This window comes from Cervus elaphus, chromosome X, assembly GCF_910594005.1.
Source record: "Cervus elaphus chromosome X, mCerEla1.1, whole genome shotgun sequence".
NCBI lineage: Eukaryota > Metazoa > Chordata > Mammalia > Artiodactyla > Cervidae > Cervus > Cervus elaphus.
Window position 1 is genome coordinate 78,850,167 of NC_057848.1, and position 72,089 is coordinate 78,922,255.

Below are 72,089 nucleotides of genomic sequence, written 5' to 3' on the forward strand. Positions count from 1 at the left end.
GCTGATTTCTGCAAAGAGAATGCACCGGTCATAGCAAATACCCTTTTCAACAACGCAAGAGGTGACTTTACACATGGACATCACCAAATGGTCAATACCAAAGTCAAATTGATTACATTCCTTGTAGCTGAAGATGGAGGGAGAAGCAGTATACAGTCAGCAAAAACAAGACCTGGAGCTGACTGTGGCTCAGATCAACAGCTTCTCATAGCAAAATTCAGGCTTAAACTAAAGAAAATGGGGAAAACCACTAGATAAACCAGGTACAACTTAAATCAAAACCCCTATGAATATGCAGTGGAGATAATGAATAGATTCAAGGGATTAGATATAGTAAACTGTGCCTGAAGAACCATGGACAGAGGTCTGTAATATTGTACAGGAGGCAGCAAAGAAAGCCATCCCCCAAAAAAAGAAAAACAAGAAGGCAAAGTGGTTATCTGAGGAGGTTTTACTAAAGAAAGCTAAAGAAAGAAGAGAAGTGAAAAGCAAGGGAGAAAGCAAAATATCCAACTAAATGCAGAGTTCCAAAGAATAGCATGGAGAGACAAGAAGGCCTTCTTCATTGAACAGTGCATAAAACTAGATGAAAACAACAGAAGGGGAAAGACTAGAGATCTCTTCAGGAAAATTGAAAATATCAAGAGAATATTTTCCCCTAAGATGGGCACAATAAAGGACATAAATGGTAGAGACCCAGTAGACGTGAAGAGATCAAGAAAAGATGGAAAGAATACATGGAAGAACTGTACAAAAAAGATCCTAATGAACCAGATACTGTGAGGCAAGCAGAAGTAATGCCATGGCAGGCAGCTTAGATTAGGAGTAGGCCTTCCTACTTCTGGGTGGTAAGATTATCAGGCCACCTGGATACAACCAATCAGCTTAACACTGACCGCTGTTTGCCAATTAGGAACGGGGCAGAAACCCCTGGGAAAGTCCCATGTGTGCAAAAGTTTTGAGTGTGTTTGACCAATGAAATTGCTTTGCAAACTTGTAACCAATCCACTTAAACCAACTACCAACGGCATGTGCTCACCCTATAAATTTGTGTAACAGCTTGGGCTCAGGGCTCTCTGACCCCGCACCACTGCGTTGGATGCGGCAGGAGCCCTGACTCGAGTCAGCAATAAACTTCCCTTTTTGTGAGTTGCATTGTGTTGGAGGCCTTCTCTCTTCCCCCTCGGGGATTCGGACATCGGGCATAACAATACTATGATGGTGTGGTCAGCTACCCAGAGCCAGATATTCTGGAGAGCGAAGTCAAGTGGGCCTTAGGAAGCACTGCTGTTAATAAAGCTAGTGGATGTGATGGAATTCCTGTAGAACTATTCAAAACCCTAAAGGATGATGCCATCAAGGTGTTACATTCAATATGTCAGCAAAAAGACACATCAGAGGTCACAGGACTGGAAAAGGTCAGTCCTCAACCCGACTCCCAAGAGGGGCAGTACTAAAGAACGTGCTAAGCATTGGACAGTTGCACTCATCTCCCATGCTAGTAAGGTCATGCTTAAAATCTTGCATGCTAGGCTTCAGCATTAAGCAAACCAAGAACTTCCAGATGTCCAAGCTGGGTTTAGAAAAGGAAGAGGAACCAGAGATCAAATTGCCAACATTCACTGAATCATAGAGAAAGCTAGGGAATTCCAGAAAAACATTTACCTTTGTTTCATCAACTACTCTAAAGCCTTTGACTGTGTGGATCATAATAAGCTGTGGAAAGCTCTAAAAGAGATGGGACTGCAAGATCATCTTACCTGTCTCCTGAGAAACCTGTATACAGGTCAAGAAGCAACAATCAGAACCCTGTATGGAATAGCTGATTGGTCCAATATTAAGAAAGGAGTATGACAGGGCTGTCTGCTGTCATCCTGTTTAACCTATACACTGAGCACATCATGAGAAATGTCAGGCTGGATAAGTTACAAGCCAGAATCAAGATAGGTGGGAAAAACATCAACAACCTTAGATATGCGGATGATACCACTCTAATGGCAGAAAGCAAAGAGGAAATAAAGAGCCTCTTGATGAGGGTGAAGGAGGAGAGTGAAAGGGCTGGCTTAAAACTAAATATAAAAAAACCCCTAAGATCATGGCAATTACTTCGTGGCAAATAGAAGGGTAAAAGGTGGAAATAGTGACAGATTTCCTCTTCTTGGGCTCTAAGATCACTGCGGACAGTGACGGCAGCCATGAAATCAGAAGATGATTGCTTTTTGGCAGGAAAGCAATGACAAACCTAGACAGTGTGTTGAAAAGCAGGGACATTACTCTGCCAACAAAGGTGCATATAGTCAAGGCTATGGTCTTCCCTGTGGTCACGTATGGTTGTGAGAGTGGACCATAAAGAAGGTGAAGCGCTGAAGAATTGATGCCTTTGAACTGTGGTGCTGGAGAAGACTCCTCAGCAGCCCATGGAGATCAAACCAATCAATCTTAAGGGAAATCAACCCTGAATACTCATTGGAAGGATTGATGCTGAAGCTGAAGCTCCAATATTTTGATCATCTGACACAAACAGCTGACTTATTGGAAAAGTCCCTGATGGTGGGAAAGATTGAGGGCAGAAGGAGAAGGGGGTATCAGAGGATGAGATGTCTGGATGTTATCACCAATGCAATGGACATGAACTTGGGCAAACTTCTGGAGATGGTAAGGGACAGGGAGGCCTGGGATGCTGCAGCCCACAGGGTCACAAAGAGTCAGACGTGACTGAGAAACTAAACAACAAGCATGCTGTAGTATACACAGAAGTAGAAATATAAGGCTGTCCACATGAAACGTATGTAATGTTACATCAATGTTATCACAATAAAAATAAATTTTAAAAATACATACTTGGTTTCAAAGATGTAGTGTGAAAGAATATAAAATATCTCAATTATATTATATTATTACATATTGCAATGTTAATATTTTGATATGAATTTAAATATATGATTACAATTAAATTTATCTATATTTTTTAACTTTTAAATAATGGCTACTAGAGAATTTTAAATCACATATGTGGCTCATAGTGTATTTTCGTTGCACAAATCTGCTCCAGTGGCTGCATGCTACAGTGATGAGTTTTGCTTGAATTAGAGATTAAGCAGATGATTCACACTGTCAAGAAGCTTATACTTTGAGTAGGAAGGATAAAATAATCAAAAGATTTTCCTAAAAACATATTATAATTAAGTGCTATGAAAGAGAAATAAAACTTTCTAGTGTGCTATGTGGCAGGGAGAACATTTAAACCAGTCCTTAGAAAAATTAATAGTGAAGTTGAAGGACTTCCCTGGTTGTCCAGTGGTTAATAATCTGCCTGCCAATGCTCCAGGAAGATTCCACATGCCATGAGGCCACTAAGGCAGCATACCACAAGTACTGAAGCCCATTGGCCATAGGGCCCATGCTCCACAGCAAGAGAAGCTACCACAATGAAAAGCCCATGCACTGCAACTAGAGAGTATCCTCTGCTCACCACAACCAGAAAAAACCCACATGCAGCAATGAAGACCCAGCGCAGCCAAAAAAAAAAAAAAAAATTAGTGAAGGTGAGGATAAGAGAAAACATGAGTACATTTGGGAAAAGGCTAGGGGTCTTATATAGGACATATGGTACAGCAAGGAGAGTTGATGAGTCTGGATAAACAAGGATCAATTTCGAGCAGGACTTGAGTATCAAGCCAAGAACTCAGGGCTTTGCATTGTCCATTATCAGGAGCCACTGACAGGTTTCAAGCAAAGTTGTCATAAGATGACTTGGTTTTAGGAATGTTAGTTTTCTAGCTCTATTGAGGGTGGCAGTGAAGATGAGATTGGAGACAAAGAAACTGGTGGGAGGAAAGAGTTAGGAAGGTGTGCCAATAATTCAGGGGGAAGGAATAAGCCCTAAACCTGACTGTTGGCAGTGAGAATTAGGAGGGCTTCCCTGGTAGCTCAGTTGGTTAAGAGACTGCCTGTAATGCAGGAGACCTGGGTTTGATCCCTAAGTTGGGAAGATCATCCAGAGAAGGAAATGGCAACCTGCTCCACTTGCTTGGGAAATTTCATGGACAGAGGAGCCTGGCAGGCTACAGTCCACTGAGACACAAGAGTCGGACACGACTTAGTGACTAAACTACTACCAAGAATCAGGAAGGCATGGGTTGACTTGGAAAATATTGCTGAAGTAGAATCATTAGATTTGGCTGTAGGTTGATGCAAGTCCCAGAGACTGAGTCAAGGAGGATTTAGTAAATGCAAACAGTGGGGTTCCCCAGCTTGGGGGACTGACAAAGCAGGTCAAAAGGGTCAGGGGTTCCTGGCTTCTAGACATAAAATGACTTAAATGACTAACCTTAGAATCTAGGCTGGCTCAGAGGCAAGTGAAGGTTAACAGGAAGGAGGACAAGAGGGAAGAAGAAAGCAAAACTCAAATTGCTGGAATCTCAATTTTCCTGTCTGAAAAGGGGAGATTGAACCAGTGTTCTTCCAAGAGCAATATTCACTCTAAGACTTGTGTTGACAGTAGAAGATGTCGATGTTGTTGTTGTTTAGTCACTAAGTTGTGTCTGACTCTTGCTACCCCTTAGACTGCATGTAGCCCACCAAGCTGCTAAGTCCAAGGGATTTCCGAGACAAGAATACTGGAGTAGGTTGTCATTTCATTCTCCAGAAGTTGTCAATATGGTGTAATAAAAATTACCTTAGGAACTTCCCTGGTGGTCCAGTGGTTAAGAATCTGCCTACTAATGCAGGGGACATGGGTTCAATCCCTGATCTGGTAAGATCCCACATGACTCAGGGCAACTAAGCCCCTGTGCCTTAGAGCCTGTGCTCTGCAACAAGAGAAGCTACTGCAATGAAAAGCACAGGCACCACAATGAAGAGAAGCCCCCACTGGCCTCAACTAGAGAAAGCCTGTGCAGCAACGAAGATCCAACACAGCAAAAATAAAATAAATAAATAAAATAAAATGGGGACTTAAAAAGTTACTTTAGGCACCAGAAATATATTGTTCTTAGTATTTCTATTAGCTGCTTCTTCCTCCTCTACCCCTTCCTTGAACTTGTTATCAACTCTCTCCAAGGAAAGTTTTCTATCACGAAAATGTCTAGATGCTAAATATGATGACAGGGATGGGAAAGAAAGGAGAATTTGCAAAATATTTAAAGATCATTTTGGCGCTCAAGAGGCTACAATGACTGAGAGATGAAGGAAAGAAATATATAACTTAACTACAAGGAGTTACTGAACCAAAGTGATTAGCATCAGCTTAAAGCTTTGAGGCCTTCCCTTCTTATTGATTCTAAGCAGAATCAATCTGTAAATGGTAATAGTCCTCAATTTAAATTACTCACAGCAAGTGCTGCTTTTCAGGGCCTGTCAGACAACATGTTGTTCTTTCAACTGCGTTCTGCACATGCAAAACAAATTAATGTGGACAGGAAACAGATGTAATTTGGGTCAGCTTATCAGTGTTATCTTTTCACTGCATGGAATTATTTTTTACTTTAATGGTCTTAATTACACTTACAATGTGATCCATTGTTTTGTACATAGATAGCCCTGATGATAAAGAGAGATGATCCCAGAGGCTAATCTAAGGAGAGAAGGAATGAGAGGCCAAGAGGGCAGAGAAGCAGAAACAAATATGATTTCAGCAGGGTGGGGTCCCCAAAATGCTTCTCCCTCTGGGAATTTCACATATCTCAATACATAGATGGTCTTTATCAAACTGTCAAGTGGGCAGCCAGAGAACAGGGAGGAAGCCTAGAAGAGAGTGGGGTCTTGGGAGGCAGGGGTAGAGAAAATTTGAAGCGTATGTCTTTGTGGCTTAGGATGCTATAAACAGATAACCCTGAAGCTGGAATGTTTCAGTAGTGTCATATTCAATGACCTTATAGCAAAATTAGGTTGCTATATTTGTGATGTCTTTACTACAGTAGTATCCAATGGAGTCTAGGAGCGACCTGCATCAGTACCAGGAATTGAGAGAAGCTTTTAAAAACATAGATTCTCTGACTCTCAGGCTGTACTCCAGACCTACTGAATTAGATATTCTGGAGTTAGGGCCTAGAAATATGCACTTTAGTATTCCTAGACGATTCAGATGCATACCAAAGTTTGAGAACTATTGCTTCAGTACAGCCGAAATCCTCGAAGTGCGTATCCTATTATGTGTAGTGCTTGGCATGGTGATGCTTTGTGAATTACTGCAGAGCGCATGATTCTAATGGATGAATTGGGGCCCAAAGCCAAGTTTTCTTTTTCTCCTTTGTTAGTCCTTCAATATCTGTGAACAATAACAAACTGATAGAGTTAGAAAATCAGGCATAGGCAGAGAATAATGCCTCCTTCACAGAGAAAATTGAGACTATACCTTCAACTCCCTCAACTTCCTTGCCTTGTTTATGTCCTTAAGCAGAAAGCATTCAGTCTATTACCATTATGATGTTAATTGGGGATTTTTCATAGTTGTCTTTTACAGATTAAGGAAATTACCATCTATTCCTGGATTGCTAAGTATTTTTTTTTTTAATCAGGAGTGGAGGTTATATTTTGCCAAATGCTTTTTCTACATCTATTGAAATGGTTTTTCTTTTTCAGTTTGCTAATATGGTAATTAAACCGATTTTTGAATGCTTAAACTGTGTGTTTCAGCAGTTCGTGGAAGGTTCCAAAAATTTGCACTAAATATTTTTAACTGGAGATGGTAAGTAGCCTAGCTTTCTTCCTAACTTAGTTGCTGAGATCATTGCAAAAGTTAAGGGCTTTTTTTTTTTTGTTGTTGTTCCTGTTTTTTTTTTTTTTTTTTAAGAATAATGTTCCTTGTATTCATAGAAATTGAAAAGCTAACATGATTTGAGGTAGTATAAAAACGTGAATGTTTTGGGAATTGTTTGCTATATATCTTGTATATGTCTCTATTGTATTTCTATTTTGTTAACACTATCTAAAAAGTGATATTATCACACTCATTTTCTGTTAGACCCAGCTTTATTTGCCTGTGCTTACAGAAGGCAAGTGATTTTAAGACCAAAAGGAATGACTTCCCAGTAAATTACTGTTACCTCCAATACTGGATTCTCTAGTCAAAAGCCTTCAGTAACTCTCCATTATCAATAGAATGAAGACAAAACAGCTTGGGGTTCAAGGCCCCCCCAAAGCTGTACTGCACGATAGCAGCATTTCTCAAAGTCTGTTCCCACCCTCAGCTTTGCTCTCCTTTCCTCCCCAGTATGCTCTGAACTGCCTTGCCTCTGCTCTTTTGTGCAGTTTGCACCCACTGCCAGAAATTCTCTGACCATGTTCTCTGTCTGTTGAAATTCCATTTATCCTTCAGGGTTCAAGTAACTGTCGCCTCTTCTCTTCCTCCATTCAGAAGTAATCGCTTCTAGGACTTCCCCGGTGGTCCAGTGGTTAAAACTCTGGGCTTCCAATGCAGGCAGCACAGGGTCGATCCCTGGTTGGGGAACTAAGATCCTCATGCTACATGGCACAGCCACACACACACACACATACAGTGATCACTTCCTCCTCAATACCTCCAAATAACATTCTTTAGCAACCCTGGTGGCCCTTGCCTAATATCCTGCTGGCTACTGTCTGCTCCTGGAGGGCAGGGACCAGGTCTGCACTATGTCTATAGCCTCCATTGTGCCCAGCACAGTGTCCTGGACTCACTGGGCTCTTCAGTTTGGACCTGACAAGGCTTTACATCATCTGGCCCTTGCCTGCTACCTTAGCTCAGTTTCTAGCCACTCTCCTCCTTTCTGCAGCTACACTGGCTTTCTGTCAATTCTTCAAAAGTGCCAACTGCTCTCATACCTTGGGGCTCTCGTGTACACTGTCCTCACTCACTGCCTGAAATATTTTCCATCCATTCTACATCTGGTTAAGTCCTACTCATCCTTCTCATGTCAACTTAAACATTGCTTCTCAGAAAGCCTGCCCTGATCTCTTAAATCAACTGTATACTTATCATCCCACCAGACATCTCATAAGCTTGTAGTTACAGGAGAAGGAGTGAGGGAGGGAGAGTGGAGGTCTCAGAATAGATCCACCCTCTCCCTCATTGCCATGACTAGGAAACACACACTAAATGCCTACCCTGTGGGTTGTCAGTCAGGAATGAATACTTTGGGTTTCATGGACAACACAAGACCTGCTCCTCCACTAGGATACCTTGCCCTTACCAGTCCATTCTCTTGCCCCTTGGGGCACAGTGTTCCTTAAGACTCTCCCAAGTTACCTGCTTATCACGAAGAAGAGCAGCAAAATGTGTCAGAAAGAAGAGTCAGGTCAGGTGGGGCCTAAAGCTTCATGTGTTATCAGGAGGCCTCTTGTCTTGGAACTTCAAGATGTCTTGGTTCTCAGTGGTTAGGGATTTGAGATCAGAACTAGGTAAAAAGAGTAAAAGATAAAGTTAGACAAACTCATAGATAGGAACAGAGGATGCAGAACAAAGCATATATGGGAGCAGGGCTTGTATGAGGAAGATCAGGGCAGAACGATGGCATTCTAATTTTGTTGATTTGGAAGAGCTTTTTATCACTTTCTACTGCTTCCAAGTTTTGAACATTGCCTAAAGTTGGCCTTGTAGGTAGAGTTTACAAATGGCAATTGCAGGCTGAATCTGGTTCTCAGGTTTTAGTTGGCCAGCATAGCATCTATAAAACTTATTTGAATGAGTTATCAACACTTAAGGATTGGAAGATTTCATGTGAAACTTTTTATTTTTGGCTTCTCTCAAAAAATTTGGAAAATCTGGCAGCCCGGCCCCATCCAGTAATAGTCGGCTGGAGCTGAGGACCAACACTCCCTTTGGATGAGACATATTCTTTCCCAGTTTCCACAGTTTCCATCCAGTTTGCTTCCCTCATTTATGTTACCTGCCTGACTCTGTAGGCATGTGACTTTGCAACCCTTGATTTTTTTTCACGTTTTATTATGGAAAAAAGTCCAACATATACAGAGGTAGAATAATAAGATGAGCCCCCATGCACACACCATCCAGTTTTAATAACTGTCATTCAAGGCCAATCTTGATACATCAGTGCCCTCACCCATTCTCCAATACTGCTACCCTATCCCTGGATTTATTTTGAAACAAATCCAGACATAGAATCATCTTATCAGCAAATATTTCAATATGTGTCTCTAAAAACCCCTTTTAATAAATAGATCTACTGTATTACTATCACAGCCAAAACATGACCAATTCTTTACTATCATCAAACATCCACTCTAACTTTTTAATTCTCCAATGTTATCCATCTGATTTACTTTCTCTTTCTTTGAGGAGAAATAAGACTAAGAAGTGTTGGACTAGGAAAGGGGAATGGAGTAGAAATATGAATAGGATATTATGTTCTCTATAAAGTAATAGATGGAATGATTACTTATGTCTGCATAATATCTTTATCCCTTTATACTTTTCTGATTTTTTAAAAAAAAATATGTCTGATTTCACTTGCTCCCTAGAACAACTTTGTGTAGATGGGGCTGAGTTTTGCTCTCACAATTTGTATGAAACAACATAGACACAGTGGGTTATCTATAACATAGATAAGTGAATTCTTCAAATTACAGAGATAGTAATAGAGCTGTCACAAGAACCCAGACTACCTGTTGTGCCACATATGAAAGGTGGTGATATGAAAGGCATATATGATGATAGGAGACAGTATAGACTAATTTATTGTTGTTGTTTAGTTGCTAAGTCGTGTCTGACTCTTTGCAACCTTATGGTCTGTAGCCCACCAGGCTCCTCCATCCATGGACTTCTCCAGGCAAGAATACTGGAGTGGGTTGCCATCTCCTTCTCAGGGGTCTTCCCTACCCAGGGATTGAACCCGCGTCTCCTGCTTTGCATTGCAGGCAGATTCTTTACCACTGAGCCACCTGGGAAGTATAGTAGTGAGTCTTTCCTGAGCGCTTACTCTGTGGCTAAAGGCTATGCTAGGTACATAAATTATTTATTCCTCTTATCAGTTCTCTATTATTCCAACCTTAGAGAGAAGAATGCAGAAAACATAGAGGTTATGTAACTTTCCCAGAAACAAACAGGTGGAATAAACAACTGGCAGAGCTAGGATTGGAAGCCAGATTGCTCTAACATTAGCATCCAAGAGCTTCACCATTGTATTAATCTTGCCAGAACAAGGGCTTTAGAGTCAGACAGACTTCGTATCCTAACTTTTATTCATTTTGTGACTGTGGGCAACAACTGTCTCATCTTTATTTATTTATAGATTTATTTTCCTCATCTTTAAATGGAAGTAATAGTAACCAAGTCCTAGGATTAATGGGATGAGCAAATAAGATCATCCATTTAAATTATTTAGCATATTACTTGGTATAGAATAAAGACTCAATAAATAAAAGTCACCAAAAAGTGGATGGTTTCTAATATATTACATTTATCAATGTGCTTCAGCAAAAGGCTCTGTTCCATCTCACGCTACCCAGCAATATCTGGTTCATGACTGGTGTTTCTATACATCTTTACATGGGAAGTAAAATGAAAGTATACTTTTTACTTTGAGGTGAAAACATTTTTCCTTCTAATTCTAAACATTTAAATTGTCAGAGGCACAACAGGTTTGATGTGGAAATTTCAAATCCAGTTATCCATAAAGCTTCTTGACTTCTCATCCTAAGAACTAACTTCTCAGACACTTGAAAACTAGAGCTGGGTGATTCTGGGAAATCTTTTCTGAAGTTGAAAGTGAAGATGTATTTTTTGTGTGTCCTGGCTGCCTGGAGTTTATTGTTTACTTCGTGCAAGGCACAGGGTTATGGGTTGTAAGGAAGGCTCTCCTGTGGTTTGAAAAGTAGAGAGTGGGGTTCTCTCAACTTCCTTTTTGATGTTTTGCTGCTTTGATATTAAAAACTGAACTGCTTCCATTGGCTGCAACCTGCTTAGTCTTGGGGAGGGGAGAAGGAGGGGAGGGTTCTGATGAGCCTAGTGCCTTGGAAGGAAGCCTGGCAGTTGGTGGTGATCACTCAGGACAGGGGCCTGCAGTTGGTTTTGCCAGGCTGGCCACTGAGCTGCTGCTTCCCCATGGCTTCCCAAGCCAGGTCAGAGGCGATCATGCCGGTGGAAGCCTGGGCAGACTCTGAGTGCCCTGGGAACTCCAACACTGTGGTCATGAATGGGAGAGTGGACTTCCTGAAGAAACAGCTGGCCCACTAGTGTCCTGGGTCTGCTTTGGGGAGACCCGAGTGGTGGGGGGTGGCTTCCCCAGGGTATTTGGCACTTCCACAGGAGCTGTTACTGGAAGTGGAGCACAGGCAGTAGTCATGAGTGGCCATGAGTGAGCCGCCGGAGGGGATGGCTATCATATTTTTGCTTGCACCCTGGTGGAAACCTTGGCGGTGACCCCTCGCGGGCCTCTGCTTGGGATCACTGATGACGGGGACTGGGGTGTTAGGCCACAGAACCCATCTGCATAAGAGAAAGCAGGCGGTCGCTCCATGAACCAGACACGCAGGGCCAAGATGTATGTTTGAGAAAGTCATGGGATGGTGTAAACATTTTATATATTTGATCACTCACCAACTCCCTGCCCCTACCCTGGGGAGATGGTATAATGGGAGGGTACTTTCAAGCTCTCCTGTTCATTTTCCCCCACTTATTGGCACCTACAGATTCCCAAGTACCTTAGGGATGATGGGTGAAGAACAAAAGTGGTGGGCTAAACAAAGTAGTTATAGAATATACTAAACAGAAGCAACTAATTTTTGGAAAGATACTCCTATGTTCTGGGAGCCAGAAAGGTAGGGGCCAAGGACAGGCCTGCTAATTTTTACTGGCCTCAGGGGTGGTAGAAAGTTAAGGGCAGAGAGCACAAGGGTCTGTATAAGGACAATACTCGCACAGCTTTCACTTAGCTAATATACTAGTTTCCTAAAGTTGCTATAAATAATTATTACCAACTTAGTAGTTTACAGGGCTTCCCTGGTGGCTCAGTGGTAAAGAATCTGTCTGCTAAGCAAGAGACTCGGGTTTGATCCCTGAATTGGGAAGATCCTCTGCAGATGGAAATGGCAACCCACTTCAGTATTCTTGCCTGGGAAATCACATGGACAGAGGAGCCTGGTGGGCTACAGACCATGGGCTGGCAAAGACTTGGACATGACTTAGTGACTAACAGCAGCAGCAGCCCCCTCCTCCATTTTCAAAGCCAGCAAGGACATTCAGAGTTCTTTTCACATCTCTTCATTCTCACCTACCCTTCTGCTTTCCTCTTTCTAATTTAAGGGCCCTTGTGCTTACATTGGACCCACCGAGATAATCCAGATCATCCCCTTATTTTAAAATAAGCTGATTAACCTAACAGAAGCAGAAGATATTAAGAAGAGGTGACAAGAATACACAGAACTATATAAAGAAGATCTTCATGACCCAGATAACCACGATGGTGTGATCACTCACCTAGAGCCAGACATTCTGGAATGCGAAGCCAAGTGGGCCTTAGGAAACATCACTACAAACAAAGCTAGTGGAGGTGATGGAATTCCAGTTGAGCTATTTCAAATCCTAAAAGATGATGCTCTAAAAGTGCTGCACTCAATATGGCAGCAAACTTGGGAAACTCAGCAGTGGCCACAGGACTGGAAAAGGTCAGTTTTCATTCCAATCCCAAAGAAAGGCAATGCCAAAGAATGTTCAAACTACCACACAACTGCACTCATCTCATCTCACATGCTAGCAAAGCAATGCTCAAAATTCTCCAAGCCAGGCTTCAACAGTATGTGAACTCTGAACTTCCAGATGTTCAAGCTGGATTTAGAAAAGTCAGAGGAACCAGAGATCAAATTGCCAACATCCATTGGATCACTGAAAAAGCAAGAGAGTTCCAGAAAAATGTCTATTTCTGCTTTATTGACTATGCCAAAGCCTTTGACTGTGTGGATCACACCAAACTGGAAAATTCTTCAAGAGATGGGAATACCAGACCACCTGACCTGCCTCCTGAGAAATCTGTATGCAGGTCAAGAAGCAACAGTTAGAACTGGACATGAAACAACAGATTGGTTCCAAATCAGGAAGGGAGTATGTCAGGGCTGTATATTGTCACCCTGCTTATTTAACTTCTATGCAGAGTACATCATGCGAAATGCTGGGCTGCATAAAGCACAAGCTGGAATCAAGATTGCCAAGAGAAATATCAATAATGTCACATAAACAGATGACACCACCCATATGGCAGAAAGTAAAAAAGAACTAAAGACCTCTTGATGAAAGTGAAAGAAGAGAGTGAAAAAAGTTGACTTAAAACTCAACATTCAGAAGACTAAGATCATGGCATCTGGTCCCATCACTTCATGGCAAATAGATGGGGAAACAATGGAAACATTGGAACAGTGACAGACTTCATTTTTGGGGGCTCCAAAATCACTGCAGATGGTGACTGCAGCCATGAAATTAAAAGACACTTGCTCCTTGGAAGAAAAGCTATGACCAACCTAGACAGCATATTAAAAATCAGAGACATTACTTTGCCAACAAAGGTCCGTCTAGTCAAATCGTCCATCTAGTCAAACCTATGGTTTTTCCAGTAGTCATGTATGGATGTGAGAGTTGGACTATAAGGAAAGCTGAGCACCAAAAAAATTGATGCTTTTGAAATGTGGTGCTGGAGAAGATTCTTGAGAGTCCCTTGGACTGCAAGGAGATCCAACCAGTCTATCCTAAAGGAAATCAGTCCTGAATATTCATTGGAAGAATGGATGCTGAAGATGGAACTCCAATGATTTGGTCACCTGATTCAAAGAACTGAGTCACTGGAAAAGACCCTGATGCTGGGAAAGATTGAAGGCAGGAGAAGAAGGGGATCACCGAGGATGAGGTGGTTGGATGGCATCACTGACTTAATGGACATGAGTTTGAGTAAGCTCCGGGAGTTGGTGAAGGACAGGGAAGCCTGGTGTGCTGTGGTCCATGGGGTCGCAAAGAGTCAGACACGACTGAGTGACTGAACTGAACTGAACTGAACTGAACAACCTTAATTCTATCTTCTACCTCACTTCTCCTTTGGCATGTAACATAGCATACTCACAAGTTCCAGGGAATAGGACAAGTTCCAAGGATTATGGACATCTTTGGGAGGAGGTATTATTCTGCTTACAACAGCTGCTGAATGTTAAAAGAACTGGCTCCTCTTTCTAAAGAGAGACTAAATTAAGGAACAGTTGTGGAACTTCAGCAATACTTGTAGACTATTTAAGTTTCAGGTGTGATTTGTAAAATGGAAAATGGTCTGCTATACACCTGTTCTTGAATGGAAAAACAGCATAATTGGAAACATGACAATTTGTTCCCAATGATTTTCTAACTTTCTAACACAGTTTTTATTAAAAGAGGAAAATAAACATGAAAACAAAAAAATAGTCTTAACAGTAATAAATAAGATTCATCTCACCATGAATTAGAGCAGGCTACAAAGCAGTAATCTTTAAGACTGTGGTGCTGGCTTAAAGGTGAAATATTTACCAGTGGAGCAGAGGAGAGAGGTTGGAAATAGCTTTTAGCATATATAACATTAACAGATGTCAAATATGAACCCTAAAACAATGAGCAAAATATTTTTAGTAAGCAAGGACTTTGGAACAACTGGATAGCAATGCAGAAAAAAATAAACTTAGAACTACACATCTCCTGCTATAGGGCACAACTGATTTCAGCTGGGATTTTCAGTGAGTTAAAATCAGCTAAAATCAAATCTGAAGGCTAGAAGAGACAACTCTTTTTTTGGCCATGCCAGGCAGCATGCAGGATCCCTGATGGGATTGAACCTGCACCCCCTCTGCCAAAGGGGTGCAGTCTTAACCACTGGACTGCCAGGGAAGTCCCCTAGACAACTCTTCATTAGCACAATTATTTGATAATGTACAATTCCAACTGTGGGGAAGAGGATAGACAATTCGCAGAACAAAAAGTGCATAGCATAAATCAATACTTGAAAAAAAATAGTTAAACACTTGTGGCTCAGCTGGTAAAGGATCTGCCTGCAATGCTGGAGACCTGGGTTCAATCCTTGGGTTGGGAAGATCCCCTGGAGAAGGGAAAGGCTACCCACTCCAGTATTCTGGTCTGGAGAATTTCATGGACTGTATAGACCTTGGGGTCACAAAGTCAGACACGACTGAGTAACTTTCAGTTTCATGGGACAAGGAAGTAAAAATACAAAAAATATACCAATTTATACCTATTTAATTGTTCTGAAAGATAAAACTCAATATTCATAAGGCTGGGGGAAACACATAATGTTGGAAGTGGTGATCATAATAACCACAGTAGCCAACTCACCTTCCTCATAATATTTCTGTGCAGGGAGACTTTGTTTCTCTCATTTAATAATGGAGGAATCTGTGACTCAGAGAGGTAAGGTAACCAGTCAACCCTCAGATGGCCAGTATAGGCAGAAGCAGCTTAATCAAACTTTGTTGAAGTCCAAACCTTGTGTTTTTAACTAAAACTCCTTCTACAGCAATATGTAACTAGAGCAATGAAAAAATTCTTATTCTCTGATCAATATATTCCAAGCCCATAAATTAAGCCTGAGAAAATAATGTTGAAAAAAAAAACCTCTCTGTCTACATCTACCTATGCCCACAAGTCAGTCAGTCAGTTCAGTCGCTCAGTTGTGTCCGACTCTTTGTGATCCCCAAAAGATGTGTATTAATTCAACAAACACCTATTGATTTCTCATTATCTACCAAGGGGAAGAACTATAAGAAAATTCCAATACATGAATGAAAACATTAAAATGATCATGTGAAGAATATGATCAAACATGGAAAAATATTTATGAAATGATGTTAAAGGAAAAAAACAATTGACCACACTATTGGATATCCTCTATGCAGAAACAACAGGGTGAGATTCAAGAGCTAAGTTTAAACAGAAAAGTTTTGTGATGTGGGAGGGCAATTGTGGGAAATTTCTAATAAGAATGTTTTCAGTGGGGAAACTTGACAGTTGACCTTTATGAAACCAGTCTGTTTTCGTGTTGATTGCCTATAAAAGCCAACTTTGCAAAAATGGTTGGTCCATGTGCCGCAAGGTTGGTGGGTAAGAACTTTAGTCCAAGGAAAAACACCCCCTCTGAGTAGCCAGGTGCTTACCTGGTTTCCTGGAAGCAGACCGTGCTTCTTCAATGGGAAGAAGAAGTGCATAGGCAGGCAGGCACAGGTGACCAGTGGAGGCTTGCTTGCTAGGGTTTGGGAGTGGAGGGCGGGGGAGTGGGGATTGGCGAGGGAGTGGAATGGGTGTTCCAGTGGAAGCTCAGCTCAGCCCAGAGGATGGAATCATTTTTTTAACACAGTCACTACATAGATTCCTTTTTCGCTGAAGTTAAACCACTGTGTGTCGTGGGCTATGGGAGTGGGGCACTTGGCTTCCATTCATTACCCCCTTTGCAATTTGAGACTCTTCAGAGGCCATGGCTGGCACCCAGAGCCCCTAGGCAGAGGTCTGAGGGTGGAACTAAAGGAGTGGGACAGGGGTGGGAGTGGGTTGGGAATGGGATTGGGGAGTGGGGAAGGAGAAGGGTGGGGAGGGTGGGGTGAGGAGGGGGACCTTTGTCCATTTGAATATGTGGGTCCTTTCCAACTATGCCATTAATTGTTTAAGTGATTGCAAGACTAAAAAAGAGTTTTTAACCACTAATCTGTTTTGGGGGCTTCCTTGGTGGCTCAGCAGTAAAGAATCCACCTGCAAGGCAGGAGCTGCAGAAGCTGCAAGTTCAATCCCTGGGTCGGGAAGATCCCCTGGAGAAAGCATGGCAACCCACTCCAGTATTCTTGTCTGGAGAATTCCATGGAGGGAAGAGCCTGATGGGCTACAGACCACGGGGTCACAGAGGGCCAGACAGGACTAAGCGACTAAGCACACACTGCTCACACCAGTAGTTAGGACTCTGAGCTTTCACTGCTGAGGGCCTGGGTTCTATCCCTGGTCTGGTCCTTGAACTGAAATCCCATAAGCTGCGTGGTCAAAAAAAAAAAAAGAGAGAGAGAGAGGGAGACAGTTTAAAACAAAGAAAAGGGAATTGAAGTGACTTAGCATGCACACCACTTTTCACTGTTGTTGTTGTTAGATATAAAACAACATCGTTGGTGCAATGGAGGAATAAGAATATAGGGTACTCCATGGACAGAAATTTCAGGTGCTCTTTGTGTGGGCAAACCAAGTCCCTTCAGTTGTGTCTGACTCTTTGTGACCCCATGGACTGTAGCCCACCAGGCTTCTCTGTCCATGGGATTCTCCAGGCAAGAACACTTCCAGGCAAGAACTCCTCCAGGAGATCTTCCAGACCCAGGGATCGAACCCGCATTTAATACTCCTGCATTGCCAGGTGGGTTCTTTACCGCTAGCACCACCTGGGAACCTTACTGTGCAAATAAGGGATATAAGGGCTTCCCTGGTGGCTCAGATGGTAAAGAATCTGCCAGCAATGCAGGAAACTCAGATTCAATCCCTGGGTCAGGAAAATCCCCTGGAGATGGGAATGGCTACCCACTCCAGTATTCTTGCCTGGAGAATTCCATGGACAGAGGAACCTGGCGTACATGGGGTCACAAACAGGCGGACATGACTAAAGCAACTGAGCACGCACATGCTGACCCCTGAGACTTTCCCTAAATGATTATAAAAAGCAGAGCGCAATGAAACCCACAGGAAAAATAAAACAGGAAAATTAAAATTAAAAAAAAAACTTTTAAAGAGAAGAGGAAAAAAAGGCTTTCCTGGCAATTTGTTTTTTCCTGTAATAAATATAGAGTCCTGATAAACTGAAGTTCCCTGGAAATGGGATGTTATTCAGTTGAGAGAATGGAGTATAATAGGGCTTCCCTAGTAGCTCAGATGGTAAAGTATCTGCCTGCATCCCTGGAGACCTGGATTTGATCCCTGGGTGGGGAAGATCCCCTGGAGAAGGAAATGGCTACCCACTCCAGTATTCTTGCCTGAAGAATTCTATGGACAGAGGAGCCTAGCGGGCTATAGTCCATGGGGTCACAAAGAATTGGACATGACCGAGTGACTAACGCACACATGGTGTATAATATTATAAAGCTGTTATTTGGGAGAACATGCTATACTTGTGTACAGGTTCCTAAAATGTAGCAGGGGAGGTATTAACGGAGTTATTAAAAATATTGTTTGATTTTTGTTAGTAAATAGAAGTAAAAAATGGTTTCTTATGGTTCACAGGGGAGAAAATGATAAGGAAGAGTAGGATGGACTGTGGTTTCTGACCTTGACTTTGCTTGTTGCCGGGACAGCAACCTTATGACTTGTGAAGATGACTTCCTCATCTCTTCATGTCCCACATGTTTACTAAGATCACAGCTAGTAACCAGCTTCATTACTTGCTGTTTAGAATAAATGGATTGATTATTCTTCCTTTTTTTAAATTAATTTTTATTGAAGTATAGTTGATTTACTGTGCTGTATTATTTTCAGGTATACAGCAAAGTGAATCAGTTATACACATGCACGTATCCACTCTTTTTATTCCTTTCTCATATATGTAGGTCATTATAGAGTATTGAGTAGAATTCTCTGTGCCATATATTGATAGTAGGTCCTTGTCAATTAATTATCTTTTTTTTATGTATGTGTATGCCAAGTCTCTTCAGTCATGTCCTACCCTGTGCAACCCTATAGACTAGCCTGCTAGGCTCCTCAGTCCATGGGATTCTCCAGGCAAGAATACTGGAGTGGGTTGCCATGCTCTCCTCCAGGGCATCTTCCTGACCAAGGGATGGAACCAGTGTCTCTTATGTCTCCCGCATTGGCAGGCAGGTTCTTTACCACTAGTGTCACCTGGGGAGCCCCATTTTACATATAATAGTGTGTATATGCCAATCCCAATCTCCCAATTGATTGCTTCCCACAACTTTCCCCTTGGTAACCATAAGTTTGTTTTCTACATCTGCTTCTCTATTTCCATTTTGTAAATAAGTTCATTTTATTGTTGTTTTTAAGATTCCACATATAAGTGTTATCATATGATATTTGTCTTTCTCTGCCCAAGTTACTTCACTTATTATGATGATCTCTAGGTCCATCCATGTTGCTGCAAATGACACTATTTTGCTCTTGTTTCATGGCTGAGTAATATTCCATTGTATATATGTACCACATATTTGTTACCCATTCCTTTGTCGATGAAGATTTAGATTGCTTCCATGTTCTAGCTATTGCAAATACTGCTGCAGTGAATTTTGGGGTGCATGTATCTTTTTGAATTATTATTTTCTCCAGATATATGCCCAGGAATGGGATTGTTGGATCATATTTTTATTTTTTTAAGGAACCTCCATACTGTTCTCCATAGTGGCTCACCAATTTACATTCCTAACAGCAGGGTAAGAGGGTTTCCTTTTCTCCACACCCTCTCCAGCATTTATTGTTTGTAAATTTTTTGATGGTGGCCATTTTGATTCATGTGAGGTGATACCTCATTGTAATTTTGATTTACATTTCTCTAATAATTAGTGATGTTGAACATCTTTCCATGTGATTTTTAGCCATCTGTATGTCTTCTTTGTAGAAATGTCTAGATCTTACATCCATTTTTTGATTTTTTTTATATTGAGCTGTATGTACTGTTTGTATATTTTGTAGATTAATTCCTTGTCAATTGCTTTATTTGCAAATATTTTCTCCCATTCTGTGGGTTGTCTTTTTGTTTTGTTTATGGTTTCCTTTGCTGTGCAAAAGATTTTAAGTTTAATTAGGATAGAAAGTCCAGAGATAAACCCACACACCTGTGTCACCTAATCTATGACAAAGGAAGCACAAATATACAATGTAGAAAAGACAGTCTTATCAACAAGTGATGCTGGGAAAACTGGACAGCTACATGTAAAAGAAAGAAATCAGAACTCTCCCTAACACCATACTCAAAAATAAACTCAAAATGGATTAAAGACCTAAATGGAAGGCCAGATACTAGAAAACTCTTTGAGAAAAACATAGGCAGAACACACTCTGATGTAAACTGCAGCAAGGTCTTTTCCAATCTGCTTCCTAGATTAATGAAAATAAAAACAAAGATAAACAAATGGGACCTAATTAAACTCTTAAACAGAGTGTTAAGCTGAGAGAGTTATGAGGATATAGAATAGTTTCACTTAATACAAGAACATACAAGATCTGTCCATGCAGATGCCTGAAGTCTAAGACTTTGTGTTAAATAAACAATAGAAAAACCAACTTAACACCTTGCAATATTTCTATCTGACTCCCTGTTGGAGTTGCGGTTTGGACATGGTAGGTGGGCCTATGGAATTCATTGGACATCCTTGGAAATTTCTTCAGGATAAAATGAAGATATAGAACCACCTTGGGTGTTGTTTTTTTTTTTTTTCCTGAGGTGCTGGGGCTGGGGACCTGGGCCTGGGCAATCACATGGTAGTAGGGCTCCCTCTCTGTGCTGACCTTCCTTCTTTCCTCATGAATATTTCAATCCTGGTGAGATCCCTTGAAGTGATCATTTGAGTTAAAGGAATGTGGAGATGAGAGGAAAGGAGAAAGAGGGGTCCCCTTATTTTACCTTGTGATGAGGAGTATGAAAGGAGTTATTAAGGACTGATTTGCATATTAACCTGAGTTCTGTTTTTCCTTTCTTTTTTTTTTGTAAAGCCCAGCTGGCCAGGGCCACCTCCTTGTGCCCACTGGCTATCTCCCAGAGACACTACCCAGCTTCCAGTGCCCACTGACTTCCCAGAACCCTGCCCCCCAGCAATAGCTCAGGGCTCAGCCATGGACATGTGTCACCAAGGCCTCTTTTTCCACTCCTGACTTCAAAGCATCTTTTGCTTCATCTCTGTCTCTCTCTTTCAAGGGGAATTGCTCAGACTATTCCTTAATCTCTACTCTGCCCCCTGTTTTTTTTTTCCCTAAACCAAGATTCTTGGGCCAAGAATAGAAAATCGGGTTCCAGCTCTGCACTTCTCAGAGAAGCATTAGTTTTTTCTGGGGGCTGTGCTTCAGAAGGTTCCAGGTGTATCAATTATCCTGCCCATGCCTGGATGCCACCTCTTCAATCATTGTGTCCCCTTGTGTGTGAAGCACAACTGAGTGTGCTTTCAGAGGGAGTCTTTTGTATTCCTAAAGTCTAAAAATATTTGCATGTAAATGTTGGGAATCCAGACAGTCTCCTTCAGATCTACACTTTGCACAGGGAGGCATACAGACCATTGGGGTGCATTTGAAAATTAAATTTACACCGTTGCACTTTGGGTCCCTGCCCCAGAGCATTGCAGTGACATCTGAGAAGGAGAGAATGTGACATGGATCAAGGCAAAGCACAAATAACCACATTTCAAAATGAATACTAATTGCATAATGACAGTTTCCAAACTATTAGCCTACTTTACAAAAAAGTTAATTCAACACAAGCCCAGAACTGGCTGTGGCTTATGTGTTGTGCTGCCAGTTGGCAGGCACAGTTTCGCCAGGGGATTGGAGGAAATAAAAGTTATTGTAGTGGAAGCACACTTGGCCTTTTGTAAGGAGGGTACAAACTGCATCACTCTCTCAAGGTCCTGCTGTTCCATGTTCAAGAGTGGACATCAGGGTACTGCATACTTTGAGGGGAGGTTGCTTACTTTTCCTAGAGGTAAAATGGCCCAGTGCCAAAGCTTGGGAAGGAGCCTTGAGTTCATAGCCCCTTGAAGGAAAAGAGTTCTGGGCAGATAGAGGTGATGAGCATGGAGGAGGTGAACCTGGACTTGTGTTTGTTGCCCTTGGCTAGGAAATCCTGGGCCTGGGGCAGGCTGTGGCCACCCAGAGGCTGACCTTCTCCAGCATGAACCGTGCATGCTACCCAAGGTGGGCCACCCCACTGCTCTGGGAGCCTGTGTTTCCTCATATGCAAAATGAAGGGAGTGGACTAGATGACAGTGAAAGCCCCCTCCAGTTCAGAGAGAATACCAGGGTCTCTTCCTCTTAGCTGAATATCCTTCAAAGGAAGAAAGGCGCTCAGTTGGGAAGAGAAGCATGGAGTGACTGTCATCACTGTCTTTTTAAAAATATATATGTATTTTTAGTTGGAGTATAATTGCTTTACAATATTGTGTTGGTTTCTGCCATATATCAAAATGAATCAGCCATAGGTATGCATATGTCCCCTCCTTCCTGATCCTCCTTCCCACCTCCCACCCCATCCCATCCCTCTAGGTTGTCACAGAGTACCAGATTTGAGCTCTCTGCATCATACAGCAAATTTCCATTGATTATCTAATTTTACATATGGTAATATATGTCTTTCAATGCTACTATCTCAATTTGTCTCACCCTCACCTTGCCCCACCTTCATTCCCGTCTCCACAAGTCTGTTCTCTATGTCTGTGTCTCCATTGCTGTCCTGCAAATAGGTTCATCAGTACCATCTTTCTAGCTTCCATATGTATGCTAGATATACACTAATATACATTGCTTGTCTTTCTCTTTCTGACTTACTTCACTCTGTATAACAGGCTCTAGATTTATCCACCTCATTAGAACTGAATCAAATGCATTCCTTTTTATGGCTCAGTGATATTCCATTGTGTATATGTACCACAACATCTGTATCCATTCAACTGTTGATGTACATATAGGTTGCTTCCATGTCCTAACTATTGTAAATAGTGCTGTAATGAACATTGGGGTACATGTTTCAATTATGGTTTTCTCAGGGTATATGCCCAGTGGTGGGATACCTGGGTCATATGGTAGTTTTATTCCGAGTTTTTAAAGAAATCTCCATACTATTCTCTCAAGTGGCTATATCAATTTGCATTTCCAAGAGTGCAAGAGGGTTCCCTTTTCTCCACACCCTTTCCAACATTTATTGTTTGTAGATTTATTGATGATGGCCATTCTGACTGGTGAAGGTGATAACTCATTGTAGTTTTGATTTGCATTTCTCTAATAATGAGTGATGTTGAGCATCTTTTCATATGTTTATTAGCCATCTGTATGTCTTCTTTGGAGAAATGTCTGTTTAGGTCTTCTGCCCACTTTTTGATTGGGTTGTTTCTCTGGTATTGAGCTTCATAAGCTGCTTGCATATTTTGGAGATTAATCCTTTGTCAGTTGTTTCTTTGCTGTTTTCTCCAATTCTGAGGATTGTCTTTTCACCTTGTTTATAAAAAACTACCAATGCTATTTTTCACAGAACTGGAACAAAAATTTTCACAATTTGTATGGAAACACAAAAGATCCCGAAGAGTCAAAGTAATCTTGAGAAAGAAGAATGAAGCTGGAGGAATCAACCTTCCTGACTTCAAACTACACTACAAAGCTATAATCATCAAGACAAAATACGGTAGTGGCACAAAAACAGAAATATAGACCAATGGAACAAGATAGAAAGCCCAGAGATAAACCTACACACCTATGGGTACCTTATCTTTGACAAAGGAGGCAAGGATATACAATGGAGAAAAGATAGTCTCTTCAACAAGTGGTGCTGGGGAAACTGGACAGCTACGTGCAAACAAATGAAATTAGAACACTTCCTAACACTGTACACAAAAATAAACTCAAAATGAATTGAAGACCTAATGTAAGACCGGAAAGTATAAACCTCTTAGAGGAAAACATAGGCAGAACACTCTTTGACATAAATCACAGCAAGATCCTTCATGACCCACCTCCCAGAGTAATGGAAACAAAAACAAAAATAAACAAATGGGGCCAATTAAACTTAAAAGCTTTGGCACAGTGAAGGAAACTATAAACTATATAAACTATATCACTGTCTTTTGGCTGCAGGACTTGTGAACGTTTGCCTCATTTGCCAAATTAATGTGACCTTGTGTGGAAGTACATTAAAAGAAAATGAGAAAGTATCCGCTAAGAAGAGTAACTGTAAAAAAAAAAAAAAAAAGAAGAGGAACTGTCTGAGGCAAGGGTTCATTCTCTTTGGGATGTTCTGTTCCCTTGACTAGTTGGGAGGGAACATGAGGAAAGCCTCAAATGAATCCCCAAATGATAATTTTGTGCAGCATTCTTAGGAAGGAGGGTGTGTGATGAGGGTTACGTTGTGACATGATTTGCCTCCAGCAAGTGTCCACTCAAAGTTTGAGAATCCCTGTCTATGTACCAGTTCATTTTTTCTGTATTTTATTAGATATTTTTTAAATTTGTTTTTTAATTGGAGGAAAAGTGCTTTACAATGCAGTGTTGATTTCTGTTGTACAACAGTGTGAATCAGCTATACACACACACACACACACACACACACACACACATATGTATCTGGGGCTTCCCGAGTGGCTCAGCTGGTAAAGAACCCGCCTGCATTGTGGGAGACCTGGGTTTGATCCCTGGGTTGGGAAGATCTCCTGGAGGAAGGCATGGCCACCCACTCCGGTATTCTTGCCTGGAGAATCCCCATCGTCAGAGGAACCCTGCAGGCTATAGTCCATGGGGTCCCAAAGAGTCAGACATGACTGAGCTTCTAAACACAGCACAGCATATATATATATATATATATATCCCTTCCCTCTTGAATCTCCCTCCCCCCTTGTATCCCATCCCTCTAGGTTATCACAGAGTGCCAAGCTGGGCTCTCTGTATTATATAGCAACTTCCCACTAGCTATCTATTTTATACATGGTAGTATATATATGTACCATTTTATACCAATTTCTCCACCGCCATCAATAGAAGGCCCTGGGTTACAGGATTCAAATTAGACAAAGTAGGATCTACCAATCAGAACATACAAGGAAGAATTCTTGTACTTTACACCATTATTTTACTTTCAGGTTTTCATCAATTCTGAGAGTCACACTGGCACTAAATGTCTGAGTGGGAAAACAGAATACACATATGTGCTCAGAGCGTGCCCACTTTAGGCATATTACCCTATGTTAGGAATTTAAGCAAAGGCCCAATTGTTCTTTTGAAAACAATTCAGATTAAACTCTGTTCTCCTTTAAAAAATGCACTCACAGCAATCTAACTCTTTGTTGAAAAAGGCAGTTTTCACACCAATCTCAAGGAAGACCCTTGTGTTCTCAACCAAATAATTATTCCTAGTCTTTCCTTGCTGTGCCCACTTTCCCTAAGTACTTGTAACCTGAAGGATGGCTGGGATTTTGATTCTTAGGCTCTTCCAAGTTGGACCTCCAAGGTTTTGACTAGATTTGTTTGAAACAAGATCCAGTTTACATAAATCTAATTCTAATAAAAAAAAAACTTTCTTTTCCTACAAATACCTCCTACCTTCTCCCTGCTTAATTTGACCATGAAAATGACTATTGTGAAAGTTTTCATGTGTTTTTCAATGTGAAATAACTTTAGAAAGAGCACATCCAGAATTATTACTGTAAAATGCTGAAGCTCTTATACTTCTTTTGAGATTGTTTTTAAAACTTGTCAGCTCCGGGCTTCCCTGGTGACTCCATGGTAAAGAATCTGTCTGCCAATGTGGGAGACCCAGGTTCGATCCCTGAATTGGGAGGATTCCCCCATGCTGAAGAGAAACTAAGCCCATGTGCCACAACTATTGGACCTGTGCTAGAGCCCAGGAGCCTCAACTACTGAGCCCATGTCCTGCAACTACTGAAACCCGCCTGTCCTAGACTCCATGCTCTGCAACAAGAGAAGCCACTGCAATGAGAAGCCCGTGCACCACAACAGAAGAGTAACCCCCTGCTCTCCCCAACTAGAGAAAAGCCTGTGCTGCAATGAAAACCCAGCACAGCCAAAAATAAATAAATAAAATTATTTTAAAATAACTTGTCAGCCAAAGCTGCCACCTTTATAGGTCTTTACATATCATCTGTCTCAGGTAAATGAAATTATTAGCCCATAGTCAATTTCTAATAATTTTTAATACATCTAAATAATTTCATTGCAAGTGGATTCTTTAGAGTTTGAGCTACCAGGGAAGCCCCTGTCTTATAGTAGGATAAGTAATTTCTGATCTATGCTTTGGAGATTTTTGAAATGCACTTAAGAGGATGTTCTTTGTGAGACTATCTCTTTTAAAACCTAGACTGCGGGAACCTATCATACCCAGAAACATTTTGCATATTCCTCTGCCCCCATCCTACCATTCTTCTTTAAATCATCTGGCACCTGGAAGAAATATATGTTTTTAAAAATAGTATATGTGTCTTTTGAAGACCTCCACTTATGGGAAAGGGTATCTAGTTTTTTGCTTCCTCCAGGCAGACTGAGATGAAAAAATGTCCTGTCTGTTTGTCAGACTGGATCTGAGAGTGAACTGTAGGATTTGTACCCTGGGTACTATTTGAGTCTTGGGATGGCAAGGCTGTATGGGGTCCTGGAGCTTTGATTTTTACAGACCCTGTAGTTCCAAGAGGACTTAAAGCATTGAGGAACCTGTTGTTTAACAAGAAGGAAAGGGGGCAAAAATGAGAAATGAAGATGGTTGTTTCAAAAGATGGCAATGGGCATGCACTGTCACATCCTGGATGTCCTTCACTCTGAACAGGGGCTGGGGCCTCTACAATGGTGATGACCTCCTTGCTGCAGGAGTCCCACATTTGATACAACCCCTTTACTGATGTTTGGTATGCGTTAAGTGTGAAGGGAAGGAAAAAAGGAATGAAAAGTATTGGACAACACTATGAAAGTCATACGCTTTTCCTGGAAAATAGTCTCCCTCCAAATTAGAACATGTAACTACTGGGAAACTCGGCTTTGATAAGCCTCTTCTCCCCAACCCACCTCCTGTGAAATTCTCCTGTCACTGTGACACTCCTATCTGAAGTCACTGCAGTCATTTCACAGCTTGACTGTTCATAAAGTCACTGTTCAACTGAAAAGAAAGTATTTTTTAAAAATAGTGGGCCTGCAAAAAAAAGAAGCAAAACAGTGCTTAGGATAGAGTTGATGTTAAACACCAGGTAACTTTAAAAAAATGTCTAAGAAATATTTTGTCTATGGATAAAGATTTTTCTTCTTTTCAGAGCAGAATGGTGTATACATGCCTCTAATTATTTCCAAAAGATGTGACAGTCTTGTCTTTAATGTTCACATCTTATCATCCTTTTACTGTTTATGAATATTGCTAAAGCTTTTAATAATTATTGTTTTTTAAGTATTTATTTGGCTGTGTCATATCTTAGTTGCTGCATGTGGAATCTTTAGTTGTGGCATGTGGGACCTAGTTCCCAGAACAGAGATGGAACCTGGACCCCTTACATTGGGAGTGTGGAGTCTTAGCCACTGGACCACTGGGGAAGTCCCTGCTAAAGTTGATTTCTATAATAAAAAGCAGATTCTAAGACAAAAATAAATAAAAATAATGGGCCTGGCCTCCTTTCCCCACCTCCCATTTTTTTATTTTCTCACTTGGCAGTTTTACATGAATACATTATGAGCAAAGCGAAAGTCTGCTTCTTTTTAGGGCTTTCCAGGTGGCACAGTAGTAAAGGATCTGCCTGCCAATGCAGGAGATGTGGGTTCGATCCCTGGGTTGGGAAGATCCCCTGGAGGAGGGCACGGCACCCCACTCCAGTATTCTTGCCTGGAGAATTCCATAGACAGAGGAGCCTGGTGGGCTCTTTTTAATGAGTGCCTATTTTGGAGCACTATTCAAGGGACCATCTCTTGGATGTTGGGTGTGACAAAATACAAAGTGTGATCGTCTGCCTCTGAGCTGGGGATGCTACAATAATAGACTTGTTCAGGCTGGAAGCAAGTGTGAGAAAACAAAGAAGAGCCCTTGTTTGATCTTAATGGAGCCCCCTCTTGTGTCTTAGAACTAGAATGGTTCCTATTCCATCATGTGTGTGCTCAGTCATGTCTTACTCTGTGACTCCATGGACTGTAGCCTGCCAGGCTCCTCTGTCCATGGCTATTGAGCTCCTTGAATAGAACATACCCCCACCTGAAAACACACTGTACCTCACTAACGGCTCATACCTTCCCATCTTGCATATGTACGTGCTCCCAAAGAGGAAGGGTACGGATGGGGTTGGGGGGAGAACATGTGGTCAGTGTAAACCCGCTACAGGCACTGAGAGGACTCTGACGTGCATAATCTATTATAGTGACTCAGACCCATTACATTATGGAAGGAAGCTTCTTTGACCTTCTCTTTGAATTGCATTGCCTTAGCAATTCCCATTCACACACCCACTCAGCCCATTTGATACTCACAATCAATATATTTCTATTTTGTCTCTTTATTGAAAACACAATGTGCCCTCCCGAAACAACTGACACTCATTTTGTACTTTCACTCATTTCATTTAACAGGTTTTTTATTTGCTCTGCACAATGTATATCTAGCAGAAACACGCTGTGGAAAACTGTCTGAATAACATATTCAGAAAATGGGGCCTATATAAAATGACCATTGATGACAGGGGCCCATGCCACACCTATAGGGGCCAGAGCAAAGTGAGGCATAGGTACCGGGGGTGGCAAAGGCATCTCCCATGGCCTGGGTGGCAGAGGTGCGGGTAGCACAGGTGGTGGGAGTACCCCAGGGGGCAGACCTGGACATGGCACTGCAGGAATGCATCTCCATGCAGGCTCCATAACAGGGACTATGCGATAAGGCCCATTAAAGATTACCCCCACAGGGTGGCCCAAGGCAACAGGGTGCAGATTTCTAAACATCAGTGCCCTCTGGTATCTTCTCCATTTGGCCCTTCGGTTTTGAAACCAAACCTTCAATCAGAGGGAAAAAAAGAGATGGCTTTAGTATACTGAACAGTTAATGTCATACTAGAAAACACCCACCATGCAAATCTGCCATTGAGATTTTACATTGCCACAGGAGAAACTATTTCCTTATTGTTAAACTCTCTTTGGAAAGTAAACAGCTCACCTCCCTCAGTTAATCCTTAGTGAGCCAAGCCTAGCCCAGATTTTGGCACATTGAATTGTCTCTCATTTTTAACATTCCTTAATGAGTTTTTTCCAAGTCTTGGATGCAGGCCTAATTGATGAATTGCACCAGGTCCCTGCTGATAATGTCCATGCCTGGGAGCAGATGCTATGTCAATGGAGACTCGATCATGAGAGGCCCAGGGACTTTGTGGCTTGTCTTGCTGGGACACCAGAGTTGCTGAAGTCCTGGACACTGCCTCGATATTTTAGCTGTTAGTGTTAAGGAAAGTTTAGCTTAACTAAACCCAAATTCACTAATCCCTAAATCCTTTTCCCCAGATAAGATACTGAGTACCCTGTTGTCATCACTGTCAATTTTGCCTGCTTCATTCTGCCCTACCCTCCAAACCTTCCTGGCTCAGGACAAGGGCAGCTTATTTGGTTCTAGCTTCAGTTTCAGGATGTCAGACAAAAGCCACTGTTTACCCAGAGTGTTAGGGTACCCAGGGTCCTGCCAGCTCTACTCCTTAACCAGGAGACCCCAATCCCATCACTCATTCCTAAGGCAGGAAGGTCCAATCATGTCCAGTCCTGTGGGGACAAGGGTCACAAAAGAGGCTCCTCTCTAAATGCTTACCAACCATTAACAAACAAACAAGCTATCAATTAGACTTTACTTTCCTCTTAGCATAGCAGGTGATGGGGTTTACCTTGTATTTAATTATTTTGGACCTTCCCAAACTGTAAGTTTTAAGCTGTCTTTTCTCTCTCCCATTTTTGGATTAGGTGTTCTTCTACTACATGCAAATATAGTCTGAAGAAGGCCACTGTAATAAAGCTCATTCTGGAGGGGATTCAAATGTACCTGGGGTCTAATCTCCCTAAACATAGCCAAAAGCCCATGGATAGCAAATTTTTGTATTGGCCAATATTAGGTCCATATTCCCAATACTGGTTTCATAAAACAGATCTGTCATACTTGCATAAGATGGGTAGGGGAAGCATCTATTAAGTTTCTTGGGGGAAATCATGCTGCAGTGTTTGGAAATACACAAGAACATTGTATTTTTCCTTACTTGTGTTTTCTGGCTCATGTTCCCTTCAGAAATCCATTGAGAGGACTATGTAAACCAAAGGATGGGGAAAAACAATTCAGCAAACTTTTCCTCTGGGTTTACCTTGTCTGTCTGAGATTCGTTTTGAGACCAGGCCTGACTGTTGGTCCAGCCTGTGGCATTAGGATGCCAGCATCTGGTGGTTTGCTTTTCTGCACACCACTGACAGATGCACAGTGTATTTCCATCACTGTGCTCACATATGTTGTTGTTTAGTGGCTAAGTCATATCTGACTCTTTTGTGATTCCATGGACTATAGCTCACCAAGCTCCTCCGTCCATGGGATTTTCCTGGCAAGAATACTGGAGTGGGTTGCCATTTCCTTTTCCAGGGGATCTTCCCAATCCAGGGATCAAACCCAACTATCCTGCATTGACAGGTGGGTTCTTTACGGCTGAACCACCAGGGAAGCCCTGAACTTACACTCATGCTCTAGGGCAAAACAACAATATACATATATATCAGATGGCTTAGTTGTTTTGCCCTAGAGCATGAGTTTGAATTACTCCCTCACACCAATGTCTAAATATTTATAAGTTCACTCCTTTAGCTAAGACCTTATGCCCGGGTTTTAAGTATTTTAAATAACTGAGTACAGTTGATCTTTCTTTTAACCTAGCTTTCAGAGTATTAAAGTGAATGCTTCCCAGGTGAGACTGAACCTCAGTAGAGTCACATAGAAATATTCTTTTAGGGAATACTAACAGCCTCCCTAAAGGATGCCAGTGTTAGAAGATGAACTTTATTTACTGGAAAAAAACCTCTGTGTGTGTGTGTGTGTGTGTGTGTGTGTGTGTGTGTGTGTGTGTGTCTGTGTGTAGAGAGAGGAGAGAGGTCTGTGTTCTGCTTTTTTCCCCGTGTGTGTGTATGGAAAAGACAACAAAGTGTGTGTGTGTGTGTGTGTGTGTGTAGAGAGGAGAGAGGTCTGTGTTCTGCTTTTTTCCCCGTGTGTGTGTATGGAAAAGACAACAAAGTGTGTGTGTGTGTGTGTGTGGAGAGGAGAGAGGTCTGTGTTCTGCTTTTTTCCCCGTGTGTGTGTATGGAAAAGACAACAAAGTGTGTGTGTGTGTGTGTGTGTGTGTGTGTGTAGAGAGGAGAGAGGTCTGTGTTCTGCTTTTTTCCCCGTGTGTGTGTATGGAAAAGACAACAAAGTGTGTGTGTGTGTGTGTGTGTGTGTGTGTGTGTGTAGAGAGGAGAGAGGTCTGTGTTCTGCTTTTTTCCCCGTGTGTGTGTATGGAAAAGACAACAAAGTGTGTGTGTGTGTGTGTGTGTGTGTGTGTGTGTAGAGAGGAGAGAGGTCTGTGTTCTGCTTTTTTCCCCGTGTGTGTGTATGGAAAAGACAACAAAGTGTGTGTGTGTGTGTGTGTGTGTGTGTGTGTGTGTGTGTGTGTGTGTAGAGAGGAGAGAGGTCTGTGTTCTGCTTTTTTCCCCGTGTGTGTGTATGGAAAAGACAACAAAGTGTGTGTGTGTGTGTGTGTGTGTGTGTGTGTGTAGAGAGGAGAGAGGTCTGTGTTCTGCTTTTTTCCCCGTGTGTGTGTATGGAAAAGACAACAAAGTGTGTGTGTGTGTGTGTGTGTGTGTGTGTGTGTGTAGAGAGGAGAGAGGTCTGTGTTCTGCTTTTTTCCCCGTGTGTGTGTATGGAAAAGACAACAAAGTGTGTGTGTGTGTGTGTGTGTGTGTAGAGAGGAGAGAGGTCTGTGTTCTGCTTTTTTCCCCGTGTGTGTGTATGGAAAAGACAACAAAGTGTGTGTGTGTGTGTGTGTGTGTGTAGAGAGGAGAGAGGTCTGTGTTCTGCTTTTTTCCCCGTGTGTGTGTATGGAAAAGACAACAAAGTGTGTGTGTGTGTGTGTGTGTGTGTAGAGAGGAGAGAGGTCTGTGTTCTGCTTTTTTCCCCGTGTGTGTGTATGGAAAAGACAACAAAGTGTGTGTGTGTGTGTGTGTGTGTGTGTGTGTAGAGAGGAGAGAGGTCTGTGTTCTGCTTTTTTCCCCGTGTGTGTGTATGGAAAAGACAACAAAGTGTGTGTGTGTGTGTGTGTGTGTGTGTGTGTAGAGAGGAGAGAGGTCTGTGTTCTGCTTTTTTCCCCGTGTGTGTGTATGGAAAAGACAACAAAGTGTGTGTGTGTGTGTGTGTGTGTGTAGAGAGGAGAGAGGTCTGTGTTCTGCTTTTTTCCCCGTGTGTGTGTATGGAAAAGACAACAAAGTGTGTGTGTGTGTGTGTGTGTGTGTGTGTGTGTAGGGAGAGGAGAGAGGTCTGTGTTCTGCTTTTTTCCCCGTGTGTGTGTATGGAAAAGACAACAAAGTGTGTGTGTGTGTGTGTGTGTGTGTGTGTAGAGAGGAGAGAGGTCTGTGTTCTGCTTTTTTCCCCGTGTGTGTGTATGGAAAAGACAACAAAGTGTGTGTGTGTGTGTGTGTGTGTGTGTGTGTGTGTGTAGAGAGGAGAGAGGTCTGTGTTCTGCTTTTTTCCCCGTGTGTGTGTATGGAAAAGACAACAAAGTGTGTGTGTGTGTGTGTGTGTGTGTGTGTGTGTGTGTGTAGAGAGGAGAGAGGTCTGTGTTCTGCTTTTTTCCCCGTGTGTGTGTATGGAAAAGACAACAAAGTGTGTGTGTGTGTGTGTGTAGAGAGGAGAGAGGTCTGTGTTCTGCTTTTTTCCCCGTGTGTGTGTATGGAAAAGACAACAAAGTGTGTGTGTGTGTGTGTGTGTGTGTGTGTGTGTGTGTGTGTAGAGAGGAGAGAGGTCTGTGTTCTGCTTTTTTCCCCGTGTGTGTGTATGGAAAAGACAACAAAGTGTGTGTGTGTGTGTGTGTGTGTGTAGAGAGGAGAGAGGTCTGTGTTCTGCTTTTTTCCCCGTGTGTGTGTATGGAAAAGACAACAAAGTGTGTGTGTGTGTGTGTGTGTGTGTGTGTGTGTGTGTGTAGAGAGGAGAGAGGTCTGTGTTCTGCTTTTTTCCCCGTGTGTGTGTATGGAAAAGACAACAAAGTGTGTGTGTGTGTGTGTGTGTGTGTGTAGAGAGGAGAGAGGTCTGTGTTCTGCTTTTTTCCCCGTGTGTGTGTATGGAAAAGACAACAAAGTGTGTGTGTGTGTGTCTGTGTCTGTGTGTGTGTGTGTGTGTGTGTGTGTAGAGAGGAGAGAGGTCTGTGTTCTGCTTTTTTCCCCATGTGTGTGTATGGAAAAGACAACAAAGCACACCAAATTGAGAGTTTTCAGGACAAAACCTAATGCATGTTTTAGAATGGCTGCCCAGCCAATCTTAAAATTAAGATTTACTAACCTGCACTCTTCTTTCAGCCAAATTCAGACGTCTTGCAATCTCCTCTCTGACAGGGGGAAAAGTGCAAATTCAGTATTTGGAATTGTAGATAAAATATATCATTTACATTTCTGTAAATTACAATTTTCTGTAATACGGTTTATGGTTTACTTAGGGAGGGTCTTCCCGTGGACAACTCACCCATTAACTAAAATATAAGAAGGGAATACATATTAAAATTTCTGTTAGTGTGCCTGTTACTTCAATATGACTCAATTAATTTTTCCATTTGTTCAACAGCAGAGAACCAACTTGAAAATCTTTTCACTTTTACGGAGACCCCTCCATAAAAATAACTAAAATCACACCCCACCCCACCCCCATCCCCCGCAAAAAAGCGGCGTTTTAAACCCAAGTATTTCTGATTATTGTAAAAAGGAGCGGTGAACTCTCATGGAGAAACTTCAAGCCATATCAGTCAAGCAATCAAGGGCGAAGGCTGTATACAATGGAACCAGAAAGGGCGCCCATAAACCTCACACCGATTCGTCCTGATGCCCCATTCCTATCAGGACAGAATAGAGCTTCCCCTTCGTACTCTATGGAGAAGGAAATGGTAACCCACTCCAGTATTCTTGCCTGGAGAATCCCACTAACAGAGGAGCCTGGCGGGCTACACCCCACGGGGTTGCTAAGAGTCCAACACGACTGAGCTACAACCACTTCGTACTCTAGGGGGCTCCAGCCCGGGCTTTTTAACGGTCAAAACTCTGCCGCCTAGAAACAGCGCTCCACGTGGCAGGGCCGAGAGACCAGGGTGAGGGCTAGGAGGCGCTCTCCTCATGCACAAAATTTAAAAGGCGTGGAAAAAGCGGAGTAACCACGATAAAGTTTTACTGCAATATTTAAAATATAAAAATGCATGCAAAACCCCACGATGAGCAAATTACCAAGATTTTAAATTAAATCAGTATTAATCCGCCCTGCTTTACTTGCTCCACCCTAGTCCCACCCTCTCTTGCACCCCTGCAAGCTCTGAAGGCTTTGCCCCAACCCCCGCAAGCTAGGGCAGACCCGGCGACCTCGAGCCTCCAAAGTGGCTTTTGGCCCGGGAGAGGAGGGGGGAGGGTCCTGGGAAAGAACCTAAGGCGTCCTGGAAGGCGCGCGGGCCAGTGAAGAACTGGGCGTCTCCGGAGCCAGCCACTTACCGTGCAAACACGTCGGGGTATTGAATGTGGCGGAAAACTCGCTCCAGCTCCAGCAGCTGCAACGGGGTGAAAACAGTACGGCAGCGGCGCGGCTTTCTCGCCACAATCTGGGGCCCCTGAATGGCCAGGGGGGCCGGCTCCTCCTGCTGCAGCGGGGGCTCAAAATCGCCGCCGTCGCCCTCACCGTTTTCATCTTCCTCGCCGTCTTCGTCGTCCAGGAGGTTGGAGTCCGCCTCGCCAAAGTAGTTTGCGGCTGCGGCTGCAGCTGCTTCTCCGGGCTCAGGTGAGGACCGAGTTTCATCTTCCACTCCAATTAAAACCTCCGAGATCAGGGTAGGCTCCACATCTGGGAAAAGAGGAAAGCAAAAGGGAGAGACTGGGGCAGGGGGGGCCTGGAGCACACGGTGCGCGGGCTGGAGGGGGCCGGCGCAGTGTTGGAGGAGGAGCTGCTGTGCAGTGTCCCGTCCACCTGCCCTTCCCAGGGAAAGTTCCTTTTCTGGGATTTGCCGAAGCACCTGCCATCACCGTCTAGGCACTAACCATGCAGTTCTTCGTCCTCGTCGATTCCCAAGTTGTGGAATCCTATGTCAAAGTGGCTGCTATCCATGCTGTCGATGAAAGCCTGCGCTTCTGCGGACTCTGCGCTGGGGGTGTGGCGATCCGACGATCTGGGCTCGAGTTGGGACCAGAGGTCTCCAGCGGTGCTCTTCTGGCGCCGGAACCTCTTCTGGCGCAGATACTGGGGCTGCGCGCCTTATATAGAGGTTTGTTGCCTTCCGCAAGTTCAAAGTGCACCCGCTGGAGTCGGATAGACGCCCCCTAGTAGTTTTCACATTGCCTCTCGTGGGGGTAGGTGGGGCCCGTGGGTCTGCGGTTGGGGCCAGGGCGTGGAAGTAAAATAGGGCGAGTGCATGTGAGAGTGGTGCTGGTAGTGGATACTCTTGTTCGGGGAACCGTGACTCCAATTTGTAGTTTAATCGACTGCTTCCAACTTGGACGAAATGTCTGGTTGGAGGAAGGGGCTGTGCTGGATTGCGAAAGCCATTTGGGGTCGGGGGTGGGGTGAATAAAACTTCGGCTCCTGGAGCTCGTGGAGAAGTGTTTTGGAAATATTCGTCCGCCGAACCCTCGCGCAATTCACCAGTGCTGCGAGATTTGTTTTCCCAGAGGAAAAGGTGGAGTGGTAGGGGTAGGGATGACGCGGAACCCCCAGCAAACCAAGCAAAGTAGGGTGAAGTTATTCTTGCATTGGGCTCTGAGCAGAAGTTGGTGGAATGGATGGGACTATATGATTCCGCTCCATTCGCGCGCAAAAAGTCCGAGAATCTGGCTAGTGGTTAAGACGAAACGATAAGCTTGGAGGCTGTTTGCCTGGTTGTTTTTTGTTTGTTTTGCACGGGGTTTTTGAAACCAGATCCCACCGTGCATTTCGGGAGCTGGAGTTTGCTGTTTGGGTTTGCAACGCAGTCCGGGTGCTCAGATGCAAGCTGCAAAATGTCCCACGCGCCTCTTATGAAAGCTCCAGTGACTTCAGATTTTTAGTAGTGAACCCACGTCAGAGTGCAAGTGTAAAAACCCGCCAAGTGCTTAGTGCATCCAAGAATGCCTGTGCTGCACGGGCCCCTTCCATCAGCTCCTGGCGCAGGCAACATTTGCTGTGCTAGGTTGCTGCGCATCTTAAGGAACCCCGCTTTGCGGGCGCCTAAAGTGCGCCTAATTCTGGGGCGGTACTGTATACCTGGCAGAAGTGCAGGCATTCCCCACTACCAATTCCACACCTCTTCTCTCCCTCCATTTATCTAGAATTATACTACTGAACTGTTTTCCCTACGGATGTGTCAAATAAATTAAAAGGGGCCAAGCCACGAATGAATTCTCTGGTTCTTTGGCCAAGAAGTGTTTGCAGGTGTCCCAGGACGTTTTAACATCCTTCATATTATAAGAATCACTTCTTTGGGACTTCCCTGGCCGTCCAGTGGTTGACTCCATGCTGCCACTGTAGCGGGCACAGGTTCCACCCCTGGTCGGGGAAGTAAGATCAGGAAGATTCCCACAAGCCGCTTAGCGTGGAAAAAAAAAAAAAAATCACTTCTTTAAAAAACGAGTCACATGCTCGACACTGTGCATACTTTTTTTTTTTTTTTTTACAACCCCCTTTTTTTTTTCTTTTTTTTTTTTTTTCTTTTTCGTTTTTTTTTTTTTTTTTTTTTTTACAAAGAAAACTGAGCTCCAGGGAAGCCCGGCAACTTGACCGCAGGCTTTCGAGCGAGTTTGTGTACTTTTCAACATGTTCTTGCTGTCTTATTTCAAAGGAGTAAATAATGGTGCGATTCCAGGAGGAGTGGAGGAGGGTGAAAAGTATTTTTCAGGAGCAGGCTATTGGGCAGTCTTTAAAAATCTTGAGTGCCAGGGGTCTCTACCTCCTCCTGCTCTGGTTCAAGCCTCTTGCCCTTGCAACTAGCAGCCCCTGCTGAGTCTCCTTAAACCAGTGATCCAGGAGTGCTGGATTTCCCATACGTGGTCTCTTCACTTTTGCTCAACACAGAGGGGGATGCTAACAGGATCAGGGTACTACATATACTGGCTGCTGAAGTGGTTTTTTGAAGACCAGACAGGAGGAGGGGGTCATGAGATCCACTCCAGTGTCAGGGCCACATTAGGACTTTTGTGGGCCTTAGGCATTTTTGCCTTCTTAGGTTCCTTCCTCCATAAATTTTTAAAAATTATATTTTACAGCTGTTGATATAAAGATGAATATAATTTAGTCTTGATCATATTAATTTTTTCTTTTAATTTCAAAAGAAATGAAAATGTTTTTGGGTACTATGACCACTGTTCCCCATGTCCCCAGCGGGTGATGGGTAGGAAACTATCTAATAGATGGCTGGTTGACCAATTCACTTTCAGATGTCAAGGGGTGGCACCACCCACAACCTTTCTCTAACTTTAATCAAGATGCTTTCTCCTCAGGCTGGCTTTTGCTGAGTTCTGCAGCTTCCCTCTCTTTTGGCTAGATACCTGGTGAACATTTAAAGCCTGAGATGAGTTATTACACAAGAGATACCAGTTTTAATCATGGTGTGCAGTAGCCTACCTAGTATGTGTGGGTAACAGCCCAGATATGTTCTATCATAGTTTAGATTTCCATGATTTACTCCAGTGTTTTCTAAACTTCAGTCATTTATGTGCTCTTGAAAGTTTTGCCATGCCTGGATACCAACCATGGTAGTATTTACTTAACATGTTTACTTAAATTTGATTCACATTTTTTTGTGTGTGGCTCCCACCATCCTGCACCTGGGATCTTACTTCCCCAACCAGGGATGGAATCTGTGCCACCAGAAGCAGAAGTGCATGATTCACTTTTTGAAAACTGTAAATACCTAATTGAATCTCATCTTAGCTGTGAATTCCAGGGCTTGATACAACCGATTTATGTGAGGCAGAGCATAGCAATAGTTGAGAGCAAAGACCCTGACAGACTGCTGGTGTCTGAATCCTGCTGGTTGCTTTGCTTGACACTTGCTAGCTGGCTCACCTGATGAATTGTTTATTCTCTTTGTGCCTTAGTTTTCTCATCTGTAAAATGTGAATAACTAATAATTCCTACTTCATGGGATTGTTGTGAGAATTCATTGAAATGATCATAGTATAGGCATATAGGGGAGATACTGTGAGTTCAGTTTTGGACCATTGCAACAAAGCAAATAACATCACATGATTTTTTTTGTTTCCCAGTGCATATAAAAGATATGCTGACACTCTGCTGTAGTCTAAGTGTGCAATAACATTATATCCAAAACATGTATATACCTTAATTGAAAAATACTTTATTGTAAAAAATGCTAACCATCATCTGATAACACAGGTTCAATTTATTAAAAAATGTAATATCTGCAAAGCACTATAATGTGAAGCACAATAAAATGAGGTATGCCTGTATCTAACACTTCGCTAATTTTTACTATATGCCAAGCACTGTTTAAGGTCTTCCCTGGTGGCTCAGATGGTAAAGAATCCACCTACAATGCAAGAGATCCTGGTTTGGTCCCTGGAGAAGGAAATGGCAACCCACTCCAGTATTCTTCTTGCCTGGAGAATCCCATGGGCAGAGGAGCCTGGCAGGCTACAGTCCATGGGGTCACAAAGAGTCTGACGGACTGAGTATCTAACACTTTCACTTTCAAGCACTGTTTAAAGTGCTTTCTACGTATTAGTATATTTAATCCTCCTAACAGCCCTATGGAAGTAGACATAATCTATTACTCTTATTTTACCAATGATGTTATTGAGTCACAGAGAGATGAAGTAACTTGTCTAAAGGTACCCAGCTAGTAAGTGTTGGATCTTAGATTTGAAATTTGAACCCTCTTAGAATGATGCTTTGTAGAGAGAACAGGCTCAATGTTCTCTGTTATGATTTAAAAAACAACAACAACAACTCAATATACCGGTCATTTCAGTCATAGTATATTCACTGTGTTGTGTAACCATTGCTATTATCAAATTCAAAAACATTTTCATCATCCCATAAAGAGATTCCATACCCATTAGCAGTCATTTCCCAGTCCCCCTCCCTGGAGCCCCTGTTAAACACTAATGTGCTTTCTATTTCTATGGATTTCCCTATTCTGTGTATTTCACTCAAATGCAGTCATACAATTTGTGAACATTTGTGCCTGACTTTTTTCACCTGAAGTTATCTCTGTTGTGCCATGTATCAGTACCTCAAATTTTATGATTGAATTGTATTCTATTGTATAGATAGGCCACATTTTCTTTATGCATTTGCATCTGGTGGACATTTGAGTTGTTTCCACCTTTTGGTAATTGTGAATAGCACTGCTTTGTTATGAGCAGTCGTGTACAAGTTTTGTTGGAATATCTGTTTTCAATTTTGGGGGGACATAAATTTAGGACTGGAGTTACTGGGTCATATGTTTAATTTTTTGAGGGAACACCAAACTGTTTTCCACAGCAGCTGCACTATTTTACATTCCTACCAGCAAGGTAGGGTTCCAATTTATCCATATCCTCACCAACCTTTTTTATTTTTAGGGTTTTTAAAAATTACAGCCATCCTAGTGGGTGTGAAGTGGTATCACTTATGGTTTTGATTTACATTTTCCTAATGATTAATGATGTTGAGCACATTTTCATGTGCTTATTGGCCATGGTATATCTTCCTTGGAGAAATTTCTATTTGTGCGTTTTGCCTGTTTATTAACTGGATGTTTGTCTTTTTGTTGTAGAGTTGAAGAGCTCTTTATATATTTGAATGCTAGACTGTTTATGATTTGCAAATATTTTCTACCACTTCCCAAAAGTGTAAATTTTCTTTTCACTTTCTTATTAGGAGCCTTTGATGTTTGCAATCACAAGCCTGCCCTCATGTGGTTTTGGAGTTCAGATGAATACTATCAGCATAGCCCAGTTCATTTTTAGTGGCAAATCCAGACAGATGGCAGGAGCAAATCTGGTCCTTTCTGGAGGAGTCTATTTCTCAGACTTTAACAAGACCCTCACAGATAAAGCTAGCCAAACATACACACAGTTTTAAAAAAAGCTACTATCAGCACAAATAATAAACTAAATACCTAGATCTCCAAAGTTACTATCAGATGCAAACGACTTAGAAACATGTTTAAATAAATGAGAGGATATAAAAAAGACAAGGAAGATATATTAATAAATACATATCAGAAAAATACAAATAGAATTTCTAGAAATGGAACCAAAAGATGAATGTTTTTTTCTTATGTGGTAAAATAGACATCGTGTAAAATTTAGCTATATTAACTGTTTTAAAGTGTGCAATTCAGTGGCATTTAGTACATTCATAATCCTGTGCAATCATTATGACTATCTAGTTACAGAACATTTTCATTACTCCAGAAGGTAATTTGTACCCACTAAGCACTCACTCCCCATTTCCACCTTCCCCAGTCCTTGGAAACCATGAATCTACTTTCTGTCTTTATACATTTACCTACACTGGACATTTCATATAAATGGAATCATAATATTGGCCTCTTGTGTCTTTCACTTAGCATAATGTTGAGTTCATCCATGTTGTAGCATGAATCTGTATTTTATTTCTCTTACTAGTAGGCATCAGGCACCAGCCATCAGGAGCTCAATGCCAGGATAAAATGGATCTGATACCCCCATATAGCAGCTTGAGGTAACCTAGGTGAGGCTTTGGCACTACCACACCAAGATGGCACACTTGCCTGCCATCTCCTTGCTGAAGGCAGACTCACTGATGCAGCCTCAGTAGGCTTTACACAGGGATGCACTCTTGAAAACCAAATTTCTACTTAAACCACTCTATCCGTGAGGAGTCCTGCTAGGCAACACTCCCTTTGTGAAGGAACTAACGATCCTTGAATGAAGACCAGGAATCTTGATTCTGTCTGTAAACTGAAGCAATATCTAGATGGGTTTTAAGGACTCTAGCAGTCAAGAAAGCTGTACCATTACGGACATTTTGTACTCATAGATTACATTTCTGCTGCAAGTGGGGGTCACCTATCCCAGCTGTGGCCAGCAGTGAGGGTGGGGTGGAGGGATTTTTGGTTCTAGGCCTACAGGAGCCCATTCGTAGCACTGTGTGGTTTCTGATTCTTAGTTCTCCCTACAGGGGACTCTAGCTAGGCATTTGAAATATTTTCAGTCCTTGACCAAAATTTTCTATAGAGCATCCCTGATAATCCACCACAAAAAAGACTGACAGGAAGAGTGGGGTGGCTTCTGATAAAACACCAGTGATGTGATGTCAGTTTTTATTGATTATCATGCATAGATTATTCATTCATGTCAAAAGCCAAAACTTTGGCTTCTTAAAAAAGGAATAGGCATAGATATGAGGGGCATATGGAGATTTTTCATAACTACCTTTGTGAGAACCGTAGTTTTCTGTAATTCCTTCAGACTCTTAAGACTGTCTGTATACTGACTAAGTGAGAGGATAGCTCTCTGAGACTATTTGCATATGTAGTCTTAGCCTTTATAGAGGACCGGAGGGAAGGCAAGACAGTCTAGAGATAGATGTCTGTTACTACTTGCAATTTTATGTAGCAGTAAAAGTGATTGATATTTGCGTTTCCTATCCTGTCTTGAAACACCACATACCCTTCAGGTTTGTTCTATGGAACTGAGTCTTTTGCACATGAAATTCCAGACCAGAGGCTGGGCCTTTTTTGCTGTAACCAATAGTCAAGAATAAAATTCTATGATGTTTCTTTAAATTCTACCCAATTTCACTCCAATAAAAATTAACTTAAAAATTCTGCCAAATTTCTTAGGTCAGTGTTCCCAGAAAGTTTGTAGAATGACTGCTGGTAATGGCTACAAGCATTAATGCATGAATCTTTACACTACCTAGGGCATCCTGGGCTCAAGCTTCTAAAGGTCTGTTCCCTACTGCTGCATAGGGGTCCTTCAGAGGGAAACTTTTCATGACCATTTTGATCCTTCCTATGGTGGCTCAGAGGTTAAAGCGTCTGCCTGTAATGCAGGAGACCCGGGTTCCATCCCTGGGTTGGGAAGATCCCCTGGAGAAGGAAATGGCAACCCACTCCAGTATTCTTGCCTGGAGAATCCCATGGACAGAGGAGCCTGGTAGGCTACAGTCCATGGGGTCGCAAAGAGTCAGACACGACTGTATTATTGTATGATCTAGGAAAGTACTTTTCAGTCTACCTTGTGTGTGTCCATGCTCAGTTGTGTCTGACTCTTTGTGATGCTATGTACTGTATCCAGGCTCCTCTGTCCATGGGATTTTCCAGGCAAGAATATTGGAGTGGGCTGCCATTTCCTACTCCAGGGGATCTTCCTGAGGCAGGGATTGAACTTGCATCTCCTGTGTCTCCTGCATTGGCAGGTGGATTCCTTACCACTGAGCGACCTCAGTTTATAGTGAAAGAAAAATACAGTCTGGTAATTACCATTGGCTTTCAGCTATTTCAAGTCCTGTATTCTGGCTCAGTGTCAAATAATGTATATAGGGGCCACAGAAGTGAGCAAGGCCTGGAGAGAAAGAAAATATATGAGATTTTAATATAAAGCAGAACAAGGCATGTGCCACAAGAGAGGAGCAAAGCAATCTTATGGAAGTTCAAAAGAGGGAGAGTTCACACCCAGTACAAATCCGTAAATATATGGAAGATGTGAAATTGGAGATGAAGTTTGAACTATGATTGGGAGTTCTTTCTTTACTTTTTAAAGTTAAATACCATTTTCCTTCAAACTACAAAAGTAATGATTGATTGCTGTAATAAATTTGGAAAGTATAAAGAAGCCACAAATGATATCAAATCATATAAACTCACCCATAACCTTGTCTATCATCCATATATGGTAATGACAACTTTCTTTTTTTTCTGTATTTTTTACAAGTTCTGTATTACAATAATAAAATCTGATATTTTAGTTATCTACCATTATGTCATAATTATTTCTTGCACTTTAAAGTTTTTAAATTGTAGAGTATGATAGCTTATTATTCATTCATCTGTTCTCTCATTCAGTCATTCCACCAATATTTATTGCCAACCATGCACAATTTTATATTTCAGTGTCAAGGAAACTGCCTGACATGTTTTGGATGGTCAATAAATATTTATTGAATTAATGAATAGATTTCAAGCACTATTCTGAATTACCAGTTTTCTTAATCATTTTCCCCAATGGTAAACTTTCCCCCCCCTTTTCCCCCCTATTTTATAACAAGTACATTATGGGGCATGAATTATTTGTGGGAAGAATTTCAGTGGGTAGAGTTCAGAGATTGGAGAGAGAATCTAGGCAGATAGCTCAAAATGAAGATGACACAGAAAGAGCATATTTATGGGCCAGCAAATAGTTCAGTTTGGCTGGAGATGAACTAGGGGAGACATGGGAGCCAGGACTGAAATGTGATAATAGTTCTTTGTGTGTGTCTAGAAGTTCCTAATTTAAAGAATGCTTTCATGAGCATTAGTTTACCTATCCTTATAGCATTATTATTTCCACTTTATAATAAATGAGAAAACTGAGGGTGAAAGAATTTGAGCTTCTCAAGTTTGCACAGCTAGTAAGAGATAGAGGTAGACTTGGGCTTTGAAATATGTATTTAGGAGTTTGGGTTTCATCTTGAGAGTAATGGGGGGTTGGAGAGTTTTTTTTGTAAGTTAATTTATTTATTTTAATTGGAGGCTGTTTACTTTACAATATTGTAGTGGTTTTTGCCATACATTCACATGAGTCAGCCATGGGTATACATGTATCCCCCATCCTGAACTCCTCTCCCACCTCCCTCCCCATCCCATCATCCCTCAGGGTCATCCCAGTGCACCGGCCCTGAGCGCCCTGTCTCATGTATTGAACCTGGACTGGCAATGTATTTCACATATGGTAATATACATGTTTCAATGTATATTATTCTTTCAAATCATCCCACCCTCGCCTTCTCCCACAGAGTCCAAAAGTCTGTTCTTTACATCTGTGTCTCTTTTGCTGTCTCGTGTATAGGGTCATTGTTACCATCTTTCTAAATTCCATATATATGTGCTATAAACATTCATGTACAGGTTTTTGTGTTAGCATCAGTTTCATTTCATTGCTAGAAATCCCCAAGTATTCGATATCTGGATCTCCTGGTAGTTGTATGTTCAGATTTTTTTTTTTTAATTGCCAAACAATTTTCTGGAGTGGCTATACAAGTTTATATCCCTACCAATATCTTTAATAGAGGGTCTTTGTATCCTCACAAACATTTTTTTCTTAGCCATGCTGATAGGTATGCAGTGATACCTCATTGTGGATATCTCATTAAGAAAATTTGTATTTTTTCTTATGGATGATGATATTGAACAGCTTTTCATGTGCTTATTTAACATATCTTCTACAGGTCTGTGCAAGTTTGCATATTTTCTAGGTGTATTGTTTTTTACTGTTGAGTTTTGAGATTTCTTATATATCAATATATTCTAGATTTTTTTTTTACTAGTTATGTCATTTGCAAGTTTTTCTTAGTTTGTAGCTTGTCTTTTTATGCTTTCAGCAGGGTCTTTGGGAGATTGAAAGTTTTTTTAAAAAAAGTATTTATTTGGCTGTGCTGAATCTTAGTAGTGGCACATAGGATCTTTGAGTTTAGTTGCAGCCTGTGAGATCTAGTCCCCTGACCAGGGATTGAACCTAGCCCCCTTGCACTGCGAGCATGGAGTCTTAGTCAGTGGATCACCAGGGAAGTCTCAGAAGAGTAAAAGTTCTTTAAAATTTATTTTCTCCAGTTTTATTGAGATGTAATTGACATATAGCCCTATATAAGTTTAAGGTATACTGCATAATGACTTGTTCAGTAGATCAGTCATGTCTGACTCTGTGATCTCCTGGACTGCCACATGCCAGACTTCCCTGTCCTTCACCATCTCCTGGAGTTTGCTCAAACTCATGTCCATTGAGTCGGTGATGCCATCCAACCATCTCACCTTCTCTCGTCCCTTTCTCCTCCTGCCTTCAATCTTTTCCAGCATCAGGGTCTTTTCCAATGAGTTGGCTATTCACATCAGGTGGCCAAAGTATTGGAGCTTCAGCTTCAGCGTCCATCCTTCCAATGAATATTCCGGGTTGAATTCCTTTAGGATTGACTGGTTTGATCTTGTTGCTGTCCAAGGAGCTATCAAGAGTCTTCACCAGCACCACAGTTCAAAAGCATCATTTCTTTGGCACCCAGCCTTCTTTATGGTTCAACTCTCACATCCATACATGACTACTGGAAAAACCATAGCTTTGACTATACACACCTTTGTCAGCAAAGTGATGTCTCTGCTTTTTAATATGTTGTGTACATTTGTCAATGGTTTTCTTCCAAGGAGTAAGCATCTTTTAATTTCATGGCTGCAGTCACCATCTGCAGTGATTTTGGAGCCCAAGAAAATAAAATCACTGTTTCCATTGTCCCCCCATCTACTTGCCATGAAGTGATGGGACCAGATGCCATGATCTTAGTTTTTTGAATGTTGACTTTTAAGCCAGCTTTTTCACTCTCCTCTTCTACCTTCATCAAGAGGCTCTTTAGTTCCTCTTCACTTTCAGCCATGAGGGTGGTGTCATCTACATACCTGAGGCTATTGATATTCCCCCTGGCAATCTTGATTCCAGCTTGTGATTCATCCAGCCTGGCATTTCGCATGATGTAGTCTGCATAGAAGTTAAATAAGCAGCATGACAATATACAGCCTTGATGTACTCCTTTCCCAGTTTTGAATCAGTCTGTTGTTCCATGTCCAGTTCTAACTGTTGCTTCTTGACCTGCATACAGGTTTCTCAGGAGGCAGGTATGGTGGTCTGTGATTCCCATCTCTTTAAGAATTTTCCTTAGTTTGTTGTGATCCACATAATCAAAGGCTTTAGCATAGTCAATGAAGCAGAAGTGGATTTTTTTTGAATGCTCTTGCTTTTCCTGTGATCCAGTGGATATTGACAATTTGATTTCTGGTGTCCTCTGCCTTTTCTAAATCCAGCTTGTACATATGGAAGTTCTCAGTTCATGTACTGTTGTAGACTAACTTAAAGGATTTTGAGCTTCACCTTGCTTGCGTGTGAGATGAGTGCAACTGTGCAGTAGTTTGAATGTTCTTTGGCATTGCCCTTCTTTGGGATTGAAATGAAAACCGACCTTTTCCCGTCCTGTGGCCACTGCTGAATTTTACAAATTTACTGGCATACTGAGTGCAGCACTTTCACAGCATCATCTTTTAGGATTTGAGATAGCTCAGCTGGGATTCCACTACCTCTACTAGCTTTGTTTGTGGTAATGCTTCCTAAGGCCCACTTAACTTCACACTCTAGGATGTCTGGCATTAGGTGAGTGATCACACCATTGTGCTTAGCTGGGTCATTAAGATCTTTTTTGTATAGTTCTTCTGTGTATTCTTGCCACCTCTTCTTAATATCTTCTGCTTCTGTTAGGTCCATACCGTTTCTGTCCTTTATTGTGCCCATCTTTGCATGAAATGTTCCCTTGATATCTAATTTTCTTGAAAAGATTTCTAGTCTTTCCCATTCTATTGTTTTCGTCTATTTCTTTGCATTGTTTACTTAGAAAGGTTTTCTTATCTCTCCTTGTTATTCTTTGGAACTCTGCATTCAGATTGGTATATCTTTCCCCATCTGATGTAATAGACATATAGCCCTGTTTAAATTTAAGTTATACTGCATAATGACTTGAGGTACATGTATTATGAAATGATTACCACAATATGTTTAATTAGCACACATTTCTTCATATAGTTACAAAAAATTTTTCCTGGTAATGAGAACTTGTAGGATCTAATCTGTTAGCAACTTTCAAATTTATCATGCAGCACTCTTGTTTTAAAAAAAAATGAAGTATAGTTGATGTACAATATTATATGTTACAGTTGTAGTACAGTACAGTGATTCATGATTTTTAAAGGTTACCATACATCACTGTAAAGTATAGCCATCATGTTGTACATTACATTTCCAGTATTTATTCATCTTACAACTGGAAGTATATACCTTTTTACCACCTTCATCCATTAAAAGTTTTTAATTTCAATGAGATCTGATTGTTCAGTTTTCCCCTTTAGGGCTCATGCTATGTCTAAGAATTCTTTGCCTAGCCCCAGATTCTGAAGGCATTCTCCTATTTTTGTCCTAAAAGCTTTGCACTTTTATGATATGCTTTTAAATCTGTGATCCATTTGAGTATATTTTTGTATAAAAATTTTGTATACAAAAATATTTTGTATAAAATATTTTGTATATTTTGAAGCTGAGGTTTATCTTTATGCCTATGAATATCCAATTGTTCCATCACCATTTGAGTTATTTTGCATGCTTGTCAAAAATCAATTGGGTATATTTGTTGTGCTATGCTCAGTTGTGTCTGACTCTTTGCGACTCTATGGACTGTAGCCCACCAGGCTTCTCTGTCCATGGAATACTCCAGGCAAGAATACTGGAGTGGATTATCATTTCCTACTCCAGGGCATCTTCCCGACTCAGGGATCAAGCCCGTGTCTCCTGCATCGCAGGGAGTTTCTTTACTGTCTGAGCTACCAGGGAAATCCCATGGACATACTTGTGTGCGTCTATTTCTGGCATCTCTATTCTGCTTTTCTTATTTATTGATATGTGTTTGTCTCCCGCACAGTCTTGATTGTTCTAATTATGTCTGAAAATCAAGTGGATTGATTCCTCTCACTTTATTCTTTTAAAAAAGTGTTTGACCTATTCTAGTTCCTTTGCCTTTCCATATAAATTTTAGAAAAAGCTTTTCCATGTTTGGGGCTTCTCTGGTGGCTCAGATGGTAAAGAATCTGCCTGCAATGCAGGAGACATGGGTTCGATCCCTGGGTCAGGAAGATCCTCTGGAGAAGAAAATGGCTACCCACTCTAGTATTCTTGCCTGGAAAATTTCATAGACAGAGGAGCCTGGCAGGCTACAGGGGTCACAAATAGTCAGACACGACTGAGCGACTAACACATTATATGGTTAAAGTAAAAATCTTGCAGGGACCTTGCTAGGAATTGCTTTCAACCTCTATATCAAATTGGGAAGAATTGGCCCCTTTACTATGTTGAATCTTTCAGCTTACGAACAGTGTATGTCTCTCACTGGGGGATTTGAAATAGGGTGGTAACGTGATTTGATATGTGTTTTCTGAAAGTCACACTGGATGTATGGAGAACCTCTTGAGGCAGGCAGATCAATGAGGAGATATGCAGCCATTTAGGTGAGAGAGGGTGATGGTTTGGACCAGGTGATAGAGGTGGAGAGAAGAAACTAGCTTTGAGGTTTGTTTTTGAAGTAGAAGTAATAGACTAACTATAGAGATTAAGAGGAAAGTGTTAAGGATGATTTCGGGGTTTTTCGCTTGAGCCAGAAGATGGCACCTCTTACAGAGGGGAATATCACAAGGACCAAAGTTTTGGGGAAAGAGGATGAATTCGATTGTGGATGTTGTGAATTTGGGGTGTTTGTGGGTTTTCCAGACGTCTATTGTATCTAGTAGGCAGTTGAATGGGGCTTCCTTGGTGACTCAGTGGTAGAGAATCTGCCTGCCAGTTCAGGAGACACAGGTTTGATACCTGGGTCAGGAAGATCCCCTGGAGAAGGAAATGGCAACCCACTCCAGTATTCTTGCATGGAAAATTCCATGGACAGAAGAGCCTGGCAGGTTACAGTCCATGGGGTCACAAATGAGTCGACATGACTTAGCCACTGAATAAAAGCAACAAAGGCAGTTGAATACAAAGTGAAAAGCTAAGGGGAAAATGAGTACTCCAGATATTTACATCTGCATTTAAACTTGCCCTTGTATCATTTTAATTTATACAACTGGATAACCTTGGCCCTCAAGGGTGGAGACTTAACCTCCAGGGCCCCAGAAGTTTGCAAAGGTTTACTCTCCCTGCTTTCTTGAGGGTTGGGCAGTAATTGTAGATTGCTGATGCCAAGGAACAGGAAGAAGGTACACAGATGATGAATTCAAAATGTATGTACACCCTTTAAAAAGTCTATTGCTAAAGTATTAACATTGTATATGCTTGAGGGACAGACAAAACTACTTTTTATTTTTGATGGGAACACTGAAAGGGCAGAGTTCTATTTGTACCTTTGGAGATGGTGGTGTTTTGGAGGGAGGCAGGTGGAAATGGGAACTGTAACTCATTTTAGCTGTGCTCTTACTTACCCCAATGAAGCAGATTTGGGATCTTTTTCTCTTATTCCAATGACTTGAGTACAGGCTCCTGCTAAGGAGGAGCCAGAGTCATGAACTGAGGTTTGTGGATGGTTTGTTGCAAGCAGGGTGAATAACAGGTGTGGGAGTTTAAAAACAGGTTCTCTTTCATATTTCCCAGGTGCACATTTGTTTGTCTGGAACCATTTTATTTTATTTTTTAAAAGGGACTGATTTTTAAAAATTTATTTATTTACTCATTCGTTCAACAAAATGTCCTGGCTCTTTGTTGCTTTGTGAAGGCTTTCTCAAGTTGGGGGTGAGTGAAACATACTTTTCCTTGTGGTGCATGGGCTTCTCACTGCAGTGGCTTCTCTTGTTCTGGAGCACAGGCTCTAGGTGTGTGGGCCTCAGGATTTGTGGCACACAGGCTCAGTAGTTGCAGCTTATGGGCCCTAGAGTGTGCTGGCTCAGTAGTTGTGGCACACAGGCTTAGTTGTTCTGCAGTATGTGGAATCTTCCTAGACGAGGGATCAATGCATGTCCCCTGCATTGGAAGGGGCAGATGGATACTTATTCACTGTGCCACCAGGGAAGTCCAGGAAACCTTTTAGAATGCAGTCAACATTGGGGGATTTCTGTAGTGATGGGAGGGGACCTGTCATGGGCTAAGAAATACAGCAAGTCCCCTACCTACAAACCTTCAAGTTGCAAACTTTCAAAGATGTGAACGTGTGTTCACATGTCCAGTTACGCCACATATCTGATGTACATTGTCATGTGCGTCCATCTTCTACTAGTGGTTGTGTTTTTGTTTTTGTTCAGTCGCACAGTTGTGCCTGACTCTTTGTGACCCCATGGACTGTGGCAGGCCAGGCTTCCTTGTCCTTCACTATCTCCCAGAGTTTGCTAAAACTCATGTCCACTGAGTCAATGATGCCATCCAACCATCTCATCCTCTGCCGTCCCCTTCTCCTCCTGCCTTCACTCTTTCCCAGCATCAGGGTCTTTTCCAATGAGTCTGCTCTTTGCATCAGGTGGCCAAAGTATTGGAGCTTCAGCATCAGTCCTTCCAATGAATATTCAAGGTTAATTTCCTTTAGGATTAGCTGGTTTGGTCTCCTTACAGTCCAAGGGGCTCTCAAGAGTCTTCTCCAGCACCACAGTTCGAAAGCATCCATGCTCAGACTTCTTTATGTTCCAACTCTCACATCTGTACATGACTACCGGAAAAACCATAGCTTTGACTATATGGACTTTTGTCATCAAAGTAATGTCTCTGCTTTTTAATATGTTGTATACATTTGTCAATGGTTTTCTTCCAAGAAGCAAGCATCTTTTAATTTCATGGCTGCAGTCACCATCTGCAGTGATTTTGGAGCCCAAGAAAATAAAATCACTGTTTCCATTGTCCCCCCATCTACTTGCCATGAAGTGATGGGACCAGATGCCATGATCTTAGTTTTTTGAATGTTGACTTTTAAGCCAGCTTTTTCACTCTCCTCTTCTACCTTCATCAAGAGGCTCTTTAGTTCCTCTTCACTTTCAGCCATGAGGGTGGTGTCATCTACATACCTGAGGCTATTGATATTCTCCCTGGCAATCTTGATTCCAGCTTGTGATTCATCCAGCCTGGCATTTCGCATGATGTAGTCTGCATAGAAGTTAAATAAGCAGCGTGACAATATACAGCCTTGATGTACTCCTTTCCCAGTTTTGAATCAGTCTGTTGTTCCATGTCCAGTTCTAACTGTTGCTTCTTGACCTGCATACAGGTTTCTCAGGAGGCAGGTATGGTGGTCTGTGATTCCCATCTCTTTAAGAATTTTCCACAGTTTGTTGTGATCCACACAGTCAATGGTGTAGTCAATAAAGCAGAAGCAGATGTTTTTAGCATAGTCAGTGAAGCAGAAGTAGATGTTTTTCTGGAATTCTCTTGCTTTTCCTGTGATCCAATGGATACTGGCAGTTTGATCTCTGGTTCCTCTGTCTTTTCTATATTCAGCTTTTATATCTGGAAGTTCTAGGTTCATGTACCGTTGAACCCTCACTTGAAGGATTTTGAGCATTACCTTGCTGACATGTGAAATGAGCACAATTGTGCAGTAGTTTGAATGTTCTTTGGCATTGCCCTTCTTTGGGATTGGAATTAAAACTGACTTTTTCCAGTCCTGTGGCCACTGCTGAGTTTTCGAAATTTGCTGGCATATTGAGTGCAGCACTTTCACAGCATCATCTTTTAGGATTTGAAATAGTTCAGCTGGAAATCTCTCACTTCCACTAGCTTTGTTCATAGTAATACTTTCTAAGGCCCCCTTGACTTCACATTCCAGGATTTCTGGCTCTTGATGAGTGACCACACCATCATGGTTGTCTGGGTCATTAAGACTCTTTTGGTATAGTTCTTCTTGTGTATTCTCGCCATCTCTTCTTAATATCTTCTGCTTCTGTTAGGTCCATACCATTTCTGTCCTTTATTGTGCCTATCTTTGCATGAAATGTTCCTTTGGTATTTCTAAGTTTCTTAAAGAGATCTTTAGTCTTTCCCATTCTGTTGTTTTCCTCTATTTCTTTGCACTGGTCACTTAAGAAGTCTTTCTTATCTCTCCTTGCTATTTGTTGGAACTCTGCATTCAGATGGGTATATCTTTCCCTTTCTCCTTTGCCTTTCACTTCTCTTTTTTTTTTTCTGTTATTTATAAGGCCTCCTCAGACAACCAGTTTTTCTTCTTGCATTTGTTTTTCTTGGGGATGGTTTTGATCACTGCCTCCTATACAACGTTATGAACCTCTGTCCATAGTTCATCAGGCACTCTGTCTATCAGATCTAATCCCTTGAATCTATTTGTCACTTCCACTGTATAATCATAAGGGATTTGATTAAGATCATACCTGAATGGCCTAGTGGCTTTCCCTATTTTCTTCAATTTAAGCCAGAATTTTGCAGTAAGGTGCTAATGATCTGAGCCTCAGTCAGCTTCTGGTCCTGTTTTGGCTGACTGTATAGAGCTTCTCCATCTTTGGCTGCAAAGAATATAATCAATCTGATTTCAGTATTGACCATCTGGTGAAGTCCATGTGTAGAGTCATCTCGTGTTGTTAAAAGAGGGTGTTTGCTATGACCAGTGCATTCTCTTGGCAAAACTCTATTAGCCTTTGCCGTGCTTCATTTTGTACTCCAAGGCCAAACTTGCCTGTTACTCCAGGTAGCTCTTGACTTCCTACTTTTGCATTCCAGTCCCCTATTATGAAAAGGACATCATTTTTTGGTGTTAGTTCTTAGAATTTGTTGTAGGTCTTCATAAAACCATTCAACTTCAGTTTCTTTGGCATTAGTGGTTGTGTACTTTACAGTACTGTATAGAGTCCAGTAGTACAGTTTGTTTGTTTCAAGTCCAGGATGTCCAGAACCAAGCATAACAGCTTGAAATTTTTTGTGTTTGTCTTTTATGTATTATTTGTGTGAAAAGTATTATAAACCTATTACAGTACCTTAATATATAGCTGATTGTGTTAGCTGGGTACCTAGGATAACTCTGTTGGACTTACAAACCAGTTGGACTTATGAATGCACTCTCAGAATAGAACTTGTTCTTATGTAGGGGTCTTACTGTACTAGAATAAGATGGAAGCTTCCTGTGCTCTGGCAGGTTTCCCTGAGCATGTTCTTTGTATATGTCGGCCACAGTTGAAGCAGTTAACCTCCATCTTTTGGCTGTAATTCCTTTAGTTAGTGTCTTCCTTTTTCACTTCATGTCTGTCAAATATGGTAGTCTTCTTGAGAGCTGAGCTAGAAGCGTCTCCTCTTACCATTCACCCGTGTTTTATCCATCCCATTAAAGAAAACATTGCCTAAGCTAATAAGGCAATTCACTTATTTTAAGCATTTGTGCTCTGTGATTCAGGAATCTCCTAGTGCTAATTCAGATTAATTATCTGGTTAGCTTAACAAGGTTGGAGATTTTTTATAGGATGGATAAAATGGGGAGGAAATGGAAAAGAAAAAGGTAAAGGCTTGCTTCAACACTTCAGTGAAACCTATCACTCTGTCTCTTGGCTGGTGGGAGACCCAGCCCCGAAGCCCTGCTCAGGTTTCTATGGAGTAGGGAGAATTTGGCTTTCCTGTAAGCAGGAGCCTTCCTCTTCCTGACTTTGCAGTATGTGTCCTTCATTACAGACAAGCCAGGCCAACTCCTGGGAAGTCCAGGGTGTGGGAACAGAGGTCTGTTCCCAGAGACACGCCCCTCTCCTACTGGGCTGCCCTAGTGGCTGGGATTTCCACTGGGAGTGCAGCATTCCCCAATATGGGTTACAGGAGGGCCTCCTTCATGGACTTTTGCCATTTCAAATACCATCAATACTATCATTTACTAAATGTTTCCCTCTCTCGCCCCCTAGTGGCTGGCAGCAGGCAGGCCTTGTGCTCTGCTCCTCTGCTAGCTCCTGGCAAGGCTCCCAGCCGCTACAGCCTCCTCTGTGCCCCATACCAGGAGCTCGCACTGTGTCCTAAATGTTTTTTCTTTTTTTAAATCAGTTTCAAAGGGAATTACCTTTTAACTAGAGACTTGTACTAACCCGTAATATCCATGTGATCACCCATTTGATGTGCCAGTTATACCCTTGCTAAGACTGGCCTTTCAAGCAGCAGCAGTGGGCTTGATCTGAAGATCCAAAAATCAGGCTCCCTTCTTTTTCACAGTGAAAGACTGAGGGGCCCCTGGCATATGCATTGCTAGGTGAGGTTTGCTGTGGAGCATTTATCTCAGGCTCCTTTTGGGAAGAGTGCATTTGGCAGGAATTTGTGTCCCTGTGACATATCTAATCACTCTGAGACAGAAGGTTATGTCATCTGCATAAACATTGGTGACCCCAGTTGGATTGGCAAATATTTCAACTGGCAACCTTCTAACTCTGCTGAGTTGCCACATGTCTTCTAGAGTGGGTGCGCAAATCTCACAAGTCACCTCCATGGGGGCTCTGCTTGGGCACATATGGGGTCCTCCTTGCTGCCTTTTTCTTCCATGAGGAATTAATTTCTGAATGGGAATCAGACCTCCTTGGGATGAGGCATACTGCAATATGGCTACCCTTAGAGATGAAACAGATGCCCAATATCATAAGGCAATAATGGAATACCAGCTTCATGCCCTAATTCTTACTTAAAAATTTATTTATTTTATACTGGAGTATAGTTGATTTATCATGTTGTGTTAGTTTCAGGTATACAGGACAGTGATTCAGTTATACATGTATATTTCAGTATTTTTTTCGGATTCTTTTCTCTTATGTGCTAAGTCGCTCAGTCATGTTCGAATCTTTTTGATCCCATGGACTTTAGCCCGCCAGACTCCTCTGTCCATGGAATTCTCCAGGCAAGAATACTGGAGTGTGTTGCCATTCCTTTCTCCAGGGGATTTTCCTGACCCAGGGGTAGAACTTGGGTCTCCTGCATTGCAGACAGATTCTTTACCATCTGAGTTTTATATCATGTCCTAATTCTTACACAGAGGCAATTACAAGTGACACTTTTCCTTCCAACATCTTTCATTCTGGACCAGCTGGGCATGGGGACCTCTGAGCAGAATCAAGTATCAGGAGATGGGAGCCTGGGTTTAGCTTCTGTGTAGCACATTGATTTTGTTATAGGTCTTCCTAGTTCACTCAGAGTATTTTCCCTGATGGTGTCTTAAAGACTTCCCTTGATCTTGACATCTGCCCTGTGTCCTGTCCTCTCAAAGTTGTATTCATGGAAACCCATTAGTCCAATAAACACTCAGCAGTAGCATCTTTACCGGTGCCAAGTTTACATTAATATATTTGCAACTGAATGAGGAACCTTCTGGAAACAACCCCCCGCCCCCTGTTTAAAAAAAAATTGGTGTTTCCCAAAGAGTGGTATGAGACATAATTTTGGGTGGTGCATTGACTAAATTTCTAAAACATCAACTGTCCAGAGACCAACCCATGTTATTTTTTCCTATTTAACCACATTTCCTTGTCTCAGTTTCTTCCCTGAATTAAGGCTTTCAGTATCTCCCTACAGAAGGCAGCAGAGCACACTAGATATGTGTCTGGGCTCTGCCTGAAACAAACTGGATTTTGAATCCTGGCTCCATCATTTACTATCAAGATGAATGAACAAGTTCCATGAACCTCTCTGAGCTTCAGATTCCTTATCTGTGAAAAAGTGGAGGTTTACCTTATAAGGTTGTTTTCACAAGTACATCATAGGCAAAACACTTAGCAGAGTGACTGACACATAATCCGTGCCTGCATCATGTTATCTGTAACAACAACAAGAACAACAGTAATTTTTATTCTTTTGGGGATGTTGGTGCCTCCCTTAGTGCTCATTGCTGATGTCATCATCTGCTTGTTGTTTCAAAAACTGAACACATCTCTTTTTGGAAGAACCCCCATGACTGGCACCGTACTTCCAACTTCCAGCTATGTTCCGACATTGTCTGGGCTTGCCATTAGGCAAGTTTTCCTGAGGAGGGGAAAGAGGGCCCTGGGAAAGATTGAAGCCCAGACTGCAGGTCCCAGTCGGCCAGGCTACTCCCTGCTGATCAGGGCTTTGGGGCTCCCTCTGCTGGACAATCACGTTTTTGTCCTAATGGCTCACGTTTTCAGTGTAGCATCAGTTACAAGGCTAGAATTAAAGAATTATGAAAACACACAATCTAATTATGAAAACACACAAATATATGAACATGTACTGAAAGCTTATAGGTTGCCAGGTACTGAACAAGGAAGATGAATTACAAAGACAAATTCAGCTGGATCTTTGGCAGCAGGGACAGACACATGCACAGACAAATGTGATGGGGTGAAGTCTGCAGTGGCACCTCAGGGGGATGAGGACAGGGCAGTACTGGCCAAATTTATTGGCAGAGGGAAAAGGAAAGGCTTCATAGAGGGCTGTGACCCTTGAGCTGAGTCCTGAAAGATAAGCAGTGTCCCCTTGGCAGACAGGAGGCAGAGGACAAGAAAAAGCACAGGGACCTCACAGCTTGGCTTAGATGTAGATGCTGTGACAATTTATATCCACAGCTTCCCTAATGGCTCAGTTGGTAAAGAATCTGCCTGCAATGCAGGAGACCCCGGTTTGATTCCTGGGTTGGGAATATCCCCTGGAGAAGGGATAGGCTACCCACTCCAGTATTCTTGGGCTTCCCTGGTGGCTCAGCTGATAAAGAATCCGCCTGCAATGTGGGAGACCTGGGTTCTATCCCTGGGTTGGGAAGATCCCCTGGAGAAGGGAAAGGCTACCCACTCCAGTATTCTGGCCTGAAGAATTCCATGGACTATACAGTCGTAAAGAGTCAGACACGACTGAGTGACTTTCACTTTCACTCTTGAGGCAAGTTGTGGGTGATTTTATTTGTTAACAGGACACTGCTTTTAGGCATAAATGAATATTCATGCTGTGGCTTTTAAGGGTATACTTACTTCAAATTAATTGTAAGTTGATTGGAAGGTATGATGTATACGTAATATTGGGAAATTTTAGTATAGAAGCGAGTGCATTTGTAATGGTTGACTTTGGCAGTATTTTAGCTATTTGAGTTCCTATATCTTTAGAAAAGTGATTTTAAATTAAGTGACTTAAATAATCATTTGATGTTACAGATTTGAGTGTGTGAAAGATATTTGTCAGCTTCAGTTGGTGCATTATTTCACAAATCCTTTTAAAAACACTACAAACTCACACAAAAATGTATTTACTCATTTACTTATTCAAAAAACACAGTGCCAGATATGTGTGAAGCACTGGGAACCTAATGACAACAAAGTACAGATTCCTTAATGAAAGAGGCACACATATAACTTCACTATTTTGGGTGAATAAAGACATTGGTTTGTCTCACTGGAGGCAAATTGACAAACTGCAGAAGGATGACAACTTAATTTGGGCTGGAGAGTGGGAATTGGGGCAGAGACAGACTGGCCTGGGGCTTAGAATTTGACGGATAATTTCATTCACAGAGACAAATTAAAACTGGTCTGTATAGGAGTTCTCAAAAGACATCTAAAATCTAGGTCTATAATTATTGAATGAATAAACAGATAAGTCTACAAGCTTTTAAATTTGATTTCATAGGTATCAGTAATCAATTTCTCTTAAAATAGGTGGTTGGCACTAGATGTTTCAAAAGAACATTATTCTAGGGACTGAGTGTTCCTTTTGATTGACTTTAACCTCCACCAGTTCTCCCAGAAGTCTTAACTGTCACACCCAGCTTTCCTCTTTGCTTTAAAATAAAGGAGAACTCTGCTTTTAGGGGGTGGAAGAATGGAAAGTACAAAAAGAGTCACCAATTTTTGCTTTACAGTTGTATTAGCCTTTTTTTTTTTTTAAAGATTGTGATTACCCCGGGGATTTGCTAAGCTGCCTGCCTATTGGTGACTGTTCTTCACCCCACCTGCCTTTCTACCATTCAGCCAGCACCCTTAGAATCTGATTTTTCAGCCCTGAAGCTCAAATATTCCTTCCCAAGCCTCACAAATCCCAGGCACCCTGTTTCCTTGCCTAGCTGGGTGATAACCAGGCTCTTCCTTTCAGCACTCAAAGTCTGATTCTAGGAAAGGAATACAGGCTCCTATGGGCCACCATATTCTCCTCCACCAGTTTCCAGGTCTGTATTTCTAATCTGAGCCTAATCCTATAGCTTGAGACAAGGATTTCTGTCAACATTCAGATCTCTGTCTCTTTAAATATATATATAATATATATAATTTATTTATTTTAAGTGAAGGATAGTTGGTTTACAATATTGTGTTGGTTTCTACCATACATCAACACGAATCAGCCATAGGTATACCTATGTCCCCTCCCTCTTGAACCTTCCTCCCACCTCCCTCCCTACCTCACCCCTCTAGGTTGTTCTGTTATCACGGTTATCATCCTTATCAGTTTCCTATAGTAGTGACATTCTGCTATGGTGATTATAATCATTATCAGTCTTACCCCTGAGTGGGAATGAGTGTCTTGGGTAGAACCTTTGGAGGAAGGTGAAAGAGATCAAGAGGGCTCTAGATATCTGGAAAAGAGAAAGGGGTGTAGGGGTTTAGAAAGCACCCTGACAGTAAGGCAAAAGGGGGTCAGTAATGCAGGCAGAAGTCACTGAAGCTGAACTCTGAAGACAACACAGTTTTGCTAAGGTAAGAACTACCACTCCTGCGCTTTTCTGTCCCACCTGGGGCCCACCAGTCTTCTCTGTCCTCGGGATTTCCCAGACAAGAATACTGGAGAGAGTAGCCCTTCTCCAGGGGATCTTCCCAACCCAGGGATCAAACCTGAGTCTCCTGCCATTGCAGGCAGATTCTTTACCATTGAGCCATCAGGGAAGTCCCTCTGTCCCATCCGAAGTCTGCAAAGGAACCTGAAGACACCTGGGACATACCTCCCTTCTCACTGCCTGGAAATCCCTGAGTTAGAGAAAGTAATTTTAGCACGCCCTCAGGTGGCCAAATGTAATATTGCGGCAATGGCTTTGGATAGACGTTGGCGCTGTGGCCAAACATCTCAGGATAGGCGTGCTTGGCAAGTTGGTAGGCACCAGGCAGGGCAACTTGTGTAGAGACGGCACTGTTCCCTCCAGGGTGCCAATTCTCCAGCTGATTGACATAGAATGCCTGGAATAATCTTGCCAGGTTTATTTTGAACTCTGCATCACCTCCTTCTCACAGTGCTTCGTGGCAGAGAATAAATATTAAAGTAAATCTAAATTATTTCTTAGATTTAAATATTATCTGAGGTAAATAGAGAAGACTTGTTTGGGACCTTTTAATGTTGGTGACAAATAGGTTTGGTCCATCAAACCTTAAGTAGTGTTGTATCAAAACCTTGTTTTAATCACATTACTGTCTATTTTATTTATCCCATTTATTGCATGTGTGTGTGCTAAGTCGCTTCAGTAGTGTCCCACTCTTTGTGATCCTATGAACTGCAGCCTGCTAGACTCCTCTGTCCATGGAATTCTCCAGGAAAGAATACTGGAGTGGGTTGCCATGCCCTCCTTCAGATGATCTTCCTGGCCTAGAGATTGAACCTGCATCTCCTGCAACTCCTGCATTGGCAGGCAGGCTCTTTATCACTGAGCCATGGGGGAAGCCCATCCTATTTCTTAATAACCATTTAAAGATTTTTGTGCTTTTTGGATGAGTCCCTTTAAAATTTCCACCTTGTTGGGAACAAGTCTTTAGATTTTCCCTACAGTTTCTTCTTACTCCCCTGTTAATTAGTCTAATTAGCAATCTAGTGTTTTTATTATCATCTAAAAGAGTCATTAATGGTAAGCTAAAACCACAAATAAGACTTCCCAAACCATTTTTGTTTGTTTTCAACTAATGGCGTTCTTAGGTTAGTGATTATGTTGTTTCTATATCTACTTTCTAATTTGTTTTTTTCATAGGTACCAGTAGAACAGGTGTTTATAATGATAGATCTAAATATTTACCAATTTAGAAGTTTCTTCAACTGAAAGGATCCATCCTCTGGCCATTGATAAGCAGTGTCTTAATAGTGACTCAAACCAGTACTGTGTAATCAACATCCCATCCCCACAAGACAGTGCAAAGGCGGTAGCCTCCCTAAGATCTAGAAAGTTTACCCCCAGAAGTAGTCTAAGAAAATATAGGGCCTTTGTTGTACAGGTAGATGCAATGAAGAAGGTTAGGTTGATCAAGGCCACTTAGGAGCTGGGACCTCTTATGACAAATTTCCCTGGGAGTTGGCACAGCCAGACAAAAAAGACTGCTCAGAATCTCAGTTTCTTCAACTAGCTGCCAAATGTACACCATATATGTACCTTCTAGAGGGCAGAGACCAAGCTCCCAAAACACAGAAAGCAAATGCCTAAGAACAGGTAGAATATTTGCATCTCAAAGACACCGAAGAGAAATATAAACTTCTCCTAGAAGGGCTTTTGTTAGCTTAAGGACAGAATTCTGAAAAGATGTTATATTAAGTCAGTTTTTCTCTAGTTGTGCCCACAAAATATATTAATTTTGGAATGTCAAAAGAATCCCAGTTTGGTCATTTTTAGGGCTAGGACAAGATTTCCTTTAATTTCCAGTTAAGCAAATACTTGTAAGTATAAATTCTGTATGTACAAAATAAAACCTGCCCAGTGTCTTTCAGCTGGGGTAGCCCACTCTGTCTTTCAACTGAGCAAAATCTCCCCAGTATCTTTCAACTGGGAGGGGGGACAGGTACCTGTTATATACTGCCAAATAAAACTCAAGGTCATCAGCCAATAAATGGGAGATCTGGGAATCAGGAGAGAGTTGCCCAAATTCTTCTGGACTCTCTGAGGAGGTGGATGAGCACAAGGGGCCTCTGTTGGTACCAAGGCTTTGGATCCTTGTAGAGTTTAAGTAAAGGGGAGAAGTTGGCTCTGGGTCCGTTTGTGACCAAAAATGCACAATCTAAATAAGTTAAAGTTTGTTTAGGGACCTTACTGAGGAAGATAACATAGCCTCTCAGATAGCTCTGAGAAACTGCTTAGATGTAAAGGAGGAGCCAGGATATATAGGCGTTTTTGCAAAAAAAAAAAAAAAAAAAAAGAACATGTAGTTGAACATCAAAGGATTACTGCCAATCATCCATTAACAGACATAAGTTAATCAGTTTAGTGCTTTACTATGTATGGGAAGATGCAAGAATCTGGGCTCATTGAAATTGTTTCTTAGATATGCATCTTAACCATCTAGGGCCAGTGTCTAGAACACAGAATATTTCCTATTTTTCTCCATCCTGACATCTTGAATCCCCCTCATGGGTGGGGTGAGGGTTAGGGTTTTCCTGCTGCCATAGTGGCTGTTGGCTTGATCGCGGGCAACATTTGTTGTTTACTGGAATGACAGACAACTTTCCCTTTCCGCAATTCTCTTTAATTGTAAAATATGTATTTTTTTTGAATCTGTTTGAGAATAAGTTACAGACACGATGCTTTTTTATCCTTAAATAGTTAAGTGTGTATTTTCTAAACAAAATTTCACTTATATAACCATATTACAATTATCAAAACTGGGAAATTAGCATTGCTACAATATGATTTTCTATTATTTAGACTTGATTAAAATTTTCAAATTGTTCCACAATGTCCTTTATAGAAAATATTGGGTTGGCCAGAAAGTTCTTTCAGTTTTTCTGTAAAATCTTATGGAAAAACTGAAATGAGCTTTTTGGCCAATCCAGTATAAATACAGGATCCAATCCAAAATCATTCATTGCATTACAGTTAGTTGTTGTGTCTCTCTAGTCTCCTTTAATCTGAAATAGTTCCTCAGCCTTAGTCTTTCACAACTTTGATTTTTTTTAATAACTTTGATGTTTTATTTTTATTTTCAAACTTTAAACTTTTTGTTTTGTATTGGGATATAGCCAATTAACAATGTTATGGTAGTTTCAGGTGAACAGCGAAGGAACTCAGCCACATATATATGTATCCATTTGCCTCCTCCCATCCAGGCTGGCATTTAACATTGAGCAGAGTTCCACAAGCTATACAGTAGCTCCTTGCTGGTTATCCATTAAATATAGCAGTGTGTACATGAGCTTCTCAAAATCCCTAACTATCCTTTCCTTCCGGCAACCATAAGTTCATTTTCTAAGTCTGAGTCTCTTTCTGTTTTGTAAGTAAGTTCATTTGTATCGTATCTTTTTAGATTCCACATATAAGGGATGATATTTATCATATGCTATTTCTCCTCTGTCTGACTTACTTCACTCAGTATAACACTTTCTAGGTCTATCTGTGTTGCTGCAAATGACAGTATTTCATTCTTTTTAATGGCTGAGTAATATTCCATTGTATAATGTACTATATCTTCTTTATCCATTCTTCTGTTGATGGACATTTAGGTTGCTTACATGTCTTGGCTATTGTAGCAGTGCTGAAATGAACACTGAGGTGTGTGTATCCTTTTGGATCATGTTTTTCTCCAGGTGTATGCCCAGGAATGGGATTGAAGGGTCATATGTAGCTCTATTTCTAGTTTTTTAAGGCACCTCCATGCTGTTCTTCATAGTGGCTGTACCAATTTATACTCCCACCGATAGTATAAGAGGGTTCCCTTCTCTTCACACCTTCTTCAGCATTTGTTGTTTGTGCAATTTTTTATATTTTATTTTAAATTGTAAGATAATTACTTTACAATATTGTGATTTTTTTTTTTGCCATATATCAGCATGAAACGGCTATAGGTATACATATGTCCCTTCCATTTTATACCCCCTTCCCACCTCCCTCCCCCTCCCACCCCTCTAGGTTGTCACAGAGCACTGGCTTTTGTTCCCTATTGTGAAGTTTGTTGATGATAGCCATTCTGATTGGTGTGAGGTGATATCTCACTGTAGCTTTGATTTGTATTTCTTTAATAACTAGCAATGTTGAACATCTTTTCATCAGCCTATTGGCCATCTGTATGTCCTCTTTGGATAAATGTCTGTTCAGATCTTCTGTTCATTTTTTGAGTGGGCTGTTTTTTATCTTTGATGCTATTAAGCATCATAAGCTATTTGCAAATTTTGGAGACTAATCCCTTATCAGTCATATCTTTTGTAAATATTTTCTCCTAAACTGTGGATTGTCTTTTCATTTTGTTTATTGTTCCTTTTACTATACAAAAGCTTTTGAGTTTAAGTAGGTCCCATTTGTTTATTTTTGCTTTTATTTACATTATTCTGTGAGATGGATAAAATGATGTTGCTGTGATTTATGTCAGAGTGTTCTGCTTATGTTTTCCTCTAGGAATTTTATAGTGTCCAGTCTCACATTTAGGTATTTAATCCATTTTGAGCTTATTTTTGTATATGGAGTTAAGGAATGACCTAATTTCATTTTTTTTCAAACATATGGCTGTCCAGTTTTCCCAGCTCCATTTCCCAGACACTCTCGTTGAAGAGAGTGTCTTTCCAACATAGTGTCGTCTTGCCTCCTTTGTCCACAGGAGCATGGGCTTATTTCTGGGTTTTCTATCCTGTTCCATTGATCTATATTTCTGTTTTTGTGCTGATACCATACAGGTTTGATGACTGTAGCTTTGCTTTATAGTCTGAAGTCAGGGAACCTGATTCCTCCAGCTCTGTTTTTCTTACAACTTTGATATTTTAAGGAGTTCAAGCTAATTATTTTATAGTATGTCTCTGAATTTGGATTTGTCTGATGTTTCTTCATTGTAAGGTTCAGGTTATTTGTTTAGGGTGGAAATATCAGAAAAACTGTTATGTCCTTCTCAATGAGCATGGTGTTCCTTTGTTTTGACCACAGGTTTTCATACATAGATGTCAGAATAATTAATGTCGAAAAGCACACATGAAGATAAGGTCAAGTTTCCTATTGGCTCATGGGACTTTCGCTTGTGGGGTGAGACAAAAAACAAGGAACTTGGAGATACCATCCCCTTTTCTCTGATCAATCTAGGAATCTGTTATAGAAGGTGTGGGATTTCAGGAACTTTGGGCTGAGACAAGTTGGCATTTTTCAGGGGAATATTTTGATATGTGAGAATCTTGATTATTGAAAGCTTAGGTTTTTTTTTTTTTTTTTTTCTTCTAATCTTTTCTTGTAATCAGAAACCAGGACTACTTGGCTTTAGTTTCAGCTGTAGTTTAGTTGCTGTGTAACACTGGGGAACAGCCAAGTGATCCCTTACCTGGATGCCTAACCTGTAAAATAATGGTAGCTCACAAGGGAGGAGAGTGCTTTGGAAGCTTTAGCTGGAAAAAAGGGTAAAAGGTTCGAGTGGCACATAACTGAACTCCTTGTTTCTCTAGTGTCATTTTGGCAACTGCAATCAGACTTAACATGTTTCCATACAGTTCTTGATTTTGGAAGGAGGACTCACAAGTACTGGAGAACCTAAAGCCATTTATATAGAGTTATTTATAACAGAAAGGTAGATTTGAAACCAACTGACGTGGACTTCACCTCTGGCAGTCCAGTGGTTAAGACTCTGCCTTCCAATGCAGGGGGTGCAGGTTTGATCCCTGGTTGGGGAATTAAGATCCCATGTGCTCACATGGTGTGGCCAAAAAAAAAGAGAAAGAAACCAATCACCGAATATCAGTCACTGATCACTGAGCTTTAATCTTCCACTGGGTAACTGGAGGAGTTCTACAGTACTGCATATTTATAATTAAGAATGTAGAGAGATGATTTAAAAAATAACAGTAACAACCACTACTTTCTAGGCTTCAGTGTGTGGATTCATATGACATTTTTTTCCTTTTTCTCTTGTTGAATTTTGTGGCTGTTTAGGATTCTGAAAGTTTGAATTACATTGCAATTTATTTCTAAAATATTTTCTGAGCTATGACCAGAGCTATAGAAACTCATTGACCATTACCTAAAGATGTGGTGTGTTCTTGGCCACTGACCTTTTAGTTGTCATAATAGCCTGATTAAATATTTGATTTCTTATAAATGTGCTCCCTGGCATGACATTTATAATCTTGAACTTTTAATTTTGTGACATTGTGTTATGTTTAATCAGCAGTGACTGTCATAATGAGGCAATGTAATTTTCCAGTCTTTTCACAAATGTTTTCATAATTTAAATAGAAGCTGTTATCATATCAATCTAGAAAGGAATTTTTTGTATCAAAGACCAGAATAAAACCACAGCAGACTAAAAGAGATTTCCACTGGATGGACAATGAATATCCTGGTAAAGGACCCGGCTTATATATTTAGTAAATTTATTTAGTAATAATAAGTACTATTGTTATTAAAGTTTTTTATTTATTACATTTATTGAATACTTGTTTTCTGCTAATCATTGTGCCATGGGTTCTGATACATAATGTAATAAGGTCCAGATAAGGCAGATAAGTGAAGGAATATTTACAGTACAGAATATGTATCAACAGAATAAAGTTGGGGTACTGTGATACCTAATCTAATATTGGGGGTCCAGGGAAATCTTTGTGGAGGGAGTGATGCCAAGCCATCCTATCCACCATTAAGTTCTATCTACTCCACCTTCCCCTTAAATACATCCCAAATCCAACCACCTCTCCATCTCCCCTGTCTCACTTCTAGGGAGACAACAACATCACCTATCTACATAGCTGGTCCCTACTTGACTACAAACTCTAAAAGGAAAAAAAAATGTTTATATTTTGTTCAAGGAGATCTCAAATTGTACCTGCCATATAGTGGGTGGTCAATACATATTCTTGAGCAAAGAAATGGTCTCTTGTCTTACATTCACTACAATTCGATAGTGAAAGTGATGGGATGGGGAGCGAGGTGGGAGGGGGGTTCAGGATGGGGAACACATGTAAGTCCATGGCTGATTCTTGTCAATGTATGGCAAAAACCACTACAATTTTGTAAAGTAATTAGCCTCCAACTAATAAAAATAAATGAAAATAAATGCAATTGTTTTGCCTCCCACCACTCTTCATCTCTCTCACCTTACCCTCTTTGTCTTTACTCCAGAAATTCTGAAGAGATGGTTTTAGTTTTTCAGTTCTTGGCACATCTCCCTTTTCTCATGTATACACTGGGCAAACTCCTTTGAATCCTAAAAGTACAGTTCAAATACTCTTGCCTTCATGGAACTTTCAATCACATTAGAATGATAGACATCAAACAACTAAAGAGATTAAGAAGATCATTTAAAAAGTGATGTGAAATGATAAAAACAAAACAGAGTTAATCAAAAGAGTCATTGGCTGTGCAGTAAACTTCTCTAAGATATAACATGTGAGCTGACACCTAAATAATTTCAAGGAGCCAGGCAAGCAAAGATCTGGGAGAACATTGCAGAACAGAGGAAACAGAAAATGAAAATACTTTGAAGGAAAGGAATAGCTTTGAGGATGGAACAAAGTAAGCACAGGCCAAATCTTGGAGGGTCTTTTAGTTACATTAAAGAATTTGGATTTTATTTTAAATGTGATGGAAAGCTAGAAACCATCCCATCACATGTAGAATAAAACCCAAAATCTCTGCTATGACCTCCAACCCCTGCATGACCTTCCTTTTCATCAATTTCTTTTCCTCCTACTCTATGTCCAACCATACTGGTCTTATTTCTGTTCCTTGAACATGTCAAAGCTTGTCCCTGCCTCAGGACTTTGTTCTTATTGTGTCTCTTTCTGGAGCACACTTTCTCCATATCTCCCTATAGCTGACCTCAGTTCAGTTAAGTCGCTCAGTCGTGTCCGACTCTTTGTGACCCCATGAACCGCAGCATGCCAGGCCTCCCTGTCCATCACCAACTCCCAGAGTCTACTCAAACACATATCCATTGAGTCAGTGATGCCGTCCAACCATCTCATCCTCTGTCATCCCCTTCTCCTCCTGCCCTCAATCTTTCCCAGCATCAGGGTCTTTTCAAATGAGTCAGCTCTTCCCATCAGGTGGCCAAAGTATTGGAGTTTCAGCTTCAACATCAGTCCTTCCAATGAACACCCAGGACTGATCTCCTTTAGAATGGACTGGTTGGATCTCCTTGCAGTCCAAGGGACTATCAAGAGTCTTCTCCAACACCACAGTTCAAAAGCATTAATTTTTCGGTGCTTAGCTTTCTTTATAGTCCAACTCTCACATCCATACGTGACTACTGGAAAAACCATAGCCTTGACGAGATGGACCTTGACAAAGTAATGTCTCTGCTTTTCAATATGCTGTCTAGGTTGGTCATAACTTTCCTTCCAAGGGGTAAGCATCTTTTAATTTCGTGGCTGCAGTCACCATCTGCTGTGATTTTGGAGCTCCCCCAAAATAAAGTCAGCCACTGTTTCCACTGTTTCCCCATCTATTTGCCATGAAGTGATGGGACCAGATGCCATGATCTTAGTTTTCTGAATGTTGAGCTTTAAGTCAACTTTTTCACTCTCCTCTTTCACTTTCATCAAGAGGCTCTTTACTTCTTCACTTTCTGCCATAAGGGTAGTGTCATCTGCATATCTGAGGTTATTGATATTTCTCCTGGAAATCTTGATTCCAGCTTGTGCTTCCTCCAGCCCAGCATTTCTCATGATGTACTCTGCATATAATCAGGGTGACAATATACAGCCTTGATATATTCCTTTTCCTATTTGGAACCAGTCTGTTGTTCCATGTCCAGTTCTTTTTTTTTATTTATTTATTTTTATTATTATTATTTTTTCCAGTGGGTTTTGTCATACATTGATATGAATCAGCCATGGATTTACATGTATTCCCGATGTCCAGTTCTAACTGTTGCTTCCTGACTTGTGTACAGGGTTGCCATAGCAAATCACAATTGGTTTAAAACAACAGAAAATTATTCTTGTAGTTCTGGAGGCTCAAAGTTTAAAATCTAGGTGTCAGCAGGGATGAACCCCCTCTAAAGACTCTAGGGAGAATCCTGCTTTTCTTTTTCCAGTTTCTGGTGGTTCCAGGCGTTCCTTGGCCCATGGCAACACCACTCCAATCTCTGCTTCTGTCTTCACATGGTCTACATAGGAACTTCCTCTGTGTCTGTCTTCTCCATTTCTATCTCTTACAAGGAAGCTCATTGTTGGGTTTAGAGCCCATGTTAATCCCAGATGCTCTCGTCTTGAGATCTTTACCTAAATTACATCTGCAAAGAATCTTTTTCCAAATAAAGTGGCATTCTGAGGTTCAGGGTGGACAGATCTTTTGCAAGGTAGCCACCATTCAATCCATCACACTTCACATTCAGTTTAAGTTAACCATCTGGTCATTTCCTAGCACATCACCATGTCTCATTACCTAAAAGCATCTTGTTTATTAATTCTTCTTATTTATTGTCTTTTTCCCCCTAGACTATAAGCTATGTGGGGGCAGGCAACTTGTTTGTCTTGCTCACTGTTATATTTACAGTGCCCAGGACATGGCACACTTTCAGTAAATATTTGTTGAATGATGAATGAAGAAATGAAAAAATTAAGATCCCTCTTTGAGTAAAATGAATGCTCTGGGTGGTTCCATATGCATCTTATGGCTTCTTGCATCCCAAGTTCACTTTTTCCAGTTCAGAAGCACTTTCCTGCCCTTATAAAAGTCTCTTACACAGTTGAGCCATGTGGAGTCCAGAGATGCCTTGAAACTGAGTCAAAGTGATAGAGATGTACAGAACCAAGATTTGATCTCAGTTCTCTTAAGGATTGTTTTCAATGCCTCACAGAGTTTAGGTTCTGGGGACTTATCTCGAAAGCAGAAGATACCACTTCAGACTTATTCTTTTTTTTTCTGTTACTATTTCCATATTTCTTTTATTTAATTAATTTATTTTAATTGGACGTGAAATACTCTACAATATTGTAGTGGTTTTTGCCATACATTGACATTAATCAGTCATGGGTGTACATGTATCTCCCACCCTGAAACCACCTCCCACCTCCCTCCCCATCCAATCCCTCAGGGTTGTCCCAGTGCACCGGGTTTGAGTGCCCTGTTTCATGCATTGAACTTGGACTGGTGATCTATTTTACATATGGTAATATACATGTTTCAATGCTATTCTCTCAAATCATCCCACCCTCGCCTTCTCCCACAGAATCCAAAAGTCTGTTCTTTATATTCGTGTCTCTTTTGCTGTCTTGCATATAGGGTCATCGTTACCATCTTTATAAATTCCATATATATGCATTAATATGCTGTATTGGTGTTTTTCTTTCCGACTTACTTCACTCTGTATTATAGGCTCCAGTTTCATCCACCTCATTAGAACTGATTCAAATGCATTCTTTTTAATGGCTGAGTAATATTCCACTGTGTATGTACCACAGCTTTCTTACCCATTCATCTACCAATGGACATCTAGGTTGCTTCCATGTCTTAGCTATTGTAAACAGTGCTGTGATGAACATTGGGGTACACATGTCTCTTTCAATTCTGCTTTCCTCAGTGTGTATGCCCAGCAGTGGGATTGCTAGGTTGTATGGCGGTTCCATTTCCAGTTTTTTTTTAAGGAATCTCCACACTGTTCTCCATAGTGGCTGTACTAGTTTGCATTCCCACCAACAGTGGGAATCTCCACACCTTCTCCAGAATTTATTGTTTGTAGACATTTTGATAGCAGCCATTCTGACCAGCCTGAGATGGTACCTCATTGTGGTTTTGATTTGCATTTCTCTGATAATGAGCAATGTTGAACATCTTTTCATGTGCTTGTTAGCCATCTGTATGTCTTCTTTGGAGATATGTCTGTTTAGTTCTTTGGTCCAATTTTTGATTGGGTCACTTATTTTCCTGGAATTAAGCTGCAGTAGTTTCTTGTATATTTTTGAGATTAATTCTTTGTCAGTTGCTTTGTTTGCTATTATTTTCTCCCACTCTGAAGGCTCTCTTTTCACCTTGTTTATGATTTCCTTCGCTGTGCAAAAGCTTTTAAGTTTAATTAGGTCACATTTGTTTATTTTTGCTTTTATTTCCATTACTCTGGGAGGTGGGTCATAGAGGATCCTGCTGTGATTTATGTCAGAGATTGTTTCACCTATGTTTTCCTCTAAGAGTTTTATTGTTTCTGGTCTTACATTTAGATCTTTAATCCATTTTGAGTTTTTATTTTTGTGTATGGTGTTAGAAAGTGTTTTAGTTTCATTCTTTTGCAGGTGGTTGACCAGTTTTCCCAGCACCACTTGTTAAAGAGATTGTCTTTCCTCCATTGTATATTCTTGCCTCTTTTGTCAAAGATAAGGTGTCCATAGTTGCGTGGATTTATCTCTGGACTTTCTATTTTGTTCCATTGATCTATATTTATGTTTTTGTACCCATACCATACTGTCTTGATGACTGTAGCTTTGTAGTATAGTCTGAAGTCAGGCAGGTTGATTCTTCCAGTTCCATTCTTCTTTCTCAAGGTTGCTTTGGCTATTCGAGGTTTTTTTGTATTTCCATACAAATTGTGAAATTATTTGTTCTAGTTCTGTGAAAGATACCATTGGTATCTTGATAGGAATTGCATTGAATCTATAGGTTATCCTGGGTAGTATACTCATTTTCACTATGTTGATTCTTTTGATCCATGAAAATGGTATATTTCTCCATCTATTTGTGTCATCTTTGATTTCTTTCATCAGTATTTTATAGTTTTCTATATATAGGTCTATTGTTTCTTTAGGTAGATTTATTCCTAAGCATTTTATTCTTTTCATTGCAATGGTGAATGGTATTGTTTCCTTAATTTCTCTTTCTGTTTTCTCATTCTTATTGTATAGGAATGCAAGGGATTTCTCTGTGTTATTTTTATATCCTGCAACTTTACTCTATTCATTGATTAGTTCTAGTAATTTTCTGGTGGTGTCTTTAGGGTTTTCTATGTAGAGGATCATGTCATCTGCAAACAGTGAGAGTTTTAGTTCTTCTTTTCCAATCTGTATTCCTTTTATTTCTTTTTCTTCTCTGATTGCTGTAGCTAAAACTTTCAAAACTATGTTGAATAGTAGTGGTGAGAGTGGGCACCCTTTACAGACAAGCAAAAGGTGAGAGAATTCAGCACTGCCAAACCAGCTCTTCAACAAATGCTAAAGGAGCTTCTCTAGACAGGAAACACAGAAAAGGTGTATAAAGTCAAACCCAGAACAACAAAGTAAATGGCAACGGGATCATACCTATCAATAATTACCTTAAATGTCAATGGGTTGAATGCCCCAACCAAAAGACAAAGACTAGCTGAATGGATACACAAACAAGACCCCTATATATGCTGTTTACAAGAGACCTGCCTCAAAACAAGGGACACATACAGACTGAAAGTGAAGGGCTGGAAAAAGATATTTCATGCAAACAGAGACCAAAAGGAAGCAGGAGTAGCAATACTTATGTCAAATAAAATAGACTTTGAAATAAAGTCTCTGAAAGGAGACAAAGAAGGACACTACATAATGATCAAAAGATTAATCCAAGAAGAAGATATAACAATTATAAATATATATGCACCCAACATAGGAGCACTACAGTATGTAAGGCAAACACTAACAAGTATGAAAGGGGAAATTAACAGTAACATAATAATAGTGAGAGACTTTAGTACCCCACTCACACCTATGGATAGATCAACCAAACAGAAAATTAGCAAGGAAACACAAACTTTAAATGATATGATGGATCAGTTAGATCTAGTTAATATCTATAGGACATTTCACCATAAAACAATGAATTTCACCTTTTTCTCAAGTGCACACAGAACCTTCTCCAGGATAAATCACATCCTGGGCCATATATCTAGCCTTGGTAAATTAAAAAAAAAAAATTGAAATCATCTCAAGCATCTTTTCTGATCACAATGTGGTAAGATTAGATGTCAACTGCAGGGGAAAAAATAACTATTAAAAATACAAACACATGGAGGCTAAACAACACACTTTTGAATAACCAACAAATCACAGAAGAAATAAAAAAAGAGATCAAAATATGCATAGAAACAAATGAAAACATGACAACCCCAAACCTATGGGATTCAGTAAAAGCAGTGCTAAGGGGAAGGTTCATAGCAATACAAGCTTACCTCAAGAAACAAGATAAAAATCAAATAAATAACCTAACTTTACACCTAAAGCAACTAGGAAAAGAAGAAATGAAGAGTCTCAGGGTTAGAAGGAAAGAAATCATAAAAATTAGGGCAGAAATAAATGAAAAAAGAAACAAAGGAGACTACAGCAAAAATCAACAAAACTAAAAGCTGGTTCTTTGAGAAGATAAATAAAATAGACAAACCATTAGCCAGACTCATCAAGAAAAAAAGGGAGAAGGATCAAATTAACAAAACTAGAAATGAAAATAGAGAAATCACAACAGAGAACAGAGAAAAACAAAGGATCATAAGAGACTAATATCAGCAACTATATGCCAATAAAATGGACAACTTGGAAGAAATGAATGAATTCTTTGAAAAGTATAACCTTCCAAAACTGAACCAAGAAGAAATAGAAAATCTTAACAGACCTGTTGAGGTCCTTTAATGGACCAGAACCTGGTGGTCTGGAGTCGACGATAAGAAAGTGAAAGAAGGAGAGAGGCTAATATTCCCTGGGTTATGCAGCCGGCCTTCACGCTCCAGGGAAT

The 72,089-nt window shown here is 41.1% G+C and overlaps 1 protein-coding gene and 1 pseudogene across 1 annotated transcript; both read right to left on the reverse strand.

The window, feature by feature from the left end:
* Positions 1-11,069: 11,069 nt before the first annotated feature.
* Positions 11,070-11,322, reverse strand: LOC122689217 (annotated as a pseudogene).
* A 16,825-nt stretch (positions 11,323-28,147) lies between these two features.
* Positions 28,148-35,292, reverse strand: ESX1 (ESX homeobox 1). Its single transcript, XM_043897225.1, has 4 exons — positions 34,916-35,292; positions 34,376-34,721; positions 33,189-33,234; positions 28,148-28,642 (listed from the first exon to the last, which is right to left on the reverse strand). The coding sequence occupies exons 1-4, from the start codon at positions 34,980-34,982 to the stop codon at positions 28,310-28,312; spliced, it is 792 nt and encodes a 263-aa protein (XP_043753160.1). The 5' UTR covers positions 34,983-35,292; the 3' UTR covers positions 28,148-28,309.
* Positions 35,293-72,089: the final 36,797 nt, after the last annotated feature.

Coding starts and splice junctions, on each gene's coding strand:
- ESX1 (XM_043897225.1), bottom strand. CDS start 34,982: ATGGATAGCAGCCACTTTGACATAGGATTCCACAACTTGGGAATCGAC. Junction 33,235..34,375: donor TACCCCGACGTGTTTGCACG/GTAAGTGGCTGG, acceptor TCCCCCTGTCAG/AGAGGAGATTGCAAGACGTC. Junction 28,643..33,188: donor TGGCTGAAAGAAGAGTGCAG/GTTAGTAAATCT, acceptor CTCTGATTGAAG/GTTTGGTTTCAAAACCGAAG.